Source organism: Sciurus vulgaris (assembly GCF_902686455.1).
Source record: "Sciurus vulgaris genome assembly, chromosome: 5".
Classification (NCBI taxonomy): domain Eukaryota; kingdom Metazoa; phylum Chordata; class Mammalia; order Rodentia; family Sciuridae; genus Sciurus; species Sciurus vulgaris.
In genome coordinates this window covers 170871449-170933660 of record NC_136465.1, presented here as the reverse complement: position 1 = coordinate 170933660, position 62212 = coordinate 170871449, and the positions used below count along the sequence as shown (strand labels likewise).

The 62212-nt window shown below is 59.5% G+C and overlaps 2 protein-coding genes across 6 annotated transcripts; both read left to right on the top strand.

Annotated features, from left to right (window-relative positions):
* Nucleotides 1–13421: 13421 nt before the first annotated feature.
* Nucleotides 13422–35395, top strand: CARD10 (caspase recruitment domain family member 10). 5 transcript variants are annotated; one of them, XM_079140708.1, is made up of 21 exons: nt 13422–13612; nt 13721–13972; nt 14735–14872; nt 16069–16394; nt 19852–20043; nt 20807–20962; nt 21402–21527; nt 22813–23004; nt 23983–24117; nt 24399–24514; nt 25391–25422; nt 25797–25920; nt 29678–29837; nt 30202–30310; nt 30693–30936; nt 31111–31180; nt 32114–32207; nt 33379–33537; nt 33617–33732; nt 34195–34307; nt 34490–35395. In XM_079140708.1, the coding sequence occupies exons 1-21, from the start codon at nt 13477–13479 to the stop codon at nt 34728–34730; spliced, it is 3231 nt and encodes a 1076-aa protein (XP_078996834.1). In that variant the 5' UTR covers nt 13422–13476; the 3' UTR covers nt 34731–35395. The 5 variants fall into 5 exon arrangements, with proteins under 5 accessions (XP_078996834.1, XP_078996837.1, XP_078996833.1 ...); XM_079140711.1 differs by having other exon boundaries at nt 13430–13612; nt 25394–25422; XM_079140707.1 differs by lacking the exon at nt 13422–13612 and having other exon boundaries at nt 13712–13972; nt 25394–25422; nt 34198–34307.
* Nucleotides 35396–37644: 2249 nt separating this feature from the next.
* MFNG (MFNG O-fucosylpeptide 3-beta-N-acetylglucosaminyltransferase) lies at nt 37645–52070 on the top strand. Its single transcript, XM_079140756.1, has 8 exons — nt 37645–38131; nt 43030–43078; nt 43443–43545; nt 43841–43994; nt 46760–46845; nt 48217–48382; nt 49666–49751; nt 51547–52070. Exons 1-8 carry the CDS (start codon nt 37877–37879, stop codon nt 51611–51613), a joined length of 966 nt encoding a protein of 321 aa, XP_078996882.1. The 5' UTR covers nt 37645–37876; the 3' UTR covers nt 51614–52070.
* Nucleotides 52071–62212: the final 10142 nt, after the last annotated feature.

Genomic DNA, 62212 nt, shown 5'->3' with positions numbered 1-62212 from the left:
GAGAGTCCTGAGTTAGGGCAGTGATGGGTTGAAAAGGCCAGGACTAGTTGGGGGACAAGTAGCTGGGCTTACAGCGACAGACCCTGAGAGAGCAGGCACAGGGAGAAGGAGGCACGCGAGCGTACCGGCAACCATCGGCGCGGAATGTACTCACACCCAGCAGAGGCCACCTAAGGAGGGTTTTGAAGGGTGTGTAGGAGTTGGCCAGCGGCCCAGTGAGGGAAGAACTGCTCAGACCAAAAGCAGAAGTTCAAAGCAGCTGAGAGCCTATGTGTTCAGGGAACAGCGGTCATGGTGAAGTGTGGGTTTGGAGGGCGAATTGTGGGGTCGGGGGTTGGAGACTGGTGCGCGTGAGGTCAGCGGGCTGAGTGGCAGTAGAATTTAAACAGCTGCACGTCTCCTGCGGCCGCTCCGACAGACGCCAACTCTGTGGCTCAAAGCAAGAGATGTCTTCTCTCTCTTCTGGACTCGTGCCGTCTGAGGTGGAGGTGGAGGGCCCTGCAGCCCCCAAGGGTTCAGGGGATCCCTGCGGCCGCTTCCAGCTTCCTGCCTCCGGTGGGCCGTGGCCGTGGTGTGCAGCCTCTGTCTGTTTCCATACTTCCTTGGTCCCTGCCTCCTCTTCTGGTAAGGACGGTTGCCATTGGATTTAGGGCCCAACTGGAGGACCAGGAGGACTCACCTTGAGAGCCTCATCTTCGTTACATCTGCAAAGACCTGTCTTCCAAACAAGTTCACGCTCACAGGTTCCAGGGGACACCTCCTTTGGGGTTGTTTCTGTTCAACCCGGTACAAAGCCCCAAGCCTGCGCTGGCCCACGAGGAAAGCATTTCCCTGGTCCCCTGCTCCTTGGGACTCACAGCCCCTCCTCCCAGCCTCCCGGAGCAGGGGGAGCAGGGACAGCCTGTGTGTGAAGTCACAAACTTCTCTGTCAGAGGCTGGGACCCTGCTGCGCCATGGCCTGGGGGCGCCACCGTGTGTCTGTCTCTGAGCAGTGCAGAAGGAGGCTCGGGCCACCTTAGACGCCTCAGTTCTCCTACTCAAGGTCACAGGATGAAGGGCTTATCCCATTTTTCAGAAAAGGAGACTGAGGTTCAGAGAGGTGATTTGCCAAGTTCATGCAGCCTGCTGCTGAATGTGACTCCAAAGCCGCATTCCCCCACCCACGAGCAAGAATCAGGCGTTCTCAGGAATGGGCGTGAACCCATGGACTCCCGCGTGCCCTGTGACTTCTCTGGGTCTCTTCCTCATCGCTAGAGCCGGAGAGGTGCAGATGAGCCCCCCGAGGTGGCCCCAGGAGAGAGGCCTGAAGGACACAGAGGTCTGTGGCTGAGGCGCCCTGGGGGTCTTGCTGCTTCTGAGAACTTTCCAAACACTGGGCTTTGTTTTAGAATTTTTGGGTGTTTATTGTCTTTCTCTAAACATTTTCAGATGTGAGTGTAAACCACTTAAAAATTAGACAAATATGCTTCAAATAGGGGTCAGAACTTCACGTGGGCCTCCAGTTCTCCTCTGAAAGTGGTGAAAGGAGCCGGGTGCGGTGGCGCTCGCCTGGCAATCCCAGTGGCTCAGGAGGCTGAGGCAGGAGGATCCAAGTTCAAAGGCAGCCTCAGCAACTTAGTGAGGCACTAAGCAACTCAGTGAGATCCTGTCTCTAAATAAAATACAAAAGAGGCTGGATGTTCAATCCCCGGTACCCTCCCCCACCACCAAAGGAAAAAAGCAATGAAGGCTTGTTTGTGGCAGGTTCACACATCCCTTGGATGACCTCCGTGTGTGTGTGTGTGTGTGTGTGTGTGTGTGTGTACACACCCTGGACGACACGTGGGCAAGTGCGCACACCTGCCTGTTCCACACCCCCCTCGCCAGCCTGTTGATTAATTGATTGATACTGGGGATTGAGCCCAGGATGGCTGTAACACTGAGTCACATCCCAGCCCTTTAGAGGCCAGGTTGGCCTTGGACTTGTGATCCTCCTGTCTCGGCCTCCAGAGTTGCTAGGATCACAAATTTGTGTCGCCATGCTCAGCTTGATCAAAATATTATATATTTGATCAGGTGTGGTGGCTCTCACCTGTAGTCCCAGCTACTTGGGAGGCTGAGGCAGGAGGATCACTTGAGCCCAGGAGTTTGAGATCAATCTGGGCAAAATAGCGAGACCCTAGATCAAGATGAAAGAAAGAAAAAATATTATCGTGGGCTGGGTCTATGGCTCAGTGCCTAGCAAGTGGGAGGTCCTGGGTTCTTCGGCTAGGGAGCTCGGCCTCTCACCTGCACCCAGGTACAGGGGAGCACAGAGCCAGCCCCCATCAGCCCCCTCGTGCCTTCTTCCAACGATTTCTCCTAAGGACGCCCCGTTCTGACCTCTCAGACCTTGACCTGCTTTTGTCCTCCGCGTGAATGGAGCCACGTCCTCCTTTGGGTCTGGCCTCTCCACTCAGCGCCATGCTAGTGGGATTCATCCTACAGCAGCTGTGCTGCTGCCTGTAGTTGTGCATTATTATTGTTTCAGTTTTAGTTTTTTTTTCTTTAGTACCAAGGATTGAACCCAGGGTGCTCCACGGAACCACATCCTCGGCCCTTTTTATTTTTATTTTGAGACAAGGCTGGCCTCGGACTTGCCATCCTCCTGCCCGGACCTCCGGAGTCACTGGGATCGCGGCGTGTGGCACCCTGGTCTGCGCCTTTACCATTGACTTGGGGACTTGCGGAGGACTCCTCTGAACGTTCCAGGCTTCCGCGATCCGCTCTCTTCTTGGTGGATATCTGAGGAGACTCCAGGCTCCGCGTGTTGCCGATAGAGGGGCCACGTGTGTCCTCGCGTGATCTGCGACTCGGGAGTGCTGTGCGCTTTCTGCCGGTGTGAATCCAGGCGTGGTCTCTGGGCCGGGGAGTCCGCGTGTGCTGCCCACAGGGCTCCTGGTGGTTGTGGCCACTACGGTCCCAGCGGTGTCCCGCCTTTCTGCTGCGGGTGGAGCGCTGTTGCGGGTGGCTGGCTGGCGTTGCCCGGATGCTAATCGAGTCCGCACCTTCTCACGGGTTTGTGGCCAGGTGGACATCCGCTCCTGTCTGTTCCTCTTCTGCCCACTTTTTGGTTGAATTATTTGTCTTTTCCATATTGATTTGTGGGAGTTCTTTTTTTTTTTTGGTATCGGGGTTGAACATAGGGGTGCTTAACCACTTAGCCCCCTCCCCCGCCCTTTTTATTTTTTATTTAGAGACAGGGTCTCCCTGAGTTGCTTAGCGCCTCACTAAGTTGCAGAGGCTGGCCTTGATCTTGGGATCCTCCTGCCTCCGCCTCCCCAGTTGCTGGGATTATAGGAGTGTGGTCACCATGCCCAGCTTCCATATAAATTTTAGAATCAACTTATTAATTTCAGGAAGAAAATAAACTGCTGGAATTTTGACGGGGTTGCGTTAAGTCTGTAATTTGAGAAGAATTCGCGTGCTTACCTATTGAGTCTTTTAGTGCATGAACGTAATGTAGCCCTCAATTTTAGATCTTATTTAATTTCACACGATTTATGTTTAAAATTAAAAAAAACTGACACACACTTCACACACCACAAAATCTGCCTGTTTGAAGTGTGCAGTTCAGCAGGGTCTTGGTGTATCCGCAAAGCTGTGCCACCATCAGCATTATCTAATTCTGAATCTTTTTTTTTTTTTGCCCTAGAAGAAAACTTGCACGTGCCAGGTGTCATTCCCACCTCCCCTCCCTGGTCCCTGGCAACGGTCGACCACTTTCTCTTTAGCTAAAACGGAACCAGACGACAGGCGGCCTTCCCCGTCTGGCTTCTTCCACTTAGCGTGATGTTTTCGAGGTCCATCAATGTCGTAGCACGTATCAGAGTTTCGTTCCTTTTTATGGTTGAAAAGCATGTTTATCTACTTGCCCGCTGATGGACATTTGGGTCGTTCATTCTGGGGGCTCCTGGGGATGGGCGTGCTGCACTGCAGCTTTTGTGGGCACGCAGTCCTGATTCTCTGGGGGATCCTAAGCCTGGACTGCCATCGCTGGTCGCGTGGTACGTGGGCTTTTGCTGCTACACTCTTTTCCAAAGTAGCTGCTGCAGTTCGCACTGGCTGCTCAGGGTTCTGGTTTCTCCGGGTCCTGGTTTGTGCTATCTTTTTGATCTAGCGATCCATCCTCGTGGGTGTGAAGTGGTATCTCATTGTGGTTTTGATTTGCATTTTCCTAATGACTAATGCATAATAATGCTTTGTCGTCTTTGGTGTTGAGGTCTTGCACGTCTTTTGTTTGTTTTATTCTCAGGAAGTTATTGTTGTTATTTTTTTCCTTGTTAGTACTGGGGATTGAACTCGAGGTGCTTTACCACTGAGCCACGTCCCCAGCCCTTTTTATTTCATTTATTTATTTAGAGACAGGGGGCTGGGGATATAGCTCAGTTGGTAGAGTACTTCCCTCACAAGCATAATGGCCCTAGGTTTGATTCCCAGTGCTGGGGAAAAAAAAATACTCTTCAGAAATTAATCATTCTGAGCCTGGTGATGATCATGTCCAAATATTTAGAGACAGGGTCTTGCCAAGTTGTTTGGGGCCTCTCTGACTTGCTGGTGCTCCTGCCTCTGCCTCCTAAGTGGCTGGGGATTACGGGCAGGGACTCTGAGCCTGGCAGAAGTTGATTTTATTTGATGCTCTTCGATGCCGTCCACATGCAGGCCCTCTAGAAACAGGGCATAAAGTTACCGACCGGCTGCGTAGACCAGGTGCCTGTGAGCTCGGGGATGTGCGGTCACAGGAGCGTCTCTTCCCAGGGTGCCTCGCTGTGCGCGCACGTGTCCGAACACTGACGTGAACTGAAGCACCTCTGGTCCCAAGGGCTGGGCACGGGGGACGCTCAGCCGGTATTATCTCGCCATGTTGGGCTGATGACATTTGAATTGTTTTCCTGACATAACTTCTTCCGTTGTGCGGTACTAGTTCTGATTGCCGCGGGGACAGCGCGCGCCTGCGTCCTTCCTGCAGCTTCTCTGATCTGGAGGTCGTCTGGCTCGGTCAGGGTCGTTGGCTGCTTATGGTGGTTGGGTGCTTCTTCCAGGAGGAGCTCATACAAGCTCTGTGTTATGGCTTCCGACTGAAAGTGGCGAATTGCCCCGTGAGGACAGAAAGACACCGAGTAAGGCAAAACGAAGCAGAACACGGGCGCCAGCGCCACTCTGGGCTCACCCACCTCTCCTTGGGTGCTCATGGCGCTGCTTCTTGGCGAGGTTTCATTTAAAAACTTCGCTTCCGGTAGATTGGCTAACCTTAAAATGCCTGCGACCTCAGGTTTCATGGGAAGGTGGGACTGGAACTCGGGCTGCTGGTGGTACGAGGATGTCGTAAGGCTGTGGGGCAGATCTTCTGGAGCCAAGAACAGACCTACCCTATGACTAAGCCTTCTGGATGCTCCTGGGAGTCTAGCCAACAGCAAGGCTTACTGTGTTTGTCAGGGGAGATGAACATGAATGTTTACAGTAGCACTGTTTCTTAGAGCCCCCAAACAGGAACCACTCAACAGTATATTCACCCAGAGGAATACTATACAGCAATGAAAACGACCCATCGCCAAAAAGATGCACCTATGCTGAAGAATTTCACTGTCTAAAGATGGTGAATGAAGGATGCCCGACACAAAATAGTGCACCCTGTAGGATTCCACTTATATGAAGAATGAAATGAGGTGCAATTAATCCCTGACAATACAGGACTGTGGCCCCAGGGGGACTTTTGGCTGGGAAGGGCTGGGAGGGAGGCTGTTGGAGTGCTGGGAATGGTCAGTATCTTGGCCTGGGTGGTGGCCACCAGGACATGCACAGACAAAAGTCCTCTGAGTTACACATTCACAGTCTGTGTACCTTCCTGTGTTTTATACCTAAATAAAAAGGGGGGGGGAAAAAGTCCCCAGGCATAAGTTGCCCTCCTCCCACCAAAGCCCGGGAGACTGAATCCACTGTGCTCAGGCAGAGGGGTTCCATGAACGTCACCTTTTAAAGAAACTCCTTTACTGGGATTGAACCCCGGGCACTCTCCCACTGAGCTACATTCCAGCCCTTTTTGTTTTTTATTTTGAGACAGGATCTTGCTGTCTCAAAATAAAAAAAATTGAGGCTGGCCTTGAGTTTGTGATGCTCCTGCCTCAGCCTCCCAAGTAGCTGGCACTGTGGGCATGCTTCATGGTGTCTGCCTGGCTGACACCCAGCCCCAGCCCCAGACACCTGCCATGACTGGGTGGATTTCCTGGAACCACAGCTGTCTTTCCTGCCCCTCACATGCTCTTGCAGGACTTGGCCACTCCTGCACCCAGAGGATGGCCCTCTTCCAGTCTGCCCCTCACCCTGAGCCAAAGGCTTGTGACCGTGGACTTGTGACCGTTTCCACCCATATAACAGAAGTGGCGCTGGCTGACTTCCAGCACCAGATCATAAAAGGCAAGGTTTCCTCTGCCTCTTTGACTTGCGTTTTTGAAACCACCGTGTGGGAAGCTGGCGGTCCTGATGCCCCCAGCTTCAGAGACTTTATAGTGGGAAATAGAGGCCGAGGAGCCCCAGCTGTCCCCACAGCGGTCCGTGAGCAGAGCAGAGCTGTCCTCCGGGTCTCTACTCAACGAAGATCCCCCAGCGAAATGAAGCTGCTGGTTGTGCCCGATACTGTTTTGGGGCGGATCTCTGCGTAGCCACACAGAAGCGGAACACCTGGCACCTCTTCCCCACTGCCCCGCGACTCCACCCACGCCAGCAACCCCTGGGTGTTCCCAGTTCCCTGTAGCAGCAACGCGTTCCCCTGTCTGGGGTCAGGAGTCTGTTCACTGCTCCAAACCGGCTGCCCCACGCCTCCCACAGGAAGCCCACTGGCCTGCAGTGTTGAAAGCAAGCCCACTCCACAACCAGACTAGGTTCAAATCCCAGGCCCTGTGCTTCCCAGTGGCTGCCCTTGGGCAAGTTACCTGACTTCGAGCCTCAGTTTCTTCATCGGTAAGTTCAGGTCTGTGTGAGGATTGGCAGCATTAACCTATGGAAAGAACTCGAAGCTGCAGGGTGCAGTGGTGGTGCATGTCTGTAATGACAGCAGCTCAGGAGGCCAAGGCAGGAGGATCCCAAGTTTGAGGCCAGCCTCAGCAACTTAGAAAGGCCTTGTCTCAAAATAAAAAATAAAAAGGGTTGGGAGTGTAGGTGTTTGCTTAACACGAGCAAGGCCCTGGGTTCAAGCCCCAGTGCAGCAAAAACAAACAGAAAAGAATGAAGAAATTTTAATGGAAAAACCAAAGGGAAAGTAGGGGTGGAGACAGAAGTAGCTGGAGGATTCCTCTTTCCCACTGGGCGGGTAGGGGGAAGGGGACACAGGTGCAGAGAGAGTGGCAGCCTCTGCTGAGAAAGAGCAATCCAGACAGGGCAGCAGGGACGGGTCAGAGACTCTACAGTCGAGTCCGGGCGTGCAGGCCTGGACCAGGACGGGCAGGAAGCTGGGGACAGAGCCTGCTGTCCACATTGCTAGAGTCCCAGCAGGTCGGGTCCTGGGGGTCACAACAGCCTATATAGCCAGCGCTTTCTGTATCTGGGTTTCATGTCAGTGGACCAACCAACCCCAGATCGAAAGCATTCAGGAAAAAAAGTTCACATTAAAAACTACAAATGCAGGGATGAGGCTCAGCGGCGGAGGCTTGCCCAGCGTGCTGGAGCTCTGGGTTCAATCCCCACCATGACCAAAAAGAAAAAAGAGAAAAAATACAATACAACAATAAAATAGTACAAATTTAAAAATGATACAGATTAGCAATGGTTTATGTAGCCTTCCATTTTATTAGGTATTATAAGTAATTTGGGGTATACAGAAGGCTGTGTCAGGTCACATGCTGTTTTATGTAGATTTGAACATCAGAATTTGGGGACCCAGGCCAATCCCTAGGGACGCTGGCGGGGGGCTGTTCTGAGCAGTACCCGTGGGGGCGGCTGGGCTGCTGTGAGCCCACTCAGGAGGTCCCAGAACCGCCCCACCCTCCACTACAGATGAGGAGACTGAGGCCCAGAGAGGGGTTGGAAAGCAGTGCCTGCACCCCCGTCCCTATGCCACCGTGTGGCTCATGTCACTCAGGAGGCGTGTACTCCCCAGAGTCCACCTACAAACAGGGCAGAGGGACTCAAATCTGCCAGGCCCACTGTCTGTGCCCCGGGCACTCCTGCTGCAGCGGAGCTTGAGGCTGGCGAGGTCCTGAGGGGACAGGGCAGCTCTGTGCCCCCTGCCTGGGCCTCGGCCCCTCCCTGTCCCAGAGAGGGACGGGAATGTCCCGAGGGTGGCGTGAGACGGCCTCAGCTTAGGACCAGGTGCTCTGCCCGGGTCCATCAGTCACCAGCCGCCCACTCACCTGGCTCGGGCCGGGTGGGGCTCTGAGTCACCGGGACGGTGAGCGGGCCGGATGCTTGGCCCGGTGCAGGCTGACGCCCGCAGGGATGGGGACGCTTCCTTCGGGAGCTCCGGTGGAGCGGCGGGGCTCCTCGCTCCTCCTGCCTGGCCCATCGCTCCTCCTGCCTGGCCCGCCAGCTTCCGCCCCTAACTCGCTGCACAGTTGGTGTCCCCACGTGAGCCCGAGGCTTCTTCCTCTTCTGGCTGCAGGAAACCTAACTGGAAGCCGGGGGGGGGCTGGGCCGTTTTCTCAGGGCAGCGCCTGGGTCCATTCATTCGGGTCCCCAGGACACCAAACAGGGCTGGACAGACGCCGGGCGGAGAACTTGCAGGCAGGTGGGGGAGGCTGGGTGGGTCACTAGCCCTGTGACCTCGCCTAACCCTCCATGGACAGATGGGAGAGAGCAGGGCCCACCTGGTGGGGTGCTGGAGAAGACTGAAGCCCTGACTGGAAACCCGTGGTGATAGAGGGTCCGGCCTTGTCACTCAGCAGGCTTCCTTCTGAGCACGATGCATATAGTCATTCAGTTCACCAGACACCACCTCACTTCGTCCTGCCCAGGGTCACGACCTCACCTAGCAGCGGGGCCAGGATTTGAACCCACATCTGGGTGACCTCGTGGCTTGGCGGGCAGCAGAGGAAGGCAGGGCAGCCCCGCCAGGCCCCAGTGACTCAGCCTGCAGGTCCCCCTGGCCCGCCCTTTCCCGCTGACTCAGCCCCGATGATTCTCTGGGCTTTTCTCTGGAATTCGGGGCCCCGGGCAAGGTTCCCAGGCAGCCAGCTCCTCCGGTGCACTCCGTGGAGACCGGGCCGCGGCTCCAGTTCCTTTGGCTGTCTTCCTCTTGGGCTCTCCAGCTTCTCTGAGCTGGAGGGGACAGGCTGCCCAGGCATTTCTCTCTAACCACTGGGGGTGCAGAGGGGTCACTGAGCACAGAGAGGACCAGCAAGGTGGTTGTGACCTCAGGGAGGGATGGCCAGGCCAAGAAGCCCAGCTTCCCTTTCCTTTGTGCCCAGCCCCCCAGCTTGGGCCCCCAGCTCAGGCCAGCCCCTGGCCCCATGCCCTGCCTTAGGCCAGGTGGGCACAGATCTTACAGTCACCCTCTCTACTCCCCTCTGCCAAGGCTGCTGCGCATGGCCAAGGGGGGAAGGGCCGGTGAAGACAGGCCTCCCCATCCTCTGGCCCCTGCTAGAGTCCCCAGCCCTCTGGGAGATGCAATCCCCTGATGCTTGAAGCAGCTCCGACAGCCGTTCCTAGCTCTGCCCCCGGAGCCCAGGGCTCACTGTGCTCTGAAAAGGTAGAGTCTAAAAGACCTTCCAGGAGGGACTCTGCAACTGGGCACAGACCTTCCAGGAGGGACCCTGCGACTGGGCCCAGTAGACGCGCTGGTTCCTGCTCCCTCCCCTAACTTCACGGAAGAGGTCCCAGGAAGAGCCTCCTGCACAGAGGTGCCCTGGGGGACACTGGACAGTGAGTGGGGAGGGGGAGAGGCGCTGCTGGGTGAATTCAGCTGAGATGTCCACCTTGCTCAGGTGCTCAGCAGAGTCTGAGGGGCTACCCAAGACCACAGCTCGCATTGTTCGGAGGGCTGAACCGGGACCTCTGGTCTGGTGTTGCAGTCTGCCCACCTCCTGCTAAACACATGCTGTGTGTCACGTTCTGTGCTGGGATCCATACAACCAGGTCCTGCCATGGTGACGAGATGGCCACACAAGGTATCATCAATCTGGGGGCTGGGGAGGTGAGACCTGTCCTCCAAGGACCCACATTTGTAGACCCGATGAATGAAGACCCAAATTCCTAGAATGCAATCAGAGGTTGCCAAAGAAGCCAGGAGTTTCTGGGGTCAGGTGTACCCTCAAAGGAAAGGGTGGAAGAAGGGGGTCCCGGTGTCTGTGGATGTCCCAAGTGGTTTGTGGGCAACAGTTATAATACGGTATTACATCAGGCATGTGTGGTAATCCTAGCTATTCAGAAAGTTGAGGCAGCAGGATCGCAAGTTCAAGGCCCACCTGAGACCCTGTCTCAGAACAAAAAAAAGGGGATGTAGGTCAGTGGTAGAGCCCTCTGGTTTCAGCCCTGAGTACCACAAACAAAGTGGAACAAAATGATATCATTGCTGCTAACGAATGTGAAGGTTGAAGGTCGACGTCCTGATGAGGACCGCGGCTCTGTCCGCTGTTGGATCCTGCTCTAACCGCCTCTCCTCCCCTCCACTCCTCATCCTCAGAGTTCTTGGAACATTCCAGCCCAGGCCTGCTAACCAGGAAGGCTGTGTTTCTGGGGTGGAAGCAGAGGTTCCATGTGGTACAATAGTCAAAGAATTCACAGTGTGAATAGTCAAAGAAGCCCCCTCCCCAGCTCCTAGGAGCGCAGGGACAGCTACCCTGCACTGATGGAGAAATTCAGAGGGGAGAGGGTGGAGCAGCTGGCAGGTCTGGGGATAGCTGACATTTATTCCAGCTTGGTGGGAAACCTTTGGGAGGTTTTCAGCCCCAGGGAAATTTTTGGGTTTCTAAAACCATCTCTGAGCTGGGCGCATGGATGCACACTTGTAGTGCCAGCTACTCGGGAGCTGAGGCAGGAGGATCACCTGAGCCAGGAGCTCAAGGCCAGCCTGGGCAACGCAGTGAGGCCCTGTCTCAAAAAACCAAACCAAATCAAACCAACCCCTGAAAAAACCCCCAAGTGATCTCTCTGTAGCTCAGAACCTGTGGGTGGAGATGTGAGGAGGGGCCAGAAGAGACGTGGGGACTTGCCTCGGATGAGCTGGGAAGAGGACTGACGTTCCTGCACCCCTTCCTTAGACAGAAGAATTCCAGCTCAGATGCGCTATGCATCCCCATGTGGGGCTATCATGCCACCGTACAGATGCAGAAATTCAGAGGGGAGAGGATTTGTCCATGGACATGTGGCAAAGACCAAACGCAAGTCTCCAGGGCACTTTCTCTGCTCCGAGGCCATTTTCCTCCCCAGGCGTGGCTGGATTACTCACCACTTGCCTTTTGCAGCTGGGGAAATGGAGGACCAGGGAAGAACGCCGCTCCTGGCCAGGAGCCTGGGCGTGGATCCAGAGCCCCTGGCACAAGGTCCAGAGCCTTTGTGTCCCTGAGGCAGCCCTGGTGTGGCTAAGGGGGAGGATGAACACGGCAGAACCCACGAGAGGGCGATAACGAAGGTAGATGGTCAACCACGCGGCCACCGGCAGTGTTGTGGACGCTGCCTCCCGCCTGGCTCAGGGCCCACGGAGGGCAGGTGCGTGTGTGCACGTGTGACACTGTGTGTGTGTAACTGCGCGTGGATGCGTGAGCGTGCTGTCCCAGGAACTCTGCTGCTTTCCCAGGAATGCCAGGCACCCAGGCTTAGACCCAGGGTCCCTCACTTCTCTGTCCACTTCTCTGCAGACATCTGCCTAATCTCTGGACCCTGTCTGGGCTTCTTGATGAGAAAATAATTAACCACAGACTCATTTTCCAAGGCTTCCACCCCATTCTCCTTGCCCAGTTAAAAATATTCACAATGAACCGGGCTGCTGGTGGGAGGAGCCATGTGTGGGAGGGCAGGGAGAGGGGAGGACACAGGCCACAGAGAGGGAGAGCTGAGCCTGGACTCAGGGCTGGGGTGGAAAGAAGCCAGGACCTGGGCTCTGACCTCATCCTCCGTTGCCTCACTGTGTGAATTTGGACAGGTTCCTTACACTTTCTGGGCTTCTGTTTCCTCCTGTGTTAATCAATGGATTTGCACCAGAATTCAGTCCTTCCCAAGCATTTCTTCTGCATGTAAGCAGGTGACACCTAAAATAAAAACAAGTGAACAATGAGAAGAAAATACGTGGTTAATTTAGGTTGGGAAAGGTCACTGGGATACATGGTTTCTGATTTCTTAATGGCAGAACTTTTCAGAGCCTTTATTGATGGAAAACTTTTGAGTGCTTGGATTAGTAACGCGTACACCCATGGCGACAAGGTCAGAGGAGTGGAAGGGGTTTGGAGACTCGTATCTTTTCATGCTCCCTCGCGCCCTCCCCCTCAACAGGCACCATTGGAAGTTTCCAGTGCATAGAGAGATGGTATCACACATACCAGTGAGTGAGTAGACTCAGACCTTATCTTGCCAAGTGACCACCAGTCCCCAAAAGGGGAGGAGCTTAGATGTAGCAATTTCTCAAACTTACTTGACTTTAATCACAGATGCTCCCCCCAACCATCTCTGGGACCAGCATGGAGGGGAACACCCTTTGAGAAATGTGACTCCCATCTTTGAGAAGACGTCCATGACCTCTGCCCTCTGCTGCCCACTCAGAGACTGTCCTGAGACTGAGGGAAGGTGCCAGAGTGTGCAGTCTGTTTGGGGACCCAGAGGTCTGGGAGGGGCAAAAGCTTGCACAGGTCACTGGCAGGTTAAGAGGCTGGGCTGGGATCAGAAGGTAGTGCTCCCGGACACTGCTCCCCAGACCGAGGGCCCCTGTGGCTCACAGCTGACCAGGGCCATAGAAGTGCCAGGATCTGGCGGTTGTGGGGGACCTTCTAAAGCCCTGCCCCACTTTAAGCTCATTTCCCTGGAGATGGGGTGCATGGGGCTGTGACCGGGCATGTGGCGTCTGCACAGGGCTGTTGCCTGGGTAGGTTGTGCGGGGACCATGGTGGTGTGGGTGTGGTGTGTGAGGTGGGAGCGGAGTCCACTGCGTGTTGGGTGACCCTGGGCCGCGGTGCGCTGCTGCGCCGCGACGGGAGCCCCCACCGTGAACTCCGTGAGCGCTCGGGGACTGTGCGCGTGCGGTGTGGCGGCGAGTGCGGCTGGCGCTGCGTCTGCACCGTCCGGCGCAGGTTGGCTGCGGCCCGCGGCGCGCGGGGTGGGCGTGGGCAGGGGCGCGGCGGCCGGGAAGGTGTGTCGCGGCGCGGGAGGGTGTGCGGTGGGTCCCCGCCCCGCGGGGGCCGGGCAGGTGTGGGCGGGCCGCCGGGACCCCGCCGCCCGGCCGGGAGAGCGGGCGGGAAACAGGAAGCGGGGGAGGCGGGCCGGACGGCGGGAGGGCGGACGCACGGGTGGCCGGCGGCGGACGCTGGCCGGCGGGCGGCGATGTGGGGAGGCCGGGGCGGCCCGGGCGGCTGCGGGGACGGGGGCGGAGCCGGGGGCGCCGAGGGCGCCGCCCCCCTGCGCCGACGGAGCCGCCGCCCGAGCCCGGAGCCCGGAGCCCCAGGCCGCGGCGTGCGGGGTGAGTCGCGCGCGGGGCGGCTCGGGCGGCGACCCGCGCGGCCCTGAGGGCGACGCCCCGCGGTGGCATCCGGGCGCCCTGCCGACCCCGCGCGCCTCTCGCCCGCAGAGCCCGAGGACGCGGCCATGCCCGGCCCGGCCGAGGCGGGGGAGGCCGAGGAGGAGCCCGCGGCCGGCTCGGGGTCCGAGGCGGAGGAGGACGCGCTCTGGGAGCGGATCGAAGGCGTCCGGCACCGGCTGACGCGCGCCCTGAACCCGGCCAAGCTCACGCCGTATCTGCGCCAGTGCCGGGTCATCGACGAGCAGGACGAGGAGGAGGTGCTGAGCACCTACCGCTTCCCGTGCCGCGTCAACCGCACCGGTGAGCGGCGGGGTGCGCGCTGTCGGGCCCCGGGCGGGACGGGCCCGAGTGCAGCGCGTGCAGACCCGCGGCGCCGGGCCGGGGCTCTGCTCCCCTGGGCCTCAGTCTCCGCCATCTGTGGAGTGCGCTGCTCTGGCGCCCACCGCCCGCCTCCTGCTGAGCCACACCGTCGGGGGTCTGTGCGCCTGGTGCCCTTCCACTTCCTGAACCCACATGCGAGCAGAGGCTTGGATGAGGTCGCTGGTGCCGCTTGACTGGGACCTCCTGCTTACAGCTGGTGGCTTTGGCACCTTTCCTGTGCCCTTTGACCACCTGTTGTCTCCCTGCCCCCTCCTGTGTGCCCTGTGTTCCTAGGACAGTCGTTTTTCCGCAGGGGCTCAAGACCCATCGCGGTTTTATGGGGGTCCTCCCTCCCAGGGTCTTTGAACTAGGCTGGCAAAGGAATGAGAATCTGACGGTGGAATTTCTGGCTCTGCTTTGGGGGCTGCAGGGGAGTCTCTGCCTTTGCTGACCTCATCTATCTGTGGGCCTGTGTGGGGGGTAGGGTGTTGGGGGCTGCTCACAGGTGCCACTGTGGAGGGCGTCTGGCTCTCCTGGCCTGGCAGACAGGCCCTCCTCCCTGATCTGTTGGGACAGGCCCCTGTGTATGTGTCATCAGCTCAGAAATCTGGGGAACGTGGGCCCTGAAGCATGGTGGGGAAGAACCAGCCAGGCTCTGGGGGAGGCCCTCATCCTGACCCCTGGGTGCACCCACCCCCACAGGGCGTCTCATGGACATCTTGCGCTGCCGAGGCAAGAGGGGATACGAGGCCTTCCTGGAAGCCCTCGAGTTCTACTACCCAGAACACTTCAGGCTGCTTACCGGCCGGGAACCTGCCCAGCGCTGCTCCATGATCCTTGGTGAGTGGATCTGCAATGGTTGCCAGTGTGTCTGCACCAGAGGGAGATACCCCGGTACCTCATTATTGCTGCTGATCAGACCTAGACACTGAGGCATAAGCTGAAGCAGTTTGCCCAGGGCCCCATGGTTGGCTGAGAGTAGGGCTGGGTTTCCAATCCAGTTAGTACGAATTCAGAACCCATGTGCGGAATATAACACGGCTCTCTACCCAGTGTTGTTTTCAGACTTGCTATGGCTGGCCCACGTGGGCTTGTAGTTTCTTATGTAAAAAATTCAGAGGCTGCAGGTGATGTCAGCGTAAAAGGAGAGGCTAGATCTTTCCTCCTTCCTTCAGTTCTGTTCTGCAGGTGGCAGTTTTTGAGTCCTCCTGTCTTAGCATTCACACACATACACTGGGGTGGCCTATGTGTTGTCCGATATCTGACTTTTTCTCAAAATGGCTTATTTTAGTGGTTCTTCTGTGTCTATTGCACTTGTTTGAAGTATATGCATAATGTTCATTAGTGAAGTTGTGGCTTAGTGCTTGAAACCATCCCTTGTTGATGGCCATCTAGGTTTTTTTCTAGTTGTGTTATGTTGTGGTGCTGGGAACAACTCGTGTGTGCATCTCTGTGCAATTCTATCTTTCTAAACGGGGGAGGGTTTCTGAAGTAGACTTTCTCAAGGAGAATGTGCATTTTAAATGTTATATAAAAAATGATGGGTACCATAATAGTATTTATCTTACAGGGTTGCATGTGTGTATCCAGCACAAAGAATAAAGCCACCAAATGTTAGTGGCAACTGTTTTTATTGCTGGTGGATCAGATCTTTTCTTCTTGTGTTTGTTGATCACGTTTATTTTGGGACTTGCTTATTGATAGTTTTTGCCTATATTTTTATGCAGTTGTTTGCTTTTTTCTTATTGATTTGTAGGGACTCTTTACATATGATGACTGAGTCATTCGTTATATTCATTATACTTTTAACTCTATGTTTTAATATAGTTAGATCTTTCTTTTTCAGAGAGTTAAACACTTTTTTGTATGACTTTGTCTGTGTTGTCTAACTTTTGGATTTTGTGTCATGTTTAGGAAGCCCTTCTCTATCCTCAAATTACAAAATTATACTCCAGGATGTCCTCCTATTTTGTGGCTGGGTCTTTTCTGTGTAATCTGTCATCCCCTCCTGAATATCCTGTCCCCTGTCCTGGCAGATGAAGAGGGACCTGAGGGCCTGACCCAGTTTCTGATGACGGAGGTGCGGAGGCTGCGGGAGGCTCGCAAGAGCCAGCTGCAGCGGGAGCAGCAGCTGCAGGCGCGGGGCCGGGTGCTGGAGGAGGAGCGGGCAGGGTTGGAGCAGCGGCTGCGGGAGCAGCAGCAGACCCAGGAGCGCTGCCAGCGGCTGCGGGAGGACTGGGAGGCGGGCAGCCTGGAGCTGCTGCGGCTGAAGGACGAGAACTATATGATCGCCATGCGTCTGGCCCAGCTCAGCGAGGAGAAGAACTCAGCCGTGCTGCGCAGCCGCGACCTGCAGCTGGCGGTAGGCCCCGGGGAGGTGGGTGGGGCAGGGTGTAGAAGGACGGGTGACCTCTGTGGAGTGCGGTGGCACGGGGAGCCAGCTGCACCCCAGTGCTGCGGTCGGCCTGCTCTAGCCCTGGAGAAGTCCTTCGCCTGCCCTAGGCCTGCTTCATGGTTATGATCGTGGTTCAGATTGTGGGTCCCCCTCCCAAGATGCTAGGCCATGTGGGCATCTAGTGGGTAGCGGCCAGGGAGGCTGCCAGACCTCCTCAGTGCCCAGGACAGCCTCCGCCACGGGCAAGTACCGAGCCCCAGGCTCACACAGGGCCCACGGGAGAAGCCTTGGGTCATGAGGATTCAGTGAACGTGAGACGCGGGATCTTGGTGCTCAGAGTCTGGCAGTCAGTGCTCAAAACCTGCATGACCAGTGTCCACGCCTGCTGCTGCTTTCAAGAGCCGTCCACGGGCCACGCAAGTGACACGTGGCATGTCTCCTGATCGTCACTGGAGCACCCTGCGCCAGTTCCCTTCCTGGCTGAGGCTCAGACTGCGGAGGAGTGCTCCTCGTGGCCCTGCCAGGGAGACAGCCTGCTTTTGAACCGGGTCCACCTGGCACGGGTGCTGGCTTCCTTCCCAGGGTGCTTTCTGCTCCCTGTCCAGGGAGATCTCACCTGATCCTCTCCAGCAGCGCGAGGCTGGCCTCTTACAGGACCCGGAACCGAGCTCACTTTCGTGGCTTCTTATTGGGTCTGAGTAGGGGATAATACAGTCTCAGCTGCCACGGGGAGTCATCCGAAGGACAAGTGAGCTTACCAGCACCAGCAGCATGCAGTAGGCTGTTTCCTGGAATGCTGTGTGGGATCCCTTTTTCCTCCCCAGCACTGGGGGTTGGAACCCAGGACCTCGTGCATGCTAGGCAAGCACCCTGCATCCCCAACCCTTCTTTATTTTGAGGTAGGGTTTATTTAAGTTGCTGAGGCTGGCCTTAAATTGTGACCCTCCTGCCTCGGCCTCCTGAGTGGCTGGGATGACAGGTCCTTGCCATCTCCCCGTGGTTGTTGCTGGTTCCTGTGGGTGAAGGTTGGTTGGTGTGGGGCACTGGGTTGACAGTGCTTGCTGGGTGGGTTGCTGTTTTGGGCGGGAGTCCTGATCAGAGTGCTGAGGTCTCAAGATGAAGCTGGCCCTGCTTGAGGGTGCAGGTGGCCAGTTTGCTGTTGTGAGGTGACTGAGGACTCTGCTCGGTGCTTGGCACGAGGGAGGCATTCTGAGGGGTGGTGGGCAGGGCCACCATGTGTGCCCCACACCTGGCTCTGCTGCTAATGACAGTGTGACATGGGTGAGGCTTCCCTCCCCGTGACTCAGTTTACCCATCTTCAGAGCGAGAGGTCACAGATGAGGACCACATTGCAATTATAAAGCACCGCAGGCCTGGTGTGGTGGTGCAGGCCTTTACCAATCCTGGCAGCTCAGGAGGCTGGGGCAGGAGGATCCCAAGTTCAAAGCCAGCCTCAACAACTAGTGAGGCCCTCGGCAACTCAGTGAGACCTTGTCTCAAAATATAAATTAAAAAAGGCTGGGGATGTGGCTCAGTGGTTAAGCACCCCTGGGTTTAATCCTGATCCCAAAACAACAATGACAAAATCCCCCCCCCCCCCGCCCCCGTTCACTTCAACGGTGAAGTGCCTTGGGGCACCAGGCTTGGTTTTAAATGTCTTCTGGGCACAAACCCTTGCCCTTCCCAGCTGCCCTGTGTTGCAGGTGGGCTCTGTGCCACCTCCATTTCTGGAGGGGAAACTGGGGCCCAGAGGGATCGGCTGGAGCCCTTCTCAAAGCTCCCTAGACTGAAAGAACTCCAACCGTGTCCTGTGCATCACTGAGTCTGGTGGGTGGCAGGTGGGGTCCCCTCTCTTCACCCAGCGGAGCCTCTTTTTCCGAGACAGGAAAGCATCTTGTGCTCAGAGAGGCCAGCACTGGCTGGCGAGGCCCTGGAAGAGGCTGCTCCTGGCGCGGCATGGTTGGGGTGGGTCTGTGGCCTGGGTCCCCTGCAGCGGCAGGTGTGCAGGTGGCCAGACCTTCGTGGGACAGCCAGCAGTCCTGGGCTTGGCGGCAGGTCCCTTCCCTCGTGGCAGGTGTGTGGCGGTTGTTTTAATACTGTGCTTTATAAGCTGCACATTTCACGGGCCATTATCTCTAAGCCACGTACACTTAAGGGACCGGAGCTGTAACTGGGCGCTAAGCGAGTCCGTGCAGGATCGAACACACCTGGAGTGGGGCGGAGTCCGCAGGGCCCATCCTCAGAGCTCCTCCGGAGCCAGCTGGCCGAGGGTCAGGCAGCAGGCCGTGGCTGGGGCTGTGCTTTACCGTAAAGGGCTGGCCAGGCCTGCCCTTGAGACTGGCCGTCCTTCTCTGGTGGGTCACAAAGCCTGTTTTGTGAGTGGAGAGAGATGCGGAGTCAGGAGTTTCTGAGTCTGTGGAGGAGGAGCCCTCTGACTTCACGGCGCTTACGGCGCTGCCTGCCCCAGCGTCCAGACTGCGGGGGTGCGTGTGGGTGTGTGTTTGTGACAGGGTGTGTGGTGCAATTTCTGAGGACTGGGGAGAGCAGGTCATTTTCCAAGATGGGCCAGACTCTGCTCAGACACTGGACTTTGGCACACCTGACCACAGCCCCAGAGGTCATTGACCGTCCTATGGACGACTTCAGTTTTTGGCCTGCCACCTGCTGCTACTCTTAGGGCCCCCTCAAGACCCCCACGGCCCCCCGCCCGGGCCAGCCTCTCGCTCCACACAGCCACCTGGTGACCTGCCAGTGTTCTGGGATTGTACTGAAAACACCGAAGACCCCTCGTCACATTCCTGGTGGCCGTCGCTGCCTGTCCACTCTCCCGTTTGATTCTGGCAATAATTTTTGGTGGCAGGGGAGGGGATCAACTGGGCCCATTTTACCGGGGAGGAAACTGAGGCACAGGGGAGGCAAGCAACTTGCTCTGGGGGGCAGACCCTAAGGGTGGTAAAGTCGAAATCTGAACCTGGAACCTGGAGTCTGGTGGGTGAACCAGCAGCCCAGTGCGTGGATGAGCGTGGCTCTTTGGAACCTTGTGAAGGGAGGACTGGCGTGTGGAGCTGGAGGTGGGGTTGGCGGGGCCTCGCTGGCTCCTGGGCTGGCAGAGACCCTCAGACCCACCGCCCCGTGCAGATGAGGAGATGGAGGCACAGCCAGGGGCCATGACTTGCCCACAGCCACTGCGAACTGAGGCAGAGCTGGGTCCAGACCCTGGTCCCCGTCTCCTCAGGCAGCCCTCCTGTCGTCCTGGCTCAGTTGACGACTTGCAGTGTGGGGACTGAGGGGCAGGAGCCCCGGGGAGGTGGCTTGGCCTTTCACTCCCTTCCTCTGCCCTTCAGCCCCGAGTCTGCCCAGCCCAGCCCTTCCTCAGGAGGCTCCCCGTGGCCCTCCCTGGGATGACCCGTGTCCCCCACCCTAGGTGGACCAGCTCAAGCTGAAGGTCAGCCGGCTGGAGGAAGAGTGTGCCCTTCTGCGGAGGGCCCGGGGGCCGCTCCCGGGGCCCGAGGAGAAGGAGAAGGAGCCAGACGGTGCGGACCTGGTCTCGGAGCTGCGGGCTGAGAACCAGCGGCTGACGGCGTCCTTGCAGGAGCTTCAGGAAGGCCTCCAGCAGGTGACCTGGCCGCTCTGGAGGCCCCGCTCGCCTGCCCTCCTGGACAGCCAGGCTGCAGCCCTGGTGTGGTCCAGGCGGCCGCTTTCCAGAGTTCTCACTGTGCTGCTGGTCCTGCATGATTAGCTTGGGGACTGTGGGTGGCTGGGGGCTCTGAACCCGTGACACTGCTCCTGCTGTGTGGGCGCTTCCTGGGGTGAGGCCTAAGGTTGCCTGGAATTTGCAGAGGAGTCTGAGACTCTGCAGTTGAGACCCCTGAGGCCTGGGTGGCCCCAGCACTTGCTTGGGGCCCCATGGCAGGTGAGGGCAGCATGGACCTGCCCCTGGCTGTTGTTCCACAGAGGAAGTGGGGGCGGGAGCAAGTGTCTCTCATGGGCCTGGGGGTGCCTGGCTGGGGGGGTCTCGGGCTAGATTCCGGGCCCAGGGTCAGTCCCTTGCAGACCCTCGTCAGAGGGGTGGGATAGACTTGGGACAGCCACTTGTCTGTTTCCCTGGTGGTGCCACGTGGGGGCCGGAGCAGGAGGGAGGGGGCCAGGTATTTGTTTCAGGAAAAAGGTCCCAGCTGACTTAATGAAAGCGTTCCTGGCCCTGGGTCCTCCTTTGTGTCCCAGATGTCCCCTGGAGAGCAGGACTGGCGGGCACACCAGCTCCCCACAGGGAGACCGGGGTCCAGGCCAAGGTGGCAGAGCCAGCGTGGGGTCCCTTCCTCCCCGCCACGGTGGGCCCTGGGCCACCTGCTGAGGTGGCCCTGAACTCTGGTCCCCAGGAGGCCAGCCGGCCGGGGGCCCCGGGCTCCGAGCGCATCCTCCTGGACATCCTGGAGCATGACTGGCGGGAGGCGCAGGACAGCCGGCAGGAGCTGTGCCAGAAGCTGCTCGCCACGCAGGGGGAGCTGCAGTGGGCCGAGGAGCTGCGGGACAAGGTAGCGCCCTCCGCAGGCAGGGCCCTGGGGCTGGAGGGCACAGGGCACGGCCAGCCTTCCCCTGGCGTCTCTGCCAGGCAGGTGCCAGGGGCTGCGCTCATCGGCTCTCCGATTTGACAGGAGGCCCTCTGGCTCATAGTGAGCAGAGCAGGGGCCCCGCCGCGGGGAGGGGACCCTAGCCGGGAGTGAGCAGGGGCCACACGCGATCCTGAGGAGTAGTTGGAAGCGCAGATGGTGACGAGTGCTGGAGGAGGGCAGAGAGGGGTCCGGGCCACAGGCGGCCTGGTGGTGTCACCACTAAGGTCCTCTCCATTGTATAGACTAGGCAGCTGCGGCCCAGCGGGGAGGGGCGCCGAGGCCGGGCTCAGGCCTCTCTTGCTGGGCCTGTGGGGCGTCCTGGCCTGTGGTGGCCTGAGCCCGCCTGCCTGTGCACCCTCAGTACCTGCAGGAGATGGAGGACCTGCGGCTGAAGCACCGTGCGCTGCAGAAGGACTGCGACCTGTACAAGCACCGCATGGCCACCGTGCTGGCCCAGCTGGAGGAGATCGAGAAGGAGCGGGACCAGGTGAGGCCGCCGTCCCATGCTGCTTCTGGTGCAGGGGAGGAGCCGCAGGGCTGGGATTGGAGGAGACTAAGGGTGTGCCGGTCCGCTTAGGGTGGGGCAGGTAAGCCGGGGCCAGGGACCGGCATTTGCTGACACTGGGGCCAGCCCCACGGCCCAGGGCCTGTGTGCACGTTGGAAAGCAAGACGTGGGCCTGAGACAGCAGCAAGGCTAGTGTCACGTGGGCTGTGGAGCCCCTCCGAGGCCAGCTGGCCTCATGCCCTCCTTGTGCAGGACCCAGGGACCCAAGTCAGGGGCTGGCCCTGGGTCACACAGCCAGGGGGCACTAGAGCTGGGTCCTCAGACCTTGGTCCCCAAGCTGCTGCCGGGAGCGCTGCTGGCATTTGCTCCCTCACACCCTGGACGCCTGCCCCTCCTGAGCCCCGGGACGGTCACTGAAGCTGGTCCTGGTGTCTTGCTTGTCTGAGTCCCTGTTCTTTCCATACCACGGACAAGGCCAGTGCAGGGGAGGTGCCTCCAAATATTTGCTGATAAAGAAATTCTGAAAAGTTTTGGCCCCAATCCCTGGGCCCCACAGCCCTGCCTCCTGTTGAGGCTGTGGGGTGGGCCCAGGGCCCCAGGCCCCTGCTGCCTTGTGTCTGGCTCCCCATGTCAGGGGGTGGCGGTGGGGGGGCGGGGAGGCTGGAGGGTTTTATTTGTGACCAAGTTTGAATCCCATGATGAGTTGAAGCCTTCGTGTTAGAATCGCCCCAGATTTGGGGCTTCATCCTGATTCGGGTGGTCTGGGGCAACACCCAGAATCTGCATGACACCAGGTGCTCCCAGTCCCTTCTGTCTCTAGCTCCCTCAGAGCCAGAGGGTGGCAGGACCAGGCCATGTGCCCACCTCCCAGGGACCCTCTGCTCCATGGTAGAGGAAAGTGCTTTGGATGCAATGGGGTGGGTTCAGCTTGTGGCTCCTATGCTGATGGGGTGCCCTGGACACACAGTGGGTCTCCTGGAAACCTTTTCAGTTGGAATGTTTCGGGCCTGGCTGTGCGATTGGAAGCTTGGTTGGAGTCCAGCTTGCCCCGGCTGACGTGGTTTCTCCATCTGCAAGATGAGAATAATGATAATATATCTAACTAATTCTGTTAGTGGGAAGATTAAATGAGCTGATATTTAGCAAAGGGCCCCACACACGGCCTGAAAGCAGCCATTCCTGATACCTTCCCTTTCTTGAGGCCGGGGGCTGGGATCGTGGAGCCAGGGTGGTCCCTTCAGCTGCTGGCTCCCCTTGCTCCTCCAGGCCATCCAGAGCCGGGATCGGGTCCAGCTGCAGTACTCCCAGAGCCTCATCGAGAAGGATCAGTACCGCAGGCAGGTGCGGGGGCTAGAGGCCGAGCGGGACGAGCTGCTGACCACGCTCACCAGCCTGGAGGGCACCAAGGCCCTGCTGGAGGCCCAGCTGCAGCGGACCCAGGGCGGCCCTTGCCTCAAGGTGAGCCGCCCAGCTGTCCTGGGAGTGAGGTTGGCTTCCGGGGAGTTCTCGGCAGGCCTAGAGCACACAGGACCAGCCGGCAGACCTCAGCAGGTGGCAGTGGGAGTGTGGGGGACTGCCAGGGTCGCTTAGCCGGGAGTGGGCGTGGCTTGATGACGTGGCTCTCTGGGTTTTGGGGTCGTTCTGGGACACTAAGGATATTTGAAGCCTGACTTGGCATAGGCCTGGGAAGCCTAGTGCTTTAGGAATGCACTTGGGCCCCAGAGACGGGAGACCCATATTAGTTTAGTCTGATATGGGCTAAAAAGACCAGCTGGTCTAGGACCCTCATTGTACAGGACCCAGAGAGGCTTGGGGACTTGCCCAAGATCACACGGCCAGGCAGCCCTCAAGCCAGGTCCCCAACACTTTGTAAAGCAGACACTGGTTCCCTGGCTGCCACTCTGCCTCTGCCTGTCAGGGTTGCTCAGGGGAGCCCTGGCATCGAGGCACTGGGGCCTGGAGAAATAGGAGGAGGTACAGCTCTCTGGCCTCTCCCTTTAGGACCCTCAGTGGCCTTTCTGCTCTTGGGTAAAGATGAGCTCCTATGCTAGGAGGACCTGCAGTTTGGGCCCCTCCTTTCCTCTAATCTGGTTCTCTGGCTCTGAGTGTTTTAATTCCTGGAATATGTCACAGTCCTGCCTCAGGGCCTTTGCACATGCTTTCTGCTTGCCTGGACCATCCTCCCCAGCTGTACTTAACTTAGCACCTACATATGCCTGGTCCTCAGTTCAACCGGACTTCCTCTGGAGAGCGTTCGGATGCTCTGGGTGTGTGGGGACATCTTCCTTCTGCTGTCTCACCGCTTGGGGTGATTTTGTTTCTATCTCCTGGTTTGCAATTGGTCGCCCCGTGGAGGCTGAGACGTGCTCCGTGCGGGCCAGGCTCTGGCTTCCTGTGTGGCCAGGCTCAGCGCGGCCTCCACGTCCCCCCTTTCAGGCCTGCGCCTCCTCCCACTCCCTGTGCTCCAACCTCAGCAGCACCTGGAGCCTCAGCGAGCTCCCCTCCCCACGGGCAGGCCCTGATACAGCCGGCGAAGTGGCCATCGCCGGGGGATCTGAGCCCCACACCTCGGTAAGATGCCCACCTACCTAAATATGGAGGACCCGATAGCGTTCCCATGATGACTGAGAGAGTGCTGTGGGGTTGCAGCAGTTCAGCTCCCGGGGAGGGTGACCAGGGAGGCCAGCAGCTTCTCTGGCCCCCAGGGCCCTCGTGTGCCGGCCTGGGCCAGGAGAGCCTGCTGTTCCTCGCGTGGCGCCAGGTCTCGTCTGCGGAACGGGCAGAGGCCGGACGTGCTGAGGGCCGGGGTAGGGCTGCGGTGGGGTGACCCAGGCTCTGTCCCCGCCTCGCAGGAGGAGGCCACGGACAGCGAGAAGGAGATCAACAGGCTCTCCATCCTGCCCTTCCCCCCCAGTGCCGGCTCCATCCTCCGCCGGCAGCGCGAGGAGGACCCCGAGCCCCCCAAGAGGTAAGACTGACAGGGCCGCCCAGGAGGTGGGGTGCTCTCTCCCGCATGGACACCTCCCAGGAGCCCTGGTGCCAGAGTCAGGTCCAGTCCCCTCCCTTGACTGGCCTTAAATGGCTGGCACTCTGGAACAGGAGTCGAGTCCCAGAAGGGACAGAGTCAGGGTGGCTGAAGGCGGGGCCTGGGTAGCGCTTACCTGGCATGCACGAGGCCGGGTTCCATCTCCAGCACGACCAAAGAAAAGCCAAAGGGCAGGACAGTCACCGGTGGGGAAGCCTGCTGCTCAGGACCAGGGGACGTAGAGAAGGTTTCTAGGCCCGGGACTGAGGCAGGAAGCTGCGCCCCGGGTTGGGGCATCAGCAGGAAGCTGGGGCCGGAGGGTCTCAGTCACATCAGCAGGTGGCCAAGACCAGGTGGGAGTTCCCTGCCTCCTGGGGTATGTCCCCCTGCACCCCTGTCGGTCCCTCTGCTGAGGGAGGCGGAGCACAGGGAGGGTTGGATCTGAGCGAATGCTGTGTGTCAAGGAGGGAGGGGTCTACTTTGGGGGACACCCCCGGGAGCCAGGACGACAGGGGGTGAGCGAGGCAGGGTCGGGAGGCCGTCAGGGGAGGCTTTGGGAGGAGGTAGCATCGAGGGTGCTGGCTTGGAAGACAGGCTAGCTGTGGGACACCGTGTCAGGGAGCCAGGACATGAACTTCTTGCCTTGTGACTTCAGGGAGCTGGTGACACTGGTGCTCTGTGCCCAGGCCCTAGACTGGGGTCTAGCCTGCATTCGCTTGGGGGCGTGGGACTTTTTGGCGGCTTGAGGGCAGGAGGAGGGAGTGGGGAGTAGTCCCCACTGTGTCTCATCTCCTGTCCCCTCCCTGTCCTCTCTCCTAGCAGGTCCTTCAGCAGCATGTCAGACATCACAGGTGACAGCCCTGGGGACCCTGGGGGGAGGGGCGCGGCAGCCTGCTGGCGACCCACGCTGCCTGCTCTGCCCTGGCCCGTGTCCCCTTCCTGAGGCTGCACCATGTCCTGGCCAGGCAGGAAGCCCTGCTTGGGAGGCTCCCAGGCTCACCCTGTGCCCAGTGCTGCCCTTATTCCTGCTCCTGGCTGTGCTTGTGGGGTTTCGAGTCCTGCCCACCCTCTTCCAGGAGAGTGAAGGGTCCCCCATGGGCCCTGGCCCTGCTCTGAGCCCAGTGGGCCTGGGGTGCCCTGGGGCCTCCACCCTGCAGGGACACTCTTAGACCTGGGCCTTGCCTGCTTCCCAGTCCCAGCCCCTGACCTTACTGTCCTTCCCCAGGGAGTGTGACACTCAAGCCCTGGTCCCCTGGCCTCTCTTCCTCCTCCTCCTCCGACAGTGTGTGGCCTTTGGGAAAGCCAGAAGGCCTCTTGGGCCGGGGCTGCGGCCTGGACCTCCTCAACAGGTATGCGGGCCGGGCTGGGCGCGTCACGGGAGGGAGCAGCTCCACCTGCTTTTGCACCCGAGAATGTCCGGTTCTGCAGCACCGGCAGACCTTGGGTCTGAGTCCTGTCACCGCTGGGCACTGTCTGCATGACCTGAGCAGCTCCCCGTTCCTCCCTGGGTCTCAGTGTCCTCACTGGTAAGGGGCACAGTGATCTCTTCCGCATGTGGGTGTTTTGAGATTTATGACTAAAGTCTCCAGCTCTGCCAGGCACATAGTAGGTGCTTAGTAAGTGTAGCTCTTCTCAAGGGCTGCCCTTGTCCCAGCTGACGGCTCACCCGTCTTCCCTGACTGAGCTCCAGCAGGTCTGAGCCATCAGCTGAACTTCTTGCTGTGGGTGGCCTGGGGATGCCCTGGGAGCCCCTGTGTCTGGGCTGGCCTTGAGTCGAAACAGGAGTCACAAAATGTTAGCAGACTGCAGTTTGGTTCATGCTTGCCAGTGGCTCTAAGGAGGGCCAGGGGACCAGGGGGACCAAGGCTAGAATGCTCCCTTCTAACTCAGTGTGGAGAGCCAGCCATCAGGGAGAGAGGCTGTGGAGAGAGCAGAGGCTGCCAGGGAGAGGCCTGGGGCATGTCAGGGAGGCCAGGGCTGCACAGAGCCATGCAGGCTGAGTCGGGCTGGAGCCCTGGACTTTGGCTTGTGTGCTCAGGAGGGCCTGGGAAGGTGCAGGGCCAGCTGCCGGCTGGTCACCCTGAGCAGGCATTCTGATTATTTTTGTGTGTAGAGGAGGAAACCGAGGCTCTGGGAGGTTAAGGAACTTGTCCAGGATCACACAGCTGAGAAGTACCGGGCCAGGTCCATAGTGGCCTGATCGGGCTTGGGTTTTGAATGCCAGAGCTGGGGTGTGTGCTGCTGGGCACAGAGGTTCAGTGTACCAGGGCTGAGCGGGACCAGGGGCCTCCTGCCTCCCGGAGGCAGCGCAGTCACCGGTGTTGGGCCCCTGCCCCACCCCCACCAGTGCGACATTGTTTCTGCCTGTGCAGGACGTTCTTCTGGGGGAAGGGGCGGAGGTGCCTCCCTTCCTGCCTGCCTGCCTGGCCCTTCCTCCTTCCTCCAGCTCGGCCTGCTGCAGAGGTCCTGGCTGCTGTCCAGGGGGCGCAGGATGCCGAGGGAGCAGGAGGCTGGGCCCTGCCCCTGCCTGGCCCTGGGATCACGTGGCCCCCTGGGCTGCCGACTGCTCCTGGGGAGGAGGGGGCTGGAGGAGGAACTGGGCTGAAGTGGGCGACTGAAGTGGGCCGCTTACTTTCCCAGGGCCACAGCACTGGCTGTCGGCTGGGGTCGTGGTAGAGGTCCCTGCATTCCTTCTGGAGAGCTTGGGACCGAGCTGGCCCCGGGCGGACGTCCGCACCTGTCAGCTCTCATGTGTCCTTGCCTCGGGGTCAGCACTCTGGGCCCTTCCCTCAGGACGGTGCAGGGGATGGGGGACTGTAGGGTCCAGCCAGCCAGGCGGGGAGACAGAGAGGAGTAGCTCAAGAGTGCCGTGAGACCAGGCCGAGCCCCGCGCCGCCTCGTGTGGGCCCCGGGGGTCTCCAGAACCTTCTCCCACAGAGCCAGTTCTCAGGGGCCTTTGCCTCACTCAGGCTGGAGGCTGGAATCGAGCCCCCTGCTCCCCACGTTCTCTCCGGACTCCTGCTCACTGGGGAGCCTGGTGCTGAGGGATCTGATGGGGACCCTGCTCCCAGCCCACCCTGAGGACTGAGTGCGGAGAGCAGGTGTCATGTCTCTGGAGGCTCAGAGAAGTCACTTGTCCTTTTGGACCTCAGGAGATTGGCAGGGGTGTCGCGGAGAGCTGGGTCTCCAGGGGGCAGCAGCAGCGGGCAGAGGAAAGCGGAGGAGCCAAGGGTCCGCCTCGCAGCTGGATTGCAGGCTGCTTGCTGGGCTGGTGTCTGGAGGCCGCGGCAGTCAGCCATCCGTGAGGAGGCGAGGCTGGAGGGTGGCGCTGTGATCGGAACCACAGCTGACAAGGGAGAAACGCTGCTTTCTCTTGAGCTCTTGCCAGGCTCCGTCCTGAGAGTGGTCCACATTTTAACTCAGCGTGTTGGGTGAGGTGGGTGGACGCCAGCGTCGCCCGCCTGGCCCCCGTTTCTGCTGGGGCCCTCCCTGGTGCTTTCCTCCGGCTTTTCTGACCACACCTGACACCACCTCACACAAAAGGCTGCAGAGTCAATAGTTGAATTTTCCTGGGTGGAGGCAGGATCCAGTTCCATCCATTAAAAGACAGCTAGAACCGGGTGCAGCGGCCCATGCCTGTAGACCCAGCTGCTGGATTGCGAGGCAGGATTGCGAGTTCAAAGCCAGCCTCACCAACTTAGGGAGGCCCTAAGCAACTCAGTGAGGCCTGTCTCTAAATAAAAGACAAAAAGGGATGGGGATGTGGCTCAGTGGTTAAGCACCCCAGGGTTCAATCCCTGGTACAAGAAAACAAAACAGAGCAGCTAGTCAGGTTAGCAGCCCCTGAGGGACGGGCCGCACAGCCCTCTGGTCCACCTTTGACTGTGATCTTGGTCCATGAGCTGAGCCTCACACCCACACTGGCGGAGGGGTGCCAAGGTCATCCTTGTTTTGTGGCCACAGTAACTGAGCCTCACGTGGAGACTCCTTTGCCTAAGTCTGGTGCACAGTTGGGAATGGATTGGGAGCCACACGGTTGTGCCAGCCATGGGCAGGCCAGGTCTCGGGCCTCCAGTTCTTTCCATGCCCCCCATGCAGTCTGTAGCTGTCTGCCCAATCCCTCAGGGCTGGCTCTCTGCTTTGACTGAGGAGGCTGGGCTGAGCCTCGCTCCTGTGACAAAGGTCCCTGCTCCCCAGAGGTGTGACTGGGTTAAGGACCTGGTAGCAGGAGCAGAGCGGCTGGACCAGTGTGCAGCCTCCAGGGTTCTGCCTGGGCCCCTACCCCAACGCTAGCCCCACCCCCTCCCCATGGTCCGGGCCACATGGAAGGGCCTCCCTTTGTCACTCTCTCACTTAGCCTGCCTGAGGGCTTCACTGGTTCTCCACCAGGGACAGGTGGACCCTGCTGCATGGACATCTTGGCTGTGCTGTCTAGGGAGGCCACATGTCGTCCTTCCCTGCCTCCCCAGGCTGGCCCAGGTACTTCTGGGAGCCATTTCCCAGGATGCTCTGTTAGTACTCAGGGCAAGGAGCCCAGTGGGTGGCTGGCCACGGGCAGTGCCCAGTGAGTGCTGCTGCTGTGGTGGCGCATTCTGTTCTCTGTCCTCCATGCTTTGCTCATGCCTGGACCACTGTCCCCTCTCTGTCTGTCACCGAGCTCTCCGTCTCTGTTCTTCACCAAGGCGTAACCCAGGTACTTCTTCCCCGGGAAGCCTCCCCCGACCCCTGTGCTCCCTGAGCTGGCCGGACCTGTCTTCCGATCTGTGTGGTCTAACTGCAGCCCCTCCCTGGCTGTGTGCGTGACAAGCATTGACTAGGCATCCGCGGCATGCCAGACGCCAGGTTTGGTGCGAGGGAAGCAGGCTGCCTGGTCTGGCGCTGAGGCCTTCTTTTGATGGACGTAAGAAAATGCCCCACCGCGGCCTGGGGCCCGCGCGGGCAGGCTGCTTTTGGCTTGAGCTTTGATGGACGAGGTGGGGGACATTCCAGGCAGAGGGCACGGGGTGGGACCCAGGGCATGCTCGGCGACTGGCATCAGTGCCATCTCTAAGGAAGCTGAGCGTATCAAAACACTGGACAGTAATTCCCATCCTTCTCCCTTCTCAGGTCTCTGGCCATCCGAGTGTCTGGCTGGAGCCCCCCAGGAGGCCCAGAGGCCCAGGACAAGAGTCCAGATGGTCTGTCGTTTCTTGGGGACCGATGGTCTGGGGCGGTGGTACGGAGGGTGCTATCCGGGCCTGGGTCGGCCAGGACGGAACCCAGAGAGGTGAGGCCCCTCCCCTTAAGGGGAGGCTCAAGCTGGGGGCGGAGTCAGTGCTTCACCAGGGCTGGATCGGTGGAGCAGGGTCACTGGGTGGAGCTCCTGGGGGTTGGCTAAAGCAGAAGCGGCTCCGTGACGTCCGCCCCAGGCAATGTAGTAAAATCTGACTGCGCTGGGAGCGTGGTGCACAGGTATCCCCGCCACTCACTAGGCTGAGCTGGAATATCTGTCAAGGCCACCTTAGCAGCTTAGTGAGACCCTATCTCAAAACAAAAAACAAAAAACAAAAAACAAAATCTGGGTGGGAGCTGGGAGGCGGGGCAGACGGCACATTGACAGAGAGCCCTCTTTAAGAATCACTTCCCCGCAGGAGGCCGAGGCTGCAGGCCTGGAGGGCGCAGGCCTCGAAGCCGAAACCCAGCAGAGAACCTTGCGGTGGAGCCCGTCGTCCACGCTGCCCTTCCTGCTGGACTCCAAGGGTAAGCCTGGCCTGGGGAGGGCCTGGGACCCACTGTCCTAGGAAGTGAGCAGGGGCCCAAGGGAGGGCTCTTGCAGCCCGGCGCATGTGGGAAGAGGAGAGTCCCGCCCCAGCCTCCTGCTCCTGGCTGTGCAGGGACCTCCTTTTGTTGGGTTTGTGCCCTTTTCAGGCCTCTCCTTGGTAAGCATCTTATCCAGGAGGGGAACCCTGCTTTAGGGTTCCAAGAGGCCTGGGTTGACGTCCTGGTTCTGTCCCTGACGGGCTGTGTGGCCTGGGGCCAGTCCCTGTGCCTCTCGAACTTGGAGAAGGAAGGTGGGGTCCTAGTGCTGGCTCCCTGACCTTACCTCCTTCCTCTTGTCCCCCCTGCTCCCTGCCCCGTCCAGCCTGCCAGTCCTTCCACGAAGCCCTTAATGCCTGGGTGAAGGGTACGGGAGCTGAGCCCTTCTACATCCGAGCCAACCTCACCCTGCCCGAGCGCGCAGATCCCCACGCCCTCTGTGTGAAAGCCCAAGAGATCCTGCGGCTGGTGGACCCCGCCTACAAGCGGCGGCAAGAGTGGTTCTGCACCCGGGTCGACCCCCTCACGCTGCGGGATCTGGACCGGGGCACTGTGCCCAATTACCAGAGGTGACACAGGGCCAGGAGCCTGGGGACAGGGTCCTGCTAGGAGCCAGGACCAGGATGGGGGCTCTCCTTCCTTCTGCACTGTCTCACCGTCCTCTGGGATGGGATGCGGGGCTGGAGAAGAGGAGGGGCGGCTTTCTTCTCCCTACAAGTGCCTGACAGGACTCCTTCCCACAGAGCCCAGCAGCTCCTAGAAGGTCAGGAAAAATGTCTGTCCTCCAGCCGTCACCGAAGCCCCCGCAGTAATGTAAGCAGGTTTGGGGGGGCAGGGAGGGGACCCAGGAGAGCAGGACACAAGGGTGGGGTCCAAAGGGAGGGGGCAGGCTCCATGTTCTGGCAGCTCTGGGGGAAGAGAGAAGGGAGAAGCCCACCTGAATTCTTTCCTGTGACTTAGTTGGTTTTCTACTATGTGCCCAGCAAACAGAAAACAATAATGCCACCATCCAGGATGGTTGAGATTAAATAAGATAGAGTGTACCAATGCCCAGGGGCACGTCTGCATGGAGCAGGCATCTGACAAGTCACATTCGCTTTTCAGTCCCTGGATGAGGGCTGGCTTGGGCTGGGTCACCATCCCCACCGTGTCCCTGGGCAAAATGAGACCAGTGTAGAGAATCGATGGGGCGTGGACCCTGGGGTGGGCTGCCTGAAGCAGCCTCAGCTCTGTGACTTTGGACTGTGGCCTGAACCTCATCCTCCTGCGGCTCCTGGAGGCAGTTTTCCTTAGCTGTGAGACGGGCAAGTTGCTCCGCTGCCTCCTGGACAGCCTGTGGCCCCAGAGGCCTGCACATCAGGGGCTCGGGCCTGCCCTGCTGCCGGCAGGCCATGCTCATTAGGTGTCCGTGTGATTAGTTCTGTCACTGGTTTCGTTAATCTTTCTGCCCACGGTCACCTTGCTGATTCATTGGAAGAGAAACCAGGCTTGTCTGTCATGTGACACGCGGTTCCTGTGGGTCTCTGTGCTTCTCGTCCTCATCTGTAGAGTGGGGGTACATCCAAGGCTCCTCCCGCGGGCTCTGCTGGGTTAGCTTCTCTGCGTCTCGCCTGGCGGGGCTTGCCGAGGCTCTTCTGGAGCGCCTGGACAGTGGTGGTGGCGAGGCCCACTCTTCCTGGGGTCCTTTCTGCTCTCCTCTGTCCCTGAGTTGGGGTGGAGTGACCCTCTTTCTTGATGCCCTCCCAGCTGAAGAAGCGAGCCCTGGGGCTGGTGAGGCCCAAGCCCGTGGGGGGTCCTGCGGGGGATTCCCCAGAGCAGCTGCTGCCGGAGCCCTGCACAGGTGAGTGCAGCTGTGACCGTGTGTCCCGTGTCACTCCCAGTGTCCAGGAGTGTGCATCCAGGTGACCTTTGGTGTGGAAGGGCTTATTGTGAGTCCCAGTGCTGTTGGTGCTTATGCCAGGGGCTTGAGGGACAGGGCTCCCCCTGGTGGTTAAGGGGTCAAGGTTGCTGGTGGCTTTGTCTGCTGGTGGCTTTGTCTGCGGGCGGGTGCTGTGTGCTGAGGGGCAGTGAGCACAGGCCTGTTCTGTGGTTCTCACATATGTATGGTGGCAGGTGCCATGAGGACCCCAGGGAGTCCTGGAGGCAGCAGAATGAGTCCACTGGCCAGATCAGGGAGGAGTGGGGAACCCAGATGAGAGAGTAGTGATTCTGGGGACAGGGGCGGTTAGGGAGGGTGTTTTGGAGGATGGTGGGCACAGCTAGTGGGTGTCGAACACCTGCTCTGTAAGGCATGTTAGGTCCAGGGACATGGCGGTCCTCTGCACGGGGCTCACTGTCCCAGGGTGGGCAGACCTCCCAGCTTCACCATGCAAATGCAGAAAGCGGGATGCGTGCAATGCGGGAGAGCTGGGTGCAGTGGACACACGCCAGGGACCCTTCCCATCTAGGGCCCGGGGAGGCGTGGCCTGGGCTCCCAGGCAGCAAGGGTCACCTGGGCTGGGCAGTCAGGGGCAGGGCTTTGGGGGGCTGCAGGGCCGGCAGAAGCCCTGGGATTGGAGGCGTCTGAAGGCAGTGTGAAGTCCGGGGTGCAGTCTGTGGTTCATCCTCCCTGGGCTCCCGGGCAGGACTGTCACCCAGGCAGAGGATGTGGCCTTGGCCCTGGAATCTGGGAAGTCACTGGTGCTTGGCAACCAGGGAGTCACCTGATCTTCCTTTCTCTCGAGGCCTCTCTGCCTGCTGAGGCGAGAGTGACCTGCAGGGGGCGGGGCTGAGGCAGAGGATCCCCAGGGAGCCTGTTCAGTTGCCCCAGCAAGCCGGGGGTCCAGGGCTGCAGTGTCAGGTGTGTGTGTGTGCTTGTACATGTGCGCGTGTCTGGGGACATGTGGGAGCAGGAGAAGCACCCAGGAAGGGAAAGCAGAGGGTGGCTGGGGAGGCGATGTTTTTGAGTATCAAGAGAGAAGAGCCCCGACCTGCCTAGACTCTCTTCTCTTCTGGGTCCCGCCCTGCCGCAGAGCCAGAGCGCAGGCTCAAACCCTACAGCCTGGTGCGGCCACTGCTGGTGTCTGCCCTCCGGCCTGTGGTGCTGCTGCCCGAGTGCCTGGCACCCCGGCTCATCCGCAATCTGCTGGACCTGCCCAGCTCCCGGCTAGACTTCCAAGTGTGCCCGGCGGGTGAGCCTGCCACCTGGGAGGGGGTCGGGGGAGAGCCAGGCCTGTGGACCTGCAACACCCTGTCCCTGTCCCTCTGCAGAAAGCCTCTCTGGGGAGGAGCAGTGTGCATCCTCAGCACCGGGGGCCCCCAAGGCCCAGCCTGCCACCCCAGGGTTGGGCAACAGGATCCGGGCCATCCAGGAGTCTGTTGGGAAGGTAGGTGCTGGGGCGCTGGGACTGAGGGGGCTGGGCTGCCATCCTGGGCCCACGAGCTAGCGTCTGAGCCACCTCCTGGGGTCCTCAGTTTCCTTACCTGCGATGTGGACGGGTTGGGGCTGATGCCCTCACATGGGTCACGCTGAAGGCGGTGAGCTGGGACATCTCACCTGCTCATGCCATCCTGGGAGACGGCCAGGTCTCTAGGGTGGGAGGTGGGGTGGGGCTAACTCCATCCTGTGGACAAGGTGGCCCAGGTGGAGTGGGGATAGGACCTTCCTCTAGGTCACCAGCGAGCCCAGGTCTTCAGTCTCCCTGCCTTGGTTCTTTGCCTCCTGTCAGGGTCCCTCTGGGTGAGGACCTGGCTGTGCACCAGGGGAGGCCGGCATAGGGCTGTGCGGGGTGGATGTGGGGCACTGGTGTCCTGGGCTGGAATAAACGTGGGCTCTCTCCACCGAGAAGAAGCACTGCCTGTTGGAGCTGGGCGCGCGGGGCGTGCGGGAGCTGGTCCAGAGCGAGGTCTACCCCATTGTCATCCACGTGGAGGTGACTGAGAAGAACGTCCGGGAAGTCAGGTGAGGTGGGGGGCGAGCCCTCTCTGTGGATGTCTCCGGGGCTCCATCTCTAAGTGCCGTCTGTCTCTCTCCCTCTGTCTGTCTTCTCCGTCTGACCCTTCACGTCTTGGTTCACTCCCTCCCTCTGCCTCTGCTGTCTTGGTCCCCCACTCTGACGACTGTCCATCCTCCTCTCTCCACAGGGGCCTGCTGGGCCGGCCCGGCTGGCGGGACTCCGAGCTGCTGCGGCAGTGCCGTGGCTCCGAGCAGGTGCTCTGGGGGCTGCCCTGCTCCTGGGTGCAGGTGCCCGCGCACGCTTGGAGCCACGCAGAGGAGCTGGCCAAGGTGGTGCGTGGCCGCATCTTGCAGGAGCAGGCCCGCCTGGTGTGGGTGGAGATCGGCGGCACCCGGGGCGGCGGCAGCAGCAGTAGCAGTGAGGCCTGAGGCCCGCCCCGTGCCTGGGCTTCCTCACACACTGCAGAGGCTGCTGTGGACTCGGCCCTCCCTATCCCGAGCCTTCTTGGGCCCTGGACTCTGATGTGGGGCCTTGGCTTTGGGCTCACCAGCTCTGCTGAGCCGGTGGGAGCCTATGGGACAGAGCTTCCACCCACCACCGTACTTGCTGCTGTGGGCCTTCCCTGTGTGTCTGTGTCCTTTCCTTAGACACTCCCTTGGCGTCTGGGCCCTCCCGCCTGTGCATGGGTGTGCACACCCAGGTTCTCCTGGGGCAGTTATGTCCCTCCCCCCTGCACGCGAGGCATCTGGGTCTTCAGCCTGCTCAGCGTGCAGGATGGCTGAGCTGGCACCACGGGACTCCGACCTGCCCGGCTCATGTCTTGATGCGGCCACACGTGGACAGGTGGCCCCTGTTCCACCATTGCGGTAGCCCTCGTGTTTCTGGTTCTCTCCTGTGTAAATGTCGTGTCCCACCCCTGTCACCCTTGGGCACTCACGTGGTGTTCCCCGAGCACACCCAGGACCAAGTTCTCAAGCTGCCCCAGCCCCACCCCTTGGAGGGCTTGGGGAGGGGCTGCTCTGCCACAGGAGTGCGGCCGGGCCCTTCTCACTGAGAGCTGCACATCTAGGAACATTAAACACTTTGTCACGGACGTTGTGGCCTTCTGCTTGCATCCCTGGCCTTGGGCCCCTCTCCACTCTCTGCTTGGCCTCATCCCCAACACAGGCTGATTCTCCCTTTCAGGTCCCTGCTCGCCCGTGGGGAGGGTCATATTTCCCTCCCGACTCATCGCAGAGCCGCCCGCCATCTGTGCTGGCATCACCTTACCTGCCCCAAGTGACAGGTGGAGGGCCCCACGGATGGGCCACCCCAGTGCCCAGCCCTGCCCTGCCTTTCAAAGGAGCGTCCTGTGGAGCAGGGGCTTTGAATCCCCTGGGGTACAATCTCAGACTTAGGGGGTCCAGTTGCTGAGTCTGGGAGATCAAGGGCAAGCCCTGGGTGGGTGCCCAAGTCCCCAACGCAGTCACCTCCAGTGGGAGCCCCCAGGCAGACTGGAGCAGTGCTGTGTGAATTCCAGGATCAGAGTTCCTGTCTCAGAAGCATCTTTTGGACCTCTGTGCCTCTGTGCAGGTGACCATCTTTGGTGACAGCAATGCACTTGGTCAGGCGCCTGGAGGATTTGGAGAGAGTGGGTGTACTAATGAGTTAGAGACAGAAAATGGGTTCAGCGTGGCCACCTGGGAGTAGGAAGGGCTGGGGGCATGGCTTGGGCTGGGTCCTGTAGCCCGAGGGGTCTTCCCAGGGTGCTGGAGCAGAGCTGGGGGCATCCAGGAGCCCTGTGTGGGGTTGACAGCGGGCTGAGGCAGGCAGAGTTCTGGCCCAAGTGGGTGGGGGGAGAGGGCTCTTTGAAATACCAGGGGGCAGGTCTGGGCCTCCATGTTTGGCACCTGGTGGGAAATAGTCCTGGGCCCAGGAGGGATCCCAGTGAGGACGTGGGGGGAGGGGTGTGGAGAGGGAACAGGGAAGCTGAGAGGGGATGAGGGTGCCCAGATGAGGGACTGCACCCTGTCTTCAGTGGGAACAAGGGGAGAGCAGGAGAGGATGCAGGGAAAGAGGTGTTGAGGGCCTTGGGAGGTGGACCACAGGGGATTTGGAGGGGATTGGAGGGCGGGAGGGGCTGTGCTTTCCCGGGATGGCGCCCAGGCGCAGAGCTGTGTGGGTTGGTGGAAGACCCAGCTCCCACCTAGCTCCTGTATCCGCCAGCCAGGGGCTTCCCGGGCGACAACTTCCACATCCTCTCCATGGGGCCCTAACCCACAGAGGCTGCTGATGCTGTGTGGCGGGGGCGGAGCTGTTGATTACGAGACCTCAGCTCTTTCTACCCTCCTAAGAAAGGAGGTGCAGGTTAGGATGGCAGGGGACAGGGGACCCTTGACTGGGAGTTTGAAGCCCCTGGTCTGTCACCAGGGTCTGGCTGTGGAGTTGGATCCTGAGGTGTCCCGTGCCACTTCAGGCTGCCTCTGGTGGAGACCCTCTCCTGTCCCTCCAGCCACCTTCCCCCTTGGACAGTGGCCTCTGAATCTGTCCCTAGTCACACCATTGCGGCACTTTGGCTCATGCTCAGCCTGAGTTGGCACATGCTCTGTATATTTTGTTCTAAGGACAGGGAGCCAGTGCAGGGTTGGAGCAGAGGAAGGAGATGTGAGGACTTCGTGCAAACTAAGATGGAGGAGTGGATGGGGAAGACCTCTGTTCGCTGGGGCGGCTGGGAGAGAGGCAGCTCTACAGCTTGCCAGGGAAGGTGGGGCAGGGTGGGCCCCAGCCTGGACAGGTGCCCTCAGGGGTCTCCTGCTGGGCCAGATGAGAACCAGAGGCCAGGCTTCCACCTGGCTCTGTGCCTGTGTTGCTGGATCATCTTATGCCACCCTGTGCCTCTGGGCCTTGCATCCTCAGCTATAAACTGGGGCTGTCCCAATGCTGTTGCGAAGTCCAAAGGAACTTCTGTGGGAGTTCCAGGAATTGGGAGGGGCCGCCAGGGAAGACTTCCTGGAGGAGGTCCCCGGAGATGAGCCTTCAAGTCCCGACAATTCTGCCTGGAGGAGAGGAGAGGAGTGGGTGAGGACGGTGGGATGGGGAGAGCATCCGGGGGACGCTGAGCAGGAGCGGAGAGGCCAGGGAGCCCGGCACGCTGTAAAATAACGGGCGTTGCTTAAGCCACGCTGGCAGGTCTCTGCGGGGTGGCGAGGCCGGAGGGTCCCTGCCTCCCACCGGACATGGGTGGGCCGTTGCAGCCGCCCGGCCCCGGCAGCTGGCAGGGCGAGGGCTGCCCCCCGGCGGAGGCGTCCGCTCAGCCACCTCTGCCCCCGGGGCCTGGCTCCGCCCCTCGCGCTGGGCGGGGCGGGGCCAGCAGCCGGCGGCGGGCGCCCGCGAGCGCTGCGGAGCAGGTGGAGGGTGGCGGCCCGTGGGGCGGTCGCGGCTCAGCCTCCGGGTCGCGAGCCCCAGCGCCACCTTTCCGCTCCCTGTCCGCCCCCATGCCTGCCACACTTGCCCCTGCCAGCGCCCCCGCCTGACCAGCCTCCCATCCCGGAGGGGCTGGGACTCCGGGGCTGAGCTGTCGGCGGCCGCTGTGCCGATGCAGTGCCGGCTGCTCCGGGGCCTGGCCGGAGCCCTCCTCACCCTCCTGTGCATGGGGCTCTTGTCCCTACGGTACCAATCACGCCCGTCCCCCCAGGGAGTGCAGGAGCCCCCCGGGCCGAGCCAGCCCAGCCCCGCGCCCCGCGAGCTGCGCCTGCACGACGTCTTCATCGCGGTCAAGACCACCCGGGCCTTCCACCACTCGCGCCTGGACCTGCTGCTCGACACGTGGGTCTCCAGGATCAGGCAACAGGTGATGCGTGCGCGACTCCGGGCCCTGGGAGTTGGGGCCTGAGGGACTCCTGGGCTCTTTCTGCTGGGCTGGCTCTCCGGCCGCCCGCCCCACCTGGGCTCCTCGCCCCACTCCTCCTAACTCCCGGGACCATGCTCCCCTGCACCGAGCCAGGTGTTCCTCAGAGCCTCCGTTGGTGGGCAGGCTGCCCCAGGCTCTGGTCCCTCCTGGGGTCCCTCTATTCCCTCGCTGCTCCAGCGGGGGCCTCACTCCCGCCTTGCTTGGTCCAGCCTGGCCTCAGGGGCCATGGTGGGTGTGGGGCCACCGGAGTGGAGGCGTCTGAGAGGTTCTGACTCGGGCATGTGCTCACCCAGACCCCGGAGCCGTCCGGCCCAGGCTCTGAGGGTGGAGGGTAGAGGGTGGAGGGAGACCTCTAGGTGGGGCCTGTTGCGGAGGCACCCTTTTGGGCTTCCTCACCGCCCCGGCTGCTGCGTGCGCGCACCCGTGTGTGCGCATGTGCACATCTTGCCTCCTGTGCTGGTTTCCTGTGGCTGTACCAGGAGGGTGTAGCTGAGGCAGGGGTGGGCCAGCGGCATGTGCGTGCATACTGTGCTCACACTTGTGGAGCCAAGTGTGTTGGACATGCAATGGCAAGAGATGTGTGGGTGACCTGGGCATGTGGCTCGTGCCCTTCAGGGGAGGCAGCTCTGACCATCTGAAACCCTTTAGCCCATCCCCTCCCTATGGCCAGTACCCTCCTCAAGCAGAGCCAGTGATTTGGGGCTGTTGGGGACCACTTCTGGGGAGGTGGAGGGTGGATTCACCCCCCACCCCCACCGTGGAGGCTGCTCCATAGGAGGAAGTGACTGAAACCTTGGGGGGGGGGGCCAAGGAACGGCACAGTACGTCTGGAGAGGTCAGGGCCGCCGGGGAGGGCACACCCCTGCCCTGATTTCCGGGCACCGATGTCTGTGCACCAGGATTGACCTTTCCCAGCAGGGCTCCAGCACCCCCATTCTTTCCTGGGCCCCACCATATTCTCATCTTGGGGAGATTCTGGTTCCGCCTGCGGAAGTCGCCAAGGCTGGCCCTCCCTGCAGACCTTCCTGTTTATGGCGCTGTGTCTGTGCACCCGGGAGCGTGGCCTCACGTGGATTGAGGCCCTTTCCTGTCTTGTTCTCCACGGTGGTGCCCCCGCCATGAGGAAACTGAGGCTAGAGAGGAGGAAGGGTTGCCGGCGTCACCTAGCGGGCGTGAGGGGCAGAGCTCAGTGGGACCCAGCTCTCACCTCTTCTTGGACCTTCAGCCTGGGTGGCTGTGCCTGGCACTACCAGGCTGCCCAAAGTAGCAAGCAGCCCCTGGTCCCAGGCTCTATTTATCCCAGATGCTAATCAGGCAACTGGGTGAGGGGGCACCCGCCAGCTGCTGAGCACCTAGTGGGGCTGCACATCAGACCCATGGCTCCACCTACCTACCTCACACCCCCCCAGGGGTGGGTATCCATGCTCCCATTCCTCAGGTGGGAAAACTGATCCAAGTTAAGCAGAGGCACCAGACAAATTCACTCAGTTGGACCCCAGAGCAGGAAACAGAGTCTAAAAATCCCTTTAAGTTGAAAGAGACCCACCTGGACATCCGCTGTCTTTCATGTTGAGCTCCTTTCTCTCTGTGACCTTGGCCAACAGCCTCCCGGTTTTAGTCCTCAGTTTCCCCGTCTGCGCAGCACAGGAGCATCTGGAACAGGCTGAGCTGGTCCGCTCCAGCTAGGCGCCAGCCAGGTTATAGGCGGTGGGGTGGCAGGTGGGCCCTGTGGCAGCAACGTGGACTGGACTTGTGTGCCAGCCTTTGTCCCTTGGAGGGCAGACGGGGGAGGCGTGTCTTGTGTGTTTTGTGCTCAACGGGAGCCTTTCTCTTCCTCACAGTCCTCTTGTTCCCTCGTGTGTGTGGAGGGGGTTGTGGGAGGTGGCAGCGACCCTACATCTCCCCTCCTGCAGCAGATGGTCCCCCGCCACCCCTCCCTGCGGCTGCTGGTCCTTTTGTTTCCCGCCTGTGAAGTTTTAACCATTGTCAGGGCCCCTCGTTAAACAGTCGCAGCTCTTGGCTTGGAGGAAGTTCTGCCCGTTGCTCTCTGCCAGCCTCGGGGCTCCCAGGGGCTGGGAGTGCCAGCTTGTGTGCCCTCTCTGCCCCCTGGCACGCCCCCCCGCCTCTGCTCATCCCGCCACCCCGACTGCTTCATGTTTTCTAGTTAGTTCTTCAGCAACGAATGTCCCTAACCCATTTGGCTCATCTTCAAAGCTGAGTGGGTTCTCCTCTCCTGTGGGCTATTTGGTGTGCCAGGGAGCAGGGCACGGGTCCTGATTTCTTTCACAGTCCCACTGGGGGCTGTGCTGCCATCAGATGGGTGGGGCAGGACAGAGCGGGAGGACAGGGAAGATGCCCGCAGGAGGGTATCCTGGTGAGCTGGACCGGGCTGAACTGGGGGTTGGTGGGGAGAGACTGAAACAGGGATAGTTCAAAGTGTGGAGGGACAGACAGAATGCATTAGAGGGGCAGTGTGGTGACCCCCAGGTTCTGGGTCCCAGCAGAACAGCAGACGGGAGATGGATGCTGGGACAGTCTAGGCTTCCCTCTGCCACCGAGCCACACACTGTTCCCCCTTTTTTTGTACCACAGATTGAACCCCCGGGCACTTAACCACTGAGCCACATCCCCAGCCCTTTTTATGTTTTGAGACGGGTCTTGCTGAGTTGCTTAGGACCTCCCTAAGTGTTGAGGCTGCCTCTGAACTCGAGATCCTTCTGCCTCAGCCTCCTGGGATTCCAGGTGTGCACCACCAGGCCCATTTCCTTGTTTTTACTTTTAAGTTTTTGGAGAAGTCCTGGCTGCAGGGGATTTGGGAGCAGGGAGCCCAGGCACAGGCTGGAGGTGCAGAGGGCGTGTGCGTCTCCGTCTCCATTCGATGGCACTTCCTGGGAGTGGGTGGGATGGAGAGGAGACCTGGGCTTGGCCGCCCACGCTCTCCTGGTGGAAATCCAGCTCTGCTGACTCTGGGAGTGGGAGACTGGCTCCCCCGAGAGGGATGCGGAGGGTGAACCTGGCCAGGCCTCCGGAGCAGAGGCAGGTGCAGACCGGATGTGGTCCGCAGCCTCCAGGGAATCTGCGGTGGGAGAGCCCAAGAGATGAATCACCACTCTCCAGGGGCTGCCGTTTACCTAGGAGGAAGCGGGCAGGGCGGGCTGAGGACCATGAGGGAGGAGCCCCTAGTGCGGCAGGAGGGGTGTCCGAGGCTTCCCGGGGAGGTGATGCCTGAGTTGGGAGTTGGAGTGGGAAGAGGGAACATCATGTGCAATGGCTTGGAGGGGTGTGTGTGTGCCTGCGCATGCACATTTGCATGCGTGCGTGTGCGGCATATTTGGGGAACTGAAACAAATTTGGGCAGAGAAACTCCTGCTCCATGGGTAGGGCAGGAAGTGCTGAGATAGGGCTGCAAGGGTCAGGTGTCCCTTCACTAGTCATGCTTTGGAGCTAACTTTAATCCCAAGGGCACTAGGGAGCCATGGAAGGTGTTAGCAGGGGGTGGTGGGTGTGAGTGTTATCTGATTCCGATCCTGAGAGGAAAACAGATCCGAAGGAATGAGCCAAGGTCTTGCCACAATCCCTGAGAGATGACAGTCCTGAGGAGGAGGCCATGGCCACCAGCCTTGGGAGAGGCTCATTCCCCCTGTACCTTCTGCTGTGCCTAACCCTGCCTTCTGGCCTCATGTGCCTCAGTTTCCCTTGAGGTACACGAAAGAGACCGGCTTCCCGTTGACTCTCGCTCCCCTTTTCACATCTTCCTTTGGTCTCACAGCTGTTGCCATCTCCCATGCTACAGATGGGTAGCCTGAGGCCCAATGCGGGCTGTACTAATCCAAAGGACTGGTCCTGGAAAGGAGGAAGAGGTCTGTGGGTGACCAGGAGGGGCCAGGGCCCTGCACTTGGTGGAGGACAGGGCTGGGCCGCAGGTGTGAATGGTGGGGCATGGGGTACCTGGGGTGGGACATTTTCTCCTTTGTCCTCACTTAGAAGGAATTTGAAATCGTCCCAGGTACTGGGCAGGGCAGCCAGGGCCTGGGAGAAGGAAGAAGATCAAATGTGGCCTGCAGCCTCCAGTTTCTCATAGAGGAAGAAGCTGTTGGGCCACTGGGCAGCTCTGGCCTGTCGCCTGGGCCTGGGGATGTCGGGCAGGACCTGGGGGTGTCAGGCAGCCCTGGCCCTCCATCTCTATTGCCAAGGCTGCTTCTGGAGGGTTCACTTCTGCCTCTCATTCCGAGTTTGCATTTGGTCTCTTTAGGGGTTAAGTGGCTTCTAGCCACCAGGGAGGTGTCAGGAAAAGTTGTGGGGTATGTTCACCTCGGCCTCAGTTTTGTCATCTGTGAAGGGGCAGATCACACCCCTGCCTCATGAGGCTTAGAGAGGGCCACCCGCTCCCGGTGGGTGTCCAGCATGAGAGAGCTGGATTGGGCCCTGCAGAACTTCCCGAGATGCTCCAGGGCCTCTGCACCTGTGTGGGGTTTGTGGTGTGGGGACCCAGGACGCTGGTGTGGGGTCCTTTCAGAGTTTGCTTCCCTACAGGGCTCAGGGTTGTGCATATGTGACCTGTGTTGTAAGAGGGCCATTCTGCCAGGGGTGTGGCTCTGTGAAGGGGACGGAGCTGTGCACCAGGTTGTGTCTACAGAAGCAGGATTGTTTGTGTGTGTGTGTGTGTCTTCTGATGTCCTAAAGGGACATGTGGCCATGAGAGTGGTGTGTGTCTGTCACTGGCAGAGGAACAGTCTAGGTGCTGTCTGGGCTCGGCCCCAGCAGATGGTGGATTGGCTTGGGTCTGCCCGTGGACATCCGAGTCCTGACCCGAGTCCTGTCCTCCTTCTCCCTCCCAGACATACATCTTCACCGACAGCCCAGACGAAGGCCTCCAGGAGAGACTGGGTAACTGCCTGGCCGGGTGGGGCCCTTGGCCAGAGAAAGATGCGCGGCTGGGCTGGCACCTGGCTTCCCAGGAAACGGGGCTGAGCACCTTTGGCTTCGGGATTCCCTTTAGCCCAGGAGGGGAGAGGGCTTCGCCCCTGGAAATATGTGCGGGTGCGGGGAGGGGATGTCGGACAAGGCCCTGGACACTTGGGTGCCACCCGCCTACTGTCCCCTAACTTTGGTCCTGGCAGGTCAGCCCACCCTGGGCCTAGTTGCCCCTGCCAGCTGGGGTGGGCGGCCCCGGGGCTCCCTCGGGGGCCTTGCTCTGGAATCGGGGCTGTGTGGAGGGGCCAGGCAGGGTCCCTGAGGACTCCTCCTCCAGGGCCCCACCTTGTGGTCACCAACTGCTCCACCGAGCACAGCCACCCTGCGCTGTCCTGCAAGATGGCCGCGGAGTTCGACGCCTTCTTGGCCAGCGGGCTCAGGTGAGTGCTCCCGGGTCTCCGGGGCAGGGCGGCTTCTGAGGGCTGTGTCAAATCAGTGACCCAAGTCCAGCGAGAGACCCAGCCTGCAGACCAGCGGTGGCCTGGGCCTCGTCTCTCAAGTGGGCCTGGCTTCCTTAGGAGCCTCTGCCACGTGTTTCTGGCACAAAACGGGCCGCAAACGGCGGCCACCCTCACCCTGCGAGTGTTGGGTGACCTTGGGGGTGCAAGGGGAGCCTGGCTGGCCTCGGCCCGGGAGTCCCCTGTCCCAAGTCCCCGTGCCCTTCCCTCCTCACAGCTGGTTCTGTCACGTGGATGATGACAACTACGTGAACCCCTGGGCGCTGCTGCGGCTGCTGAGAGCCTTCCCCGCGACCCTGGACGTCTACGTGGGCAGGCCCAGCCTGAACCGGCCCATCCGCGCCTCGGAGCCCCAAGCGCCCAATCGCACGGTGCGTCCCGCCCTCCTCCTCCGCCCATTGGCCGCAGGTCCGGGGGCGGGACCGATGGGGCGGAGGCGTGGCGGAGGCCTCGTGGGGTCCAAGTATCAGGTCTGGCTCCATCTCTGCGGGTGGGGCCAGTGGCCTCTCTTTGAGCCTCAGACTCTGCGGAAGGAGATGGAGATAGTGCAGGCGAGGCCTAGAGACCGGCATGTAGAAAGGTCCCCGTCATCCAGGAGCAGAGGTTTCGTCTGGTCACACGATGAGCGGCAGGTGCACTGAGGCTTCCTGGCGCCATGGCGAGGCTCCTGGCCACCTGGTGTCACCATGCTACCTTGGTGTTAAAGTGCTGGAATCCTGCTGGACCCCAGAACCCCCCACCCAGCACCCTCTCCTCCAAACCTCTCCACTAACCAGAAACTTAGAGTGGACATCCCGCACCATATGGCCCCAGACCAGCTTCAACCCCAGACCTGATGGACACGGAATAGAGCTGCCAGATTTAGGGGAAAAAATCCTGGCTCCCAGTTAAATTTGACTTTTAGATAAACAATGAAGAATTTCTTAGTATAAGAAATTCTGTCCCCCTGCCACCAGCTCCCACCCAGTTATAGGTGTTGGGGTGGCCCCGGCCCCAAGGGCCCCTTTGGCCACAGGGGAAAGGCATGTAGGAGTTCCCCTCTCTGGAGGCAGCGCCTGAAGCCGGAGCTGGGCACTGTGGGCTCCCTCACCCGCCCCAGGTCACCATCTGCTTCGCTAGGGAAACCAGAGCCTTAATTATCAGCAGCTCCTTAGCCTCTGAGCCCTAATTAAGTCCTCCTGGGCCTGCGGCTGTGCACATGGGAGAGTCTGGGTGAGTCAGGGTCCCAGGCTCACACACCAATCCCACTCCACTCTCACTGGCTGAGCAGTTCACCTCAGGGGCTGAGAACTTCACTGTGGAGCCTGCCTCCTGGGGTTCACAGGCCAGCTCTGCCACCTTCTGGCTTCGTGACCCTGACTGATGTCACCAAACCTCTCTGGGCCTCAGTTTCCTCATCTGTGAAGCAGGAGATAACAGCCCTCACAGGGAAGTTGTGAGCAAAGAAGAATAAAAAGGGGTCATCTGTCCAAGTCCTTGGAACAGCACCTGGCGGGTAACAGATGCTGGTGCCAGTGATCAGTCTCAGCGCGGCATTCATGTCCCCAGCCAAGTCTTCTCTGTGCAGATTCAGTGCCTGGCTGAGCACACCTAGGCCCATCCTCCAGGGCCCAAGTGGTGCTCTCCTTGGCATGCGTCCCCGAGCAGGATCCCAGGACTGCCCTGGATGTGGCAGAATTCCAGTGTGCCCAGGCTTGTTCAAATCCAGGGTCTCCAGGGCAGGACCACAAAGGGGGCAAGAACTCTGGCTTGGGGTCAGTCCCAGCTCTGTGACCTCAGGCAACTGACTCCTTGTCTCTGTGCCTGGATCACCTTATCTGGGGTACTGGCCCTCGTGAAGGGCTTGGTACAGTCAGTACTCAGGACCAGCACTTACGAGGATCCTGCAATGTTATGTCATTACGCAGGAGTGGAAGCCACACACGCCTTCACTTAAAAAACCAAAAATAAGCATTCAGCAGGCACCTCCTGTGTCAGGCCCTCAAGAGCCAGTCATTCTGTCTGCTGAGCTCTGACCTTTCTCTAGGGGACAGTGTTTCTTGAAGCAAGCCAGTCTAGATCTTTAGCAGGACACTTCTGAGCCAGGAGAACCATCAGATTTCAGAGCTGGAGCAGGTGCGCTCGCATGAGGCCCAGAGAGGAGTGGCGACTTTCCCCAGCATGCACAGCTGTGTGGCGGGAGGCTGAGACCTTAGAGTCAGGCTTCCTCATCGCCTGCCCTGGGCCCCTCTTGCTGCATCATGGAGATAACTCAGCCCCAATGACATGCATCCATTAAGCACCAGCTATGGACTTGGGAGCAGGAAACCTTGGGGAACTTGTTGGACCAAGAGATGGGGCCGCTGAAAGGGCAAAGTGTCCTCTGAGAGCTCTAGAGAAATCCATGGTGAATTCAGGGGTCATCGCAGGGGAGGGAGGCAGAGGCCTTGGGCTGAGGGGATGGGGGTGATGTTGGGCTTGGAAAGTAGTCTAAGCCCCTGAGGGATGCCGTTGGTGCCTGTGACTGAGATGTCAAGGGTTTGCTGGCAGTAGGGACACCTGGGACTGCCTGTCCTCACTTTACTCCATTTACTTCATTTTCTGCTGAAAACTTTTCTTGGCCCCAGGAACTGGGAGTGGGGAAGCCATTGGAGGTGGCCTGGTGGAGGTGGCATCAGGACTCCCGAGGGTGACGCTCTAGAGAGCCTCTCTTCATACCATACGGTGCTCAGGGAAGGACTCTGATTGGCTGACCTAAGTCATGTGCCGATTGCAGAGCCAATCACTGGGTCAAGGGGTGTGGCCTCACCTGCCATTTCCAGGCACCTGCACACTGCATGGCGTTTGGCTGTCCATCCCAGCCCCTTGTGGCCAGGTAGAGACCTTTCTCAGGGAAGGGGGTCAGGAAGTGTCACCTGTAACCAGGATCCACAATCCACTGGATTCGAGTCTCCTATGTGACTTTGGGCCTGGTTTCCTGGTCTGTAAAATGGGCGTAGTAATGCCAAGCTATAGCCAGACCTGAGTGAGGTGATGCAAAGCGGTTCTGAGCCATGCTGGTTGGGGTGAGGAGTGGCCGCAGGGCTTGGTACAGTCAGTACTCAGGACCCAGCCCCCGCCCCCAGCTCACTCTGCATCTCGGCCCTCTTCTCCCCAGAGGCTGGTGCAGTTCTGGTTCGCCACAGGGGGGGCTGGCTTCTGCATCAACCGCAAGCTGGCTTTGAAGATGGCACCGTGGGCGAGGTAAGCCAAGACCGGGGGTGGCAGGGGCCAGGGCAGGGAGGCTGCTGGTGCACAAGAGCGGCAGGAGGTTTTGGGAGTGGGCACAGGGGGAGTGCCTCCTTGGCTCAGCTTTCTGTGGCCCATTCATGGTGAGCAGATCACCTGCCGCCCTGTCCCCAGGGGTGCCCGGTCTGGTGCCCTCTGTCACACACAGAAACACCTCTAGGAGCCTGTTTGGGTGTCTGCAAGTGGCTCTGCGAACACGGGCTACGGGACTAAGGGGCAGGGTTCGGGCCGCAGTGTCGGCGCCAGGGACCACGTCCGCTCTGTGGCTCCTCTGCTCTTCTGACCCATCAGTGCTGCAGGGAGGTGAAGTCCAGGTGTAGGGGCTAGAGAGCAAGAAGGGCCTTGTGGCTGGGGACAGGAGGGAAGAGTCCCAGAAGAGGTGGGACACACTAGAGGACCCAGGGGCGGTGGACCCCTTGGTGTGGAGGGGAAGCTGGCCTTCTGGAAGTGGCATGTGTCTTCTCGGGCAGACTGGCATTAACATTTGTGGCCGTGAACTTGTGTTGAGGGTTGGATCCGAGCTCGGCCTGTGCTTCACCAAGGATGACGACCCCCAGGGCTTGGCTCTTTGATGGTATTAGCTTGTTTCTACAGTGAGGAGGCTGAGGCCCTGAGAGGTTAAGCAGGTCTAAGGTCACCCAGGTTCAAGGTCACGCAGCTCCTCAAGACCTGCGTGCTTGGCCCCTACACCAGCCTGCCTTGCCCCAGGTGGGATTCCCGTGGGAGTGGGAGTGGCTGTTGTCCTAGGGCAGTCTGGCAGGCACGCGCCTGTGAGCAGGGGGCGTCCCTGGGCCTCGGGTGTCCCATCTGGGCTTCTGCCGGCTCTGTGGAGCCGCTGTGTGATTAGGAAAAGCTCCCCCTTCTCCATCCTGAAGGCGCAGCTGTGGACGCAGCCTGGGGGCAGCTCGGGGCCGCTCACCCCTCACACTTGCTGGTGTCCTGACCCAGCCCCGTCCTGCTCCCAGCGAGCTGCTTCTGGCCTGTCTCCCCAGCACCGGGCAGCACGGGAGGGCAGGGCCTCCCTCTCTCTGGAGGCAGCAGGTCCCCCAGCTCTGCCCACAGATAGAAAGGGCGAGGAGGAAGGCGACATCGTGAGGGCCTCGCCTCACTCGCCCACCAAGGCCTCCCGTGGCCCTGTGCCAGGACCACGCCGGCCCGTCTCACAGCAGACGCGGCTCCCAGGGTCCTGACTTCCCGAGGTCGCAGTGTGCAGAGGTGGCCTCCTGCGCCCGCGCTCTGCTCTGCCAGCCGGCCTGGCAGAGGGCCTTCGGGCCGGGGGTGGCTGGCGGAGGCCCAGGCCATGGCCTCAGCCCTGCCTGCCCGCAGCGGCTCCCGCTTCAGGGACACCTCTGCTCTCATCCGGCTGCCGGACGACTGCACCGTGGGCTACATCGTGGAGTGCAAGCTGGGGGGCCGCCTGCACCCCAGCCCCCTCTTCCACTCACACCTGGAGACCCTGCAGCTGCTGAGGGCTGCCCAGCTCCCGGAGCAGGTGAGCCGGCCTTGGGGCAGGTGGCAACGAGTGGGGGAGGAAGGGCCCCCCAAGGGAACACGGGGTGTTCGAAACCCATCTGGAGCTTGAGATCAGGGGCCTGGCTGCTGACGGCTGCCCGACCCAGGCTGGCCTCATCCTGGCCGGCTCACCTTCTTGGTGGTAGGAGGGCGGCCCAGGTTTCCTCTCGTCCTGGTAAGAGAGCTCCTGTCCCAGACCCCAGGGCTGACTGACGGTCTCATGGCCTGGCCTGCGTCACGTGACCCTTCGACTGGTGCCTGGAGTTGCTCAGCCAGGCCGTGAGCTGGGCCGTGGGGTTCACCCTTAGGAACCTCAGGTTCATCTTATATCTGATCGTGGGACCTGAAACCAGGAAAGGGGGGCAGATTCTGGGCAGCCAAAAGCAGGGCACCTCCTGGTCAGGGTTTCCTGAGCACCCTCCATGCCAGGCACCGCTGAGCTGTTCCCTCACAATAGTCACACATAGCTTGGTCGATCAACTGCAGCATCCACAGTCACTGGTTCCAGGACCCCTTTGATGTGAATGTCCTAGGTTGCTCAGTCCCTGATAGTCCCTGATATGTTGTGTTTGCATATCACCCACGCCCAGCCTTCCATATGCTTTAAATCATCTCAGGGTGGTGCCTGCCTGTAATCACAGTAAATCAGGAGGCTGAGGCAGGAGGATCACAAGTTTGAGGCCAGCCTCAACAACTTAGCAAGATCCTGTCTCAAAATAAAGAATAAAACAGGCTGGGGATGTGGCTCAGTGGTAAAATGTCCCTGTGTTCAATCCCCAGTATTGAAAAAAATCAAAAATAAAAAATGAAGTAAACCATCTCTAGGTTACTTGTAATACCTAGAAGACTGTACTCTAGTGTTTAGGGAATAATCAGAAGGAAAAATTCGTACACATTCAGTGCAGATGCAAAGTCTTTTTTGCATATTTTTGATCCACATTGTTTAAATGCTGGACGCAGAGCCAGGGGTGTGGCGGGCCGGCTGCACAGCATCATCCCCAGTGTGCGGATGGGGAGAAGGAGGCCTGGGAGCCGAGCTAACCCTGGCACACAGCTGTCGCAGCTCGAGCTGTGGGGTCCCCGCGGGCACACCCTGCCTACGGTTGGCTCCAGAAGGACCCCCTCTGCCTGGTGGAGGGGCCGGCACCGCCGGATTTCTGCACCCCTCTTGATGCCCCCTTTCCTCCTCTGTTGCCAAAATGCTTCCCCCTTGTGGAGTCCCTGGTGGACACCCTTGAACCTCCACTGCTTCTCTCTGCCCAGGTCACCCTCAGCTATGGTGTCTTTGAGGGGAAACTCAATGTCATTAAGTTACCTGGCCCGTTCTCCCCTGAAGAGGACCCGTCCAGGTGGGTCTGAGGGCTGAAGCTGTAGGATGGGAGGAGTGGGGGCTGAGCCCAGGTGTCCTAAGGTGGGGAGCTGAGTGGAAGGAGTGGATTTCCATCTCTGCTCTGCCACTGGCTTGCTGTGTGACCTTAGGGCAGTGTCTCGCCCTCTCTGGGCTGCAGTCTCTCCATTTGTAACACTCGGAGGCTAACTGTGGTGGATCTGTAGGACTCTCCTAACTCTGATCCTCTAGAATCCTTCAGAAGCCCGGGAAGACTGACCTGTTGGCCTGATGAAGGAGGTGATGTGGTGCCGGAGCTCCAGGCATGGGGGAGATTTTCCCTTTGTCTCTTGTTTGTTTGATGCTCTTAGGTGGTTCTTCTAGGAGCGCAGGGGGTCGGGATGCGTAGAGCCTTCCCAAACAGGCCGCGGGGAGGATGGGACCTCTTGCCTCAGTCTCCTGTGCATGGGGCAGTCTTAGGGACAGCCTGTGACGTGTGCCTGGCTCCCTGTCCACCCCCTTCCCACCAGGGAGTGTGGCTCGTGCTGCTGGCGGGGTGCTGGGGAGGCACGGGACTCCCTCCTGGCACCCTGCGCAGCCTGCGGGCCCCCAGCCACGGGCGGCTCCTCCCTCCTGGACAGTCCGCCGCCCCGACTCCTCTGCTCCTGCCCACTGCCAGTCCGTGGCCGAGGAGGGCCTGGGCACTGGGGAAGGAGCCCGAGGCCTGCCTGCAGGGGAGGGCGGGCCTCCGGGAGGTGATGGGTGGGTCCCCTGCAGGTTGGAGACTTGTCCAAGGAGTCCTGGGGGCCACGGAGTCTGGGACACTGTCCTGAGGGGACAGCCTCCCTGTGGACAGGGGAGTGGGCTGTCCAGGGAGGACAGGGCATGGCCTGGCGTGCCTCAGGTGCTGGCGGCAGTCCCCAGCACAGGAGATGGCCCAGTGTCCCAGGCGAAGGGGCGGCATGTCAAGGTCCAGTGGCAGGAGCAGACCTCACTGCTCAGGGAAGCGGAGGAAGCCACTGTGGCCCGAGGCAGAGGCAGAGGGGAGGAGGCGAGGAGGCGAGGAGGCGAGGAGGCGAGGAGGCGAGGAGGCGCAGGGCCGCTGCTGTCTGATTTGGTTGAGGAGGAGGCGGGAGCCTCCCAGGGCCATCGTGGGCTCTGCCTGGACTTCAGGTTTAGGTCCGGGTTCCCCAAGGTGTCCCGAGGCTCCCAGTGACTCCGAGGTCCGGGGTGGGGCTGTGTGGACCAAGTTGCGCGTTCCAAGGAGACGGTTTGGCCTAATAGGGAGAAAAGTCAAAATTCCAAGGTGAACGAGGGGCCTTCTGCTGGGCTCAGCTGCCCAGCGAGCGGTGTGCAAGCCGCGGCTGTACTGCCAGGAGGCTTAACGATGGGCCCCGGGGCTGGGGACGTGGCTCAGTGGACACTTGCCCAGCATGCCGGAGGCCCTGGTTCCAACCCCCAGCACCGCAAGAAGAAGAAAAAAGAAAACAAAATGGACACTACATCTCTCTAAGCCCGAGGGTCCTAGATTCGTAGGTCTCTGCTGTTGGGAGCCAGAGGCAGCGGGAGACCCAGGTCTGTGGGGCGGTGGGCTCAGTGGGGTCTCCTTCTGCCTGTTCCTGCTCTTGCAGTTTCTCTAAGCCAGGGTGCTCAGAGGGGGTGACTTTGTTCCCTAGGGGACACTTGGTGATGTCGGATTGCTCGACTTGGGGACCTTGCGGGTGTCTAGTGGGTAGTCGGGGGTGCTGCTGAACCCCTCCAGGAGCCCGGGTGCGAGTGGGCGCAGGTTGACCGTCTGCCTGTTCTGGTCTCTGCAGGTTCCGCTCCCTCCACTGTCTCCTCTACCCAGACACGCCCTGGTGTCCACAGCTGGTCGTCCAGTGATCCTGAGCTGCTGGGCAGAGGCGTGCTGAGACTTGGCTGCTCCTTGTCCCCACGGGAGCCCTGAGGGGCCCTGGCGAGTGCCCTGTGGGAGGGCATCCCCTGAAGGGGCCTCCAGGTGACACAAGGGGCAGGCCCCGGGTGGAGCTGCCGCTGGAGCTGCCCCAGGCCCTGGACAGCCTGGGGAGCAGGAGGACCTGGCGAGGGCTGTGAGACTCTAGGGGCTGGACCCCGCTGCCTGGGGAGCCAGCCGAGCGAGGCAGGGGCACCTGAGCAGGGCTGGGCTTGGGGTCCAACCCTTTAGAGTGACCAGCTCCCAGGTGGGGTCTGGCTCCTGCCCTGGCTGCCTCTGTCATTCCCCTGGGGCTGGATAACTGGACCGTGCGCTCCCAAATCCCTTGGCAGGATCCCATATCACCGAGGGGACCTGGAAGAAGTCATGGCAAAACCCAGGCTCTGAGACCCCTTGCTGGAGCTCCTGGCTCCTGCCCCTTGCTAATGGCTCAGGTTTTGTTCGGAACCTCAGCGTGCTCAGGTGGTGGATCCTGATGGCCCCAGCCAATCCAGACGACCCTCTTGCTCACTTTCCCAGTCTCCCTTGCTGCAAGACGTTACCATGTGGCCCAGCTTTGGCCAGTGGAAGCTAAGCAAAGCCAATGGAGAGGTTTCTGGGGGAGATTTTCCGGCCCTGTACTTCGTCTTCCTGTTGTGAATGTGGGGATGATGACTGGATCTGAGGAAGCCACTTTGTCACCATGAGGGAAAGTTGAAGATGATCACCCACAACCGTCCTCTCTAGCACTTCTTCTGTACACAATTAAACCCTATTTAAGTCTCTCTTGGTCCAGCTGTCGGTTTGCAGCAGAGCGTTCCTGACTGACTTGTCATAGTGGTGATGGTGGTCACTTTTGGTGCTATGATAAGATACGTGGACACAGGGAAAGGAGGGACTCAGTGTGTGTGTGAGAGAGATGTGTGTGAGAGTGTGCACGTGTGTGAGGTGAGCAAGGGTGTGGTGTGTATGGGTGTGAGGTGTGCACAGATGTCCTGTTTGCACTGGTGTGGTGTGTGCACGGGTGTGTGGTGTACACGGGTGTGAGGTGTGCATGGGTGTGGGATGTGCACGTGTGAGGTGTGCATGTATGTGAGGCGGGTGTGGGGTGTGCAAAGGTGTGTGTGCATGGGTGTGAGGCGTGCACATGTGTGAGGTGAGCAAGGGTGTGGTGTGTGCATGGGTGTGAGGTGTGCACAGGTGTTGAGTCTGTACATGGGTTTCAGGTGTGCACAGGTTTAGGTGTGCATGGGTGTGCATGGATGTGAGGTGTGTGGGTGTGCATGGGTGTGAAGTGTGTGGGTGCGGCATGTGCACATGTGTGGTGTGTGAAAGGGTGTGGTGTGTGCATGGGTGTGAGGTGTGCACGGGTTGAGGTGTGCATGGGTGTGAAGTGTGTGGGTGCGGCATGTGTACATGTGTGGCGTGTGCAAGGGTGTGGTGTGTGCATGGGTGTGAGGTGTGCACGGGTTGAGGTGTGCATGGGTGTGACTGCCCGTCTGTGCATCTCTGCATTAGGGTGCACATGTGGTTTGCGTGTGTACGTGTGCACACGGATGCTGGGCATTGGGGTCACTGGGCCCCTGGGATAGGGAGGAGTGAGGAGAGACCTTGGGGGCTGGAGGGGCCCTGCCCCAGGTAGCAGGGACTGGGGCTCCCTTAGGTCATGTCCTTCACTCTTGAGGGACCAGAGTCCTTTTTCTGGCACCTGTGGGTCCGAGGCATCTGGAACCACCAAGCTCAGCCCCTTGTCTCCTAGGGAGGGTCCTGGGGCCCAGAGAGGGACTGTCACATGCCTGTGGTCCCCCAGCACATCTGGTCAGAGCCTGGTTCTTCCTGGCTGGCCTGGTGCTGGGCGTGCAGGATGGAGCCGATGAAGGCATCCCTGGCCGAGGCCTGGTGTGGAGGCCACTGTCCTCCTGACCCTGCAGGGGAGGCTGCTGGCTGGCTGGCCTGATTTTAGAAGCAGCAGCAGATTTTCGGGTAGTTCGTAGATCCTGAGGGTCGGTGGAGGGAACAGGGCTCAGGCCATCTGCTGCCTCCATTATCCCAGAATAGCTGGGGGTGGGGCAGGAGGCGTCAGCGAGGATCGAATTAGGATGGAGTGGGAGGGGCTCACGCCTGGGTGCTCAGTGGGGGAGGTTCTGAGGCTGCTGCTGCCTGTGCGGAGCACCCGTGTGGGCCCCGCAGGCCGGGCCGGGAGCTGGGGTTGGACCGCCTTGGTTCGCCTGGCTGTGCTCCTGGGCCCCCTCACTGTCAGCCCGGGGCTGGAGACCCCTGCCCGCCCCGCTCAGGGTGCACATGGATAAGTTGGGGGCCATGGTGGCTACTGACCTTGGACAGAAGGTGGACTCCCATGGCAAGGGGGACGTATCCTGGCCTGGGACAGGCACTGGAAGGAAGCTGGAGATGCTCCTCAGGGGCTGGGAGCTCCCGACCAGCCACCACCCTGTCAAGGAGTAGGCACGGCCGAGCTGAGCCCACTCCCCGCAGCCGCGCTGCCTCTCAGTGAACAATGGGCACTGCCCTGGGAGACTTGGTGTCTCAGCTCGCCCTGCTGTTGAGGTGACTGTCAGGAGGGCACGCTGCCCGCCTGCCACGTTGCGAGCACTTGACGTGAACCAGGCCACTTTGTCCTCGGAGTTGGTGTGCGGCTACGCCCATTCTGCAGATGAGGAGACAGGTGCCGCAGGGAAGGATCAACTCCAGTCTCAGAGCTCGGTGCTCGCGGCTGCTCCTGGCTCCTGGGGCCGGCCGGGCTCTGCCTGCACAGCTCTCCCCTCTCCCTGGAAGCCTTGCTCTTGTCAAGAGCCACTGCCCCTCAGGGGCCCCTGGGCCACCCAGCTCGCAGCAGCCACCTCACCTGGGGGGACACTGCCCACACCTCCTGCTCCCAGACCAACTCTTGCCGATGCATCGGGTGTCCACCCCCACCCGGCTGGGGTCCCGGGTTCTCTTTGCTGCAGCTCATGACCTGGCACAGTAGATGCTCAACAAATATCTGAAGGACAAACAGAAAAACGGGTGACTGGGCTTCTCCGATGGCTCCTGCTTTGATCGCCAGTGTTTTGGGATCCCCGTGGATGGGGTCGTGCTGAGGGTCAGGCCATGGGGAGTGGCTTTATCATGGAGGAATCAGTCCAGCAACACTGGAGCCCACTGGTCATTCTTAGTGTCATCCAGAGGAGAAAACCTGGGCACGTGTCCACTTATGATCCGATAGGAAGGACTGGCACCTCCATGGGGTCTGCACCCCCTCACGGTGGGACCTGAGCACCAGCGCACAGGATCTGCCGGGCTGTGCAGCATGGTAGATGGCCCTGAGGCGCAACCCCCGGGGTCTACTGTGGGGACAGTTGGACAGGACAGGACCTGGCCTCTTCAACCAGGAAGATGGCATTCAGAAAGAAGGAGGGAGAAATGAGACGCCAGAGTCACCAGAGACGGCACTGAAACGCGACCTGTGCACCCGGCTTTGATTTTGATTCAGATGCATGAACCCTAAAATGACATCTTTGAGGAAAGCGGGGAAGTCTGAGTCGGGACTGTGTTAGATGACACTGAGGGGCTCTTCATGTTCCTAGGGGTGACAGTGATATCGAGGCTATTTTGAGAAATGTTCTGAAAGGTGAGAGTTGCATTTTGAAGTATTCATGGGTGAAATGAGACCATGTCTGGGGTTTTCGTTCAAACGGGGCCTGAGGGCAGGCAGGAGATGAGACTGTAACGCCGGGTGGCTGGGAGGCGGGAGGGGCTACGGGAGGTCACTGGGCAGCCTCCCCTGGGAAAGGCCACACTGGAAGCACACTGCTGCGGCAGGCTCCGGAGGTCCTGCCGTGCTGGAGAGGCCTCTCTTTCCTGCCCCTCCTCTGCGCTCTCCTCCCTGCCCCACATTTGGCTGGAGAACATCTGTTTGCATCAGGCACAGCTGTCCTGGCTCTGCTTCCTGTTCTCCCGCACACCCAGAGGAAGGAGAGGCAGCCCTGGGCTGGATGTGGCTCTGCCTGATTTGCATTTGGCCAGGCGCCTGGTTTCCCGGAGGCCCACCCTGACTTCTTTTGGTTGCAAGCACTTGTTCCAACAGCATTGTGACCCAGGAGCCTTTCCTGGGCACAGGCTGCTCTTCCCACTCCTCCTCCCTAAGACTTCACTACTGGCTCCCCCGAGGGCAGGTGGGGTGGGTGGGGTGGGATCTCCGCCCAGGGGAATCCATGCAAACCTTGCCCTCAATAGAGAGCGCAGATCGCAGCCAGGACAGTGGGAGCCGGGCCGGTCGTGGGAGCCCAGGTCAAGTGCAGGGGTGTGCGGGCCCCGGGCGTGACGAAGACCTGTTGCAGGGTCTGTTGGGATCTTGAGCCAAGTGTATCACCCTGCCTTGCCCATAGGGGTGTGGAGACCCCAAGGACAGAAACTTGCAGCAGTTGCGGTGTGATGACTCCTGTCCCCACCTGCCTCTTGTCACACTTCCAGCAGAGTCAGTCATGGGTGGGGTGCCATCCACGCAAAGCAGGGGGCCCCCCACCGCCTTCCTCCCCACACGTGCTGAAGGACTGTGAGCCCCCCAGAGCAAGAGACCCTGCCTGGGCAGCTCTGTGCCTCGCAGTCTCTGGGCATAGCAGCCGCCCCAAGAAGACCCAGTGGTTCCTGACGGTGTCCAGACATGCCCAGTACCGTGTACAGTGGCAGGTTTTTGGCAAAACCAAATTCCGGGGCTCCCTAGTGGACTCTCAAAACTCAAGTCTCCGAAGACGGAGCCGGATACTGTTTTCACGGGGCTCCTGGGAGATTCAGAGTCGCGGCTGGTTAGAGACGCCAAGTTCAGCACCACGGACAGAGCCCGGCACCGCCTCCTGCAGGCGCCAGCGGCAGGATCGCTGTGTACGCGCAGGGGCTCGAGGTCCTGCCCTGATGTGGGCCAGGTGACCTGTGTGGTCCTGGCGCCCACAGGAGGCTGCCCTGGTCCCTGATTCAGGAGTGACTTTCAGGGAGGCCACTGGTCCTGCTGCAGGGGTTGCTGCGATTCCACACAGAGGGCCCGTCCGTGGACACCCCCTTGATTTCTTTATGACTTAGAAGGGACCCCCACACTGTGAAGCAGCAAAGCTTGAAGCCTGAGCCTGTGTGAGCAAATTAATCCCCCAAACGAGCGGAGCACCTACTGTGTTCAAGGGCTGTGCCCAGAGCCAAGGGCCCTCAGGGAGAGTGAGCTCTGGATGCCACCACAGAGCCCACAGTTCTTCAGACCCCGGCCACTGATTGTCACAAAGGGGAGTGGCCCCGAGATCACCCGGATGCGCGGGAGCTGGAGAGGCCGCAGCCGGGAGCTCAGGCGGCTGGCGGCAGAGGCGTCCTGAGTCTGGGAAAGGCGCCCTTGAGCTGCGCGGCTTGCGCTGCCCCGAGCTCAGAGCCTGCTTCCCGAGAGCAGCGACACCCCTCCCCAGCACGAAGCGTGTGGGAGGAGTGTCCACTCGGCCAGCCCCAGGCGTTCATGGGTGGACCCCGCCTTTCCTGACGGTCCCCGCCCCAGGCTTGGTGCCAGACGTGACAAAGAAGGCGGCCGGCCCTGACACGGGATCTTATCCCGGAGAGCAATGGCTCTTTTTGCTCTTCTTCCTGGGCCCCCAGCTGGCTGTATTTCCAGCCTCCCTTGCAGTGAGAGTGACCACGTGGCTGGGTCCTGTGTGATGGATGTGCCCCTCATGGGCCTGCCCATCAGACCCTCTCTGTCCTCACTCCTCGCTGGGTGCAGAGGACAGGGCTAGAGGGGGCGGAGCCTGGGTGGGTGGGATCGTGCAGGTGGGACCAGGTCCAAGAATCATCCGACTGCTGCCCCCAACTGTTGTGAGCACAGGAAAGGAGCTTGTGCTGGTGAGCCTCTGGGTTTTGGGGTGTTCCTTACAGGGCTTCTGCTCCCCTGACTGGACACAGACAACACACAGGTGGTCACAAGCAGGACTTGCAGAGAGTAGTGGAGCGAGTTAGGAAGGACTTGAACAAGAGGGGACAGGGGAGGGTCTTCGGGAAGGTACAATATGGATTTATTTTTAGATTCTTTTGCACTTAATAAACCTAGAAGCCCAGTGTGGTAGAACATGCCTGTAATCCCAGCGGCTTAGGAGGATGAAGCAGGAGGATTGGGAGTTCAAAGCCAGCCTCAGCAAAAGCCAGGTGCTAAGCAACTCAGCGAGACTCTGTCTCTAAATAAAATACAAAATAGGGCTGGGGATGCAGTTCAGTGGTCGAAGGCTCCTGGATTCAATCCCCAGTACCCACCCCCCCAAATAAAATAAAATAAACCTAGAGCCCCTGAAGTGTTGGGGTGCAAACCTCCATGCTGGGTACCCTGGCCACCTTTCTCCTTCCTATTCACATCCTTGCCTTCTGGGTAAAGAGCCCTCTGGATGGAACGAAACCCCCCTGTCTCTTCAAACCCAGGACCCCAGCTTCACCCAGCACAGCACATGTTTGCAGGATGGACCATTTATCTATCGCCACAGCCAATCATCACCAAACCTAGTAGCTTAAAACGACAGCAACACTTATTTTGCTCACGGATCTGCAGTCTGGTAGGATCTGCCCGTCCCTGCTCCACCTGGTGTTGGCGGGGTGGCCCTAGGCTGGGGCTGGGTCACCTCAATCCCTCACCTGTCTGAGGCCTGGGTGGGGGAGACTCTGTGGGCTGGGCCTGGAACAGCAGGGCTCTGTGCCATCAACCGTGTCTCTGTGAGGTTCTGCAGAGCACCTGGACTCTTCCATGGTGGCTCAGGGTTCCCAGCCAAGACAGCTTGGCAGAAACTGATGCCTCCTCTGACTTTACCCGGGAAGTTGGGCAGTGTGACTTTATTAGAAGTCAGTAACCAAAGATGACCTTGAGTGGAAGGGAAGAGATGTAGACTTCCTCATTTTAAAAAGATTCTTAAAATGTTGTTAAAATATGTATATACCACAGATTTGCTGTATTGATCACGTTTAAGCGTATAATTCAGCAACATTCATTCATAATGTTGTGTGACTGCCACCAAAATTTTTCATAATGTCCAAGTGTAATGTTGTCAAGGTTCATCCATGTTGTAGCCTCTATCAGAGCTCCATTCCTTTTTACGACAGTATAATATTCCACTGTGTCTGTGTCACATTTTGTTTTACCATTTGTCTGTGATGATCATTTGGGTTGTTTCCATCTTTTGGCATCTGTGAATAATGCTGTGAACCTGGGTGTGCAAATATTTGTTCTTGCTTTCAATTCTTTAGGGTATATACCCAAGAGTGGAATTACTGGATCGTATGATAATTCTGTGTTTTAAGTTTTTTAAGGAACTCCGATAGTATTTCCATAGCTGCTACACCATTTTATATTCTCACTAGCAAAGCACAAAGGTTCCAATTTCTCCACATCCCACCAACACTTATTTCCTGGTGTGTGTGTGTGTTTAATTTCCATCATGATAGGTGTGAAATGGTACCTCGTTGTGGTTTTGACTCACATTTCCCTAGTGATGCTGAACATCTTTACATGTGCCATTGGCCATTTGCATATCTTCTTGGGAGCAATGTCTATTCACGTCCTGTGCCTGGTTTTTGACTGGGTTGTGTTGTTGAATCCCCATCTCTAGCCAAGGTGGTATTCCAAATTCTACTTGTTCAGTTTCCATCAGCCAGTTCTGCTGGTGGCTCTTCAGGCTGCTGTTCCAATGGTGCGCCAGTGAGTTTCTTGTGCTCGTGTTATGATGTCCACACGGAGCATTTCGGAGAATTGGTTTCTAGCAGTGGGATTGATGAATTAAGAGAAGGTGCATTAATCATGTAGGTGGCACTGTCCAGCTGCACTTGAGAGTGGATGCATCAATTTTTATTCTAGTAGTTAGGCAAGAGAGCAAGACACAGCTTTAAAACTAACACATATGTTTTCAGCATCGTGCCAAAGATTTTGTCTTCCTTTGGGATGCTAATCTGACATTTCCTAATACCAATTAAAACACTGGCCTAACATTTCACTCTGTTAAGGGATTTGCAACTTAATTGCATTTATTCATAAAATAGAATTAATATTGAATAACTTGCCATCAACGGAACTAATTCTGACCCTGTGCTATGTCAAATCTATTTATGCTTTATGTTTTTAAATCCTCTCAAAGCTAAAAAAAAGCAAAACAAAACCCTGCTGTTTGAATACCATTAAACTGACATAAGAACCAGACTCGATGGCAGTGTGTCTGCCAGTCTTCACCAAGAGCATAACATTTATTTTTCTCAATATTTTCCCAGAGGTATAATGATGAACATTCATGAGCAGAAATTCTTTTTCTCTTATCAGAGTATCTAACAAGATAATTGAACTGCTCACACATCAAGCGCAGTCTTAACCGTACATCCTACGTGGTGTGGGGTCGAGAGAAATATACTCCAGTCTCTGCAAAACCCACGCTCAGCTGCCCAGGCCTCTGCTGGAAATTATTATGAGCAAATTGGGACTCAATTAAGGGAGATAAACAGATTATAACTGCATTAACTGCACTTACGAATATAGGTTCATAACTAGCCAGTCACGGTTTTCAAGGCGGGGGGATCATTTTTCAGGGGAGAAAAGACCCATCAATGAACTTATAAACTCAGGACTTACCCAGGTGACTGCACCATATGGACACATAGGGGACCCACTGCCCCAATCTGCCTGAACATCTCTTCATTCATCCATTCGTGACTAGTGCTGAGGACCTGTGCTAGGTACCGCGCAGGGTGTACACGTTACTTACAGAATGTTTTTCTTTGCATTGATTCTTTGTACCTGAAGACTTTGTTTTAAACACCGTGGATGTGATGGGCCAGCCATTCTATCTAGTGCACATCAGAATAGATCCATATCACAAACCAGCCTGCCGCTATGTGTCAAGAGGGATTCACAGCACCTTTCAGTAGCAGCGAATCCATTCAGCCAGTCACTCATCCCTGACTTCCTCTGGTTCCCAGTTCCTGAGCCCCCCGATGGCCCATGCTCGATGCTGGGCACCCGTTTCTGCCTTCTCGACCATGCCTGGCGTCCACCCAGGAACCTGACCCCCCAGTCACGCTCCCTGGTGCTGGAACAGGAGTGGAGCTACCCCCGGCTCCTTCAGGTCCTGCTGAAGCACCTCCTCGGGGCTTCGTGCTACGTGCCCCTCAACCAGCCTGGCAGACCTGGAGATGTCAGGTGGGGTCCTCTACCCAGGATTGGAGTCCCAGTGGGCAGTGCGGGTCATCACCAGCAGGGGGCACTCATGTCTCACCACCGGCTTCTCACCCAGCCAGGGCCAGGTAGAACTGACAAGAAGGTTAGGATGTCTGGGCTGGTGCTGGGCTTGGGGGAATCTTATGGGACAAAGGGTATCAAAGTGGGCCCTCTGCACTGAGATTCTACGAAAATTCTTCCCAACCGGGGGAAGAAAATTACATAGATGTGTCTTTACCCTGCTGAACAAACATGACGAGCTGGGACAGCAGCCATCAATTAAATAATCATGCCATTTGGTGAAGGTCAGGGCTGTCCCATGTGTGACTGCCAAGCCTGCTGTGAGCACCAGGTGACCGGCCTGTGCTGGGCCTGCCCTCCAACTGAACCTGCTGGTTCTTTCCTGAGAGGAGGAGCACGGAGAGCAGGACCACCAGCCCTTGGGGTCTCTCCCAGGCCTGGGCCTTCCGGAGTCCCACCTCAAGCCAGGAGGACCCCAAGTCTCTCTGCCAAATGGCGCTTCAGTCATGCCTGCCTCTCTGGCATGAATTGAGTTAACCACAAAGAAGGGGACCTAAAGGGGGCTTGCCTGCCCACCCCCAGCCCGCTTTCTGCTCTGGAACTTGTGAGACTCTGCCGCGTGGGAGCTGTCCTTAGTGGAGGTGGCAGGGTCCCTTTGCCCTCGGAGGACTCCTCTCTAACCACTCTGTGTTCACACGCTCTGGGGATGAGAAGGGTCCGTCAGCTCCTCCCAGGAGGGAGAGGCAGAGCGGCCAGGCAGCAGTGGGATTGCGACCACCAGCTGCTTTGGCAGCGATGCAGGCGCCAGGTTCAGTGGGGGACAGTGACAGAGGACGCATGGGGTGGGGACACTCCTGGGGAAGGGAATGAGAGAGACAGGGAACCCTGACTGGTACTGGCTCCCTGTGGAGATGATCTGGGACTCCAGGGAGCAGGGGTGCCGGGGGGCCTCAGGGGACAGAGTCCCCATCGGAGTGTTTTCTGTGGCTTCCTCTGGGACAGGATGGTGCTCCTGGATTTGCCATACCCGTGGGAGGACAAAGTGGCGTGTAGCTGTGCCCAGCCTGTGGTTGGTACATGCAGATGCACGTGCGTGTGCGTGTGCGTGCGTGTGTGTGCGCGCGTGTGTGTGTGCGTGTGTGTTTCCACTCGTTGCTCCTCCCTTGTGTTTGGCTTCTAGCCCTGCGGGGTTTCCTTGCCGAGCCTTCGGGAACCCCGCCAAGGGACAGAGGTGGCCCCTGGGTCTGGGGGCAGGGCTAAGGCTCCCGAGATAGAGGCTTAAGCCCCTACCACAGGGCAAGGGGATTACCCGTGTGCACGCGCG

Excerpts from the sequence above, each read along its gene's own strand:
- MFNG (XM_079140756.1), top strand. The coding sequence starts at position 37,877 with ATGCAGTGCCGGCTGCTCCGGGGCCTGGCCGGAGCCCTCCTCACCCTC. Across the intron at positions 43,079-43,442 it reads AGGCCTCCAGGAGAGACTGG|GGCCCCACCTTGTGGTCACC; the intron begins GTAACTGCCTGG and ends CTCCTCCTCCAG. Across the intron at positions 43,995-46,759 it reads CCCAAGCGCCCAATCGCACG|AGGCTGGTGCAGTTCTGGTT; the intron begins GTGCGTCCCGCC and ends TCTTCTCCCCAG.
- CARD10 (XM_079140708.1), top strand. The coding sequence starts at position 13,477 with ATGTGGGGAGGCCGGGGCGGCCCGGGCGGCTGCGGGGACGGGGGCGGA. Across the intron at positions 21,528-22,812 it reads TCGAGAAGGAGCGGGACCAG|GCCATCCAGAGCCGGGATCG; the intron begins GTGAGGCCGCCG and ends TTGCTCCTCCAG. Across the intron at positions 33,733-34,194 it reads TCCAGGAGTCTGTTGGGAAG|AAGCACTGCCTGTTGGAGCT; the intron begins GTAGGTGCTGGG and ends TCCACCGAGAAG.